Source organism: Protopterus annectens, chromosome 1.part2 (assembly GCF_019279795.1).
Source record: "Protopterus annectens isolate FY-2018-M chromosome 1.part2, PAN1.0, whole genome shotgun sequence".
NCBI classification, from domain to species: domain Eukaryota; kingdom Metazoa; phylum Chordata; order Ceratodontiformes; family Protopteridae; genus Protopterus; species Protopterus annectens.
The window spans coordinates 253,529,980-253,602,068 of record NC_056727.1 but is presented as its reverse complement, the minus strand read 5'-3'; positions in this window follow the sequence as shown (position 1 = coordinate 253,602,068).

Below are 72,089 nucleotides of genomic sequence, written 5' to 3'. Positions count from 1 at the left end.
TTATGTATTTAGTAGTTGATACCAGGAATGTATGTATACATATACACACCAAAGAGAACACATGTGCCAACAAGGGAAATTTTTGCAACATCTAAATATGACCATAAAGAATCCTAGTACTGAAAAATCATATCAGCAGGTTTTGGTTTCATTTACCGTGTCTCTTAGGATCACCTGCTAATACTTTTAGTGCTGGACTGATGGAAATGTGGTCATTAAGTCCTTTGCTACCACAAGCGTCTAACCTTAATTGCCACATCATCTCCCTGTATTCCAAACGTGTCTCCCAGTCCCCTCCTCTTTCTGGGTACTCAACCTCCTCCAATACCCAGAACTTGAAGTCAGCTTGTAAACAAGTCAAAGCGTGTCTATAAAGTGCATTATTGTCATTATGCTTGTTAATATCTCTCATGTGCTCATAAATTCTAGATCGAAGATGGCGCTCGGTCTTACCAATATAATAGCAGTTACATGCGTTACAGAAAGCATAATATACCACCCCTTTAGAGTAACAACTGTAGTATTTCTTGGCTTTAAGAACAGTTTGCAGGTTTGGAATTCTAACCTCCTTCAATCCTGCTATGTAGCAGCATTGTGCACATCTACCACAAGAAAAAGTACCTTGTTTCCTGTTACATCCACCAGTACTTATACTATTCTTTTCTACAATGTTCTTTATGTTTTTATTCCTCCTAAAACTAAATTTAATCTTATTTTGGAAAACATCCGTTCTTACTGCCATGTTCTTGAACATTTCCCAAACTTCATATATATTTTTTTTCAGCCAACCTATACCTTGATGGTAGGTAAAGGTCAAATATGGTGTTACCCCCTCACTGCCTCCTTCCTGGCTTTTCAGACCATCATTCCCACAATACATATTTTGTGTATTGTTGTTGATGTGATTTAAGTTGGATACTGTATCTACATCACACCCTGTATCGGTGTCTGGTATTACATTCCCTTCAAGACCTATCACTCTTTCCTTGGTCAATAATGGGATGTACTTAACACCTCTCCCAGCTACCACATAATCCTTAATAGGCATAATGAAATCCATAGGATATCCTCTATCCAAAAACATTCTCTCTATATTGTTTATTTCATCCAAAAATTCAATCTCATCGGAAATCATTCTAGCCATCCTAATCATCTGCCCTTTTATTATGTTCTTTTTAAGTTGGTAAGGGTGGTCGCTGTCAAAGTGTAAATATGCGTTCGAGTGATGTTCCTTTCTAAAAATGTTTGATTTAAAACATTTGTTGTTATAGTCTTTAATTAATTTTATATCTAAATAGTGAATTTCGTTACTCCCAATTTCATATGTAAATTGTAAAAATGTAGTAGTCTGGTTGATGTAACTTATAAAGTCTTTCACCATATCGTAAGATCCTGTCCATAGGACAAAAATGTCGTCCAAAAACCGGAAATACTGACCGATATATTGACTGTATTCAGAATTTAATACATACTTCTTCTCCCAAACCAACATAACCATGTTGGCAAATACTGGGGCACAGGCAGAACCCATAGCCACACCGTCCCTTTGGTGATAATAATCCCCCTCAAAATACATATAATTGTATTTTAAAACTAGCTCCATACATTCTAAAACGAATCTAAATTCGTCACCTGTTGAAAATTTGATTTCCTGTAATATTTCTTCAAACCATTCTAAACCCAAAACCTGGGGTATAACAGAAAATAAATCTTTCACATCGATAGTAATGAAAAGAGTTTCATCCGTATACTTGCTTCCCCCAATTTTTTGTAAAAAGTCCCAAGAATCTACTAAAATGTGTCTATATTTATTATTGAATTTTTTGACTTTAGTGTCGACATAAATAGCTAGTGGCTGTGTCTTCGAACCCTGGGAGGATACAATAGGCCTTAGTGGGGGATTGGACCATGATTTGTGCGTTTTAGGTATACCAAAAATTGCAGGTATCACAGGTTTTGGGACCTTTAGAAAATTGTGTAGTTTAGTATCAATCATACCTGTAAGCAAATTATCATCCAAAATCAAATCTATTTTCCGGTATGATATATTAATTTCATTCCTAGTTACTAAACTATAATGTTCCTCAATGTCCAAAATGTCCTTCATCCTTTTGATATAATCCCATTTGTCCATTATCACCAAACCACCTCCCTTGTCGGGCTTCATTATACGTATTCTATCATTTTTACTTAAATTATCCAGTAAATCCACTTCAGCCTTAGTCAGGTTATTGTTCACTTTCCTTCCTTTCCTAGACTCAAGCCCTGTTAGTAACACATTTTTCAAAGTTTAAAATTTCATAGTGCAACGGTGGATTGTATGTACTAGATCTAGTTAAACCATCCCATTTGTCTTTTATTATTTTGTTCTTAAATAAATGCTGAAAATTCAATTTCCATGTGAACATTCTAATATCCAATATAATGTTTTCTACCCTGGGTTTTTTTACCGGAACAAAGGTGAAACCCTTTGTAAATAAATTGAAAAATTCCTCAGTAATAATAATATCAGTATAGTTAAAAATAAAAAACTTGTTAAAAATGTTGATAATATTAACTTCTTGTCCATGTACCTGTTCCACAGACGTGTGTTCTTCATTAAATCCATCTAGTGTTGACCCTTCTATAATTATGGGAGGTCCCCCTATCTGTACTCTCTCTCTACCTGCCGCACATTGCTGGTCATTGTTGCTTGTGCGTAAGAAGGTTGTTGGTTTCGGTTCCTCAATCTCTCTGACCTCCTTGGTTCCTCCATCCCTAAAGGGAATTTTTGTCATTACCACCTGAATAAAGTTCATCATTTCTATACAAGCTATATTCATGCTCATCCTGATTCTTATATTTATTCCATCCTATTCCCCCTTGTCTATAGTTCCTATTGTCATTTTGTTTGTATTTATACGACAACCTCTCCTGCCCATAACCTTGTTTTTTAATCACATTAGTATAAGCAAAACCGTTTTCATATTCATGTATATCCCTTTCCAATTTCTTTAATTTTCTTTTAATATTAGTGTCAGCCACATAATCAATATCATGCAAAACTTTCGCATAAACATATTTGTACTCCTCGACTGGGAATAACAAATCTGTACTAATTTCCTTCTGCAAATTATCTATCTCTTTTTTCTTTAAATCCATTTTTTCCAAATTCCAGTTAATCATTAATTTCAATATAGCCAGCCCACAGTCATTAAAAATATCACATATACGTTTTAAAAAATTATTGTCTTCAAAAACATTGTTTGGGAACTTATTTAGTCTCAAACCCTTTGGAACAATCTTTTGTTTTATACACATATCAAAATACCAATTCTCTATGGCTAGAGATTTGTATTTAGTTAAAAGAGCTTTAAAGTTCTTACATTTGTCCTTAAAAGTCATTCCACTACGATTACTGTTGCTTCTATCAGTTCCGTTAGTTTGGAAAGACTTATTTAACCAGGTATGAAAATCTACGTCCTTGTATGACTCTATGTATTGTTTTTTATTAAGTCCTTCCTCGAAAAAAACATTCTGTCGGTTTATTTTATCTGTTGTCCGGTTGGTACGCTCAGTACCAGGTCGCCTCTCTCGTGTTGTGGCCACGCCCTTCTGATGTCACTCCTGCGACGGCGTTTACCCTTGGGCTACTCTGCGCACAGGGAATGTCTTGCCCAGTGCCCCCTGGTATGTCCCCACTCTGTGAATGGGTTTGAATCACCCTCAGCAACTTGTTTAGCATCCCGCTACTATCCATCTTCCTGTAGGACTCCTCGTGACCAGAACGGCAATAGATGACAACTTGTAACCAAAAACACAAAAGCACACCAAACTACAAGAAAAAGTTCAACGCTGCTCCGGTACAATGAAGGCTGTCCAATTGACTAAGATATGTTGCTGCAAAAATGTAAATAACCACCACGAAGTAGGTTGCTGCCAAGCTTAGATACACCACCACGAATTGAATACACTGATTATTTATTGAACATAAAAACAAAAAAGAAGATTGCCGCTTTCATCTCATAAACCGAGACTTCTTCAGAATCATCTTCCACAATCAAATTCATTCTTTTATAACAAGTACATCTCTCTCATTGGTCTGAGACACTATCGTCATTAATTGATTATTATAATATAAGCATACCAAATAAGCGTTTCAAAATACATTCCAAAAGAAGTTATGCATAAATAAAAAGTCGTAATAGGCTGTATAAAAAGTCGTAATAGGCTGTATAAAAAGTCGTAATAGACTGTATAAAAACTTTTGACATTGTTGACTGGGGCTGGCTAAACAATTAATTTTAAGCATAATAACCTTGGAATAACAATACTTAAAAAACTGAAGGAAATTATAAAATGAATGAATGGAAAAATAAATAAATACATAAGTAAATAGATAGACAAACGGATTGCACGGAATCTGTGCAGCTGTATTTGTGTTCCACAGAGAACCCTAATTGCTTCAGTATTTGCCAACATGGTTATGTTGGTTTGGGAGAAGAAGTATGTATTAAATTCTGAATACAGTCAATATATCGGTCAGTATTTCCGGTTTTTGGACGACATTTTTGTCCTATGGACAGGATCTTACGATATGGTGAAAGACTTTATAAGTTACATCAACCAGACTACTACATTTTTACAATTTACATATGAAATTGGGAGTAACGAAATTCACTATTTAGATATAAAATTAATTAAAGACTATAACAACAAATGTTTTAAATCAAACATTTTTAGAAAGGAACATCACTAAACGATATTTACACTTTGACAGCGACCACCCTTACCAACTTAAAGAACATAATAAAAGGGCAGATGATTAGGATGGCTAGAATGATTTCCGATGAGATTGAATTTTGGATGAAATAAACAATATAGAGAGAATGTTTTGGATAGAGGATATCCTATGGATTTCATTATGCCTATTAAGGATTATGTGGTAGCTGAGGTGTTAAGTACATCCCATTATTGACCAAGGAAAGAGTGATAGGTCTTGAAGGGAATGTAATACCAGACACCGATACAAGGTGTGATGTAGATACAGTATCCAACTTAAATCACATCAACAACAATACACAAAATATGTATTGTGGGAATGACGGTCTGAAAAGCCAGGAAGGAGGCAGTGAGGGGGTAACACCATATTTGACCTATACCTACCATCAAGGTATAGGTTGGCTGAAAAAAAGTATATATGAAGTTTGGGAAATGTTCAAGAACATGGCAGTAAGAACGGATGTTTTCCAAAATAAGATTAAATTTAGTTTTAGGAGGAATAAAAACATAAAGAACATTGTAGAAAAGAATAGTATAAGTACTGGTGGATGTAACAGGAAACAAGGTACTTTTTCTTGTGGTAGATGTGCACAATGCTGCTACATAGCAGGATTGAAGGAGGTTAGAATTCCAAACCTGCAAACTGTTCTTAAAGCCAAGAAATACTACAGTTGTTACTCTAAAGGGGTGGTATATTATGCTTTCTGTAAAGCATGTAACTGCTATTATATTGGTAAGACCGAGCGCCATCTTCGATCTAGAATTTACGAGCACATGAGAGATATTAACAAGCGTAATGACAATAATGCACTTTATAGACACGCTTTGACTTGTTTACAAGCTGACTTCAAGTTCTGGGTATTGGAGGTTGAGTACCCAGAAAGAGGAGGGACTGGGAGACACGTTTGGAATACAGGAGATGATGTGGCAATTAAGGTTACGCTTGTGGTAGTAAAGGACTTAATGACCACATTTCCATCAGTCCAGCACTAAAAGTATTAGGAGGTGATCCTAAGAGACACGGTAAATGAAACCAAAACCTGCTGATATGATTTTTCAGTACTAGGATTCTTTATGGTCATATTTAGATGTTGCAAAAATTTCCCTTGTTGGCACATGTGTTCTCTTTGGTGTGTATATGTATACATACATTCCTGGTATCAACTACTAAATACATAATTTTCAATATACATCTTCAATATACACCTTTAATACACAGTTCTTAATATAACTTATATGGACCTCACATGCATTTTGAAAATACAATAATATAGTTTATATTGATTTTTTATAGAATTTATTAAGACGTTTATATGGATATTTGTGTATAGTTGTTCATACTTCCATTTTTTAACAATTTTAATATTTTAACAATTTTCCATAGGATTTTTAACAATTTTCAATATATATTTTTATAACATTCTTTACATAATTTTCAAAGAATATATTTATTATATATGATAGAATATTATTGGATACATTAAATTTATTCACTTATATACATTTTTATATACATATTTATATATTTTAACATTCTTATTTATTTATATATACATATGTTTATGTATACTTTTTAACATATTTTTTATATACTATTCATACATTTTTGAACATACTTATATATATTCATTACTTATATATATTCAATACTTTTAAAATATATTACACATTTTTTATTATATAAAAAATTTTTTATATATATTTTTATATATACTATTATAATATATATTAATTGTTTATTTTATGAGTGTTTGTATAATAAAATAGGTGTACTTTCATAAGTGAATTAATTGATTTAATTACAGGTATATGTATGTAAACATATATCTTTTATACAACATATATATATATTTTTTCATAACTATATATTTTTTAACAATTATATATTTTTTAATAACTTTGTTATATATTTTTCACAGTTTACAAAACTATATTTATTATACTTCATTCTTCGTTGCAAAATATCTTAACAGTCACATAATTTTATTACTGTGTTCTACCATAGTTACATAAAGTTGGTCCTGGGTACGTTTTGGAATTCGTACCCGAGACTAGTGGCTACTGTAAGATTTTTTAGATGTTTTTAGATGGTTTTGTGTATATACTTAGGAGTATGACATCGAGGATCGTAATAAATTTGTGATATTATATACTTGAGCTTCTATGATCCATTGTGGACAATAATGTTGTTTTTCCTGTATATGTCTATACGCTAGAGATATTAAACAACGTTAACAATGTTAAGAGGTTCTCGGATGTGGTTAGATCAGTTTTTGTGCTTACTTATTGGCACTGATCTATTGTATTCACAAGCAATTAGGGTTCTCTGTGGAACACAAATACAGCTGCACAGATTCCGTGCAATCCGTTTGTCTATCTATTTACTTATGTATTTATTTATTTTTCCATTCATTCATTTTATAATTTCCTTCAGTTTTTTTAAGTATTGTTATTCCAAGGTTATTATGCTTAAAATTAATTGTTTAGCCAGCCCCAGTCAACAATGTCAAAAGTTTTTATACAGTCTATTACGACTTTTTATACAGCCTATTATGACTTTTATACAGCCTATTACTTTTTATTTATGCATAACTTCTTTTGAATGTATTTTGAAACGCTTATTTGGTATGCTTATATTATAATAATCAATTAATGACGATAGTGTCTCAGACCAATGAGAGAGATGTACTTGTTATAAAAGAATGAATTTGATTGTGGAAGATGATTCTGAAGAAGTCTCGGTTTATGAGATGAAAGCACTTAATCTTCTTTTTTGTTTTTATGTTCAATAAATAATCAGTGTATTCAATTCGTGGTGGTGTATCTAAGCTTGGCAGCAACCTACTTCGTGGTGGTTATCTACATTTTTGCAGCAACATATCTTAGTTAATTGGACAGCCTTCATTGTACCGGAGCAGCGTTGAACTTAGTTCTTCTAATAGCCAATGTCATAGCAACCCACTACTATAAATGACTACATCATGTAGGTGTTGCCCCTTTACCTTGCCTGTATGGAAGACATCCTTCATGTGTGGGGACAGCAGTGTTACAGACAGCAGGTAAGAATACCTCTTACAACAAGTCTTGTGGACACAGGCCAACTACATGTTTGTATAAGGTTTCAGACCTAGAAACAGAGTGTGAGTATTGCTGTTATATGCTTTGAATGCTGATAGTTTTACAGGGTTTGTGTGTGCATGCTAGTTTTGCATGGAATGCAGTCTGTCTGCAAAGCTCTCAACTGTGGGGCTATCCATATGACAGCCAGAGGTTTGGCTGTTATGTTTTGTCTGTTCCCCACACAGGTGTTGTCCTTGACAAATCAGTGGTATTCTCTATGTTGACTGCTATCAGTACATGGCAACATCCATTTGTGTTTCTGACGTCATATTCCTCAGAAAGGGTATGTTGCAACCAATCCTTTATCACCAGCAACTTTCACAGTGTATAACAGTAATATTTAAAATACGGCCCTGTGTTTTGGCCTCTATCCTCAACTTATATACCAGGCTTTGTCCAGATGTCATGCAGTAATAGGTTGATAGGTATGGTCTATCATTATTTAGTGCTGACATTCCTGCTATCATCCCAGTGATGTTGTGGACTTCCACACATGTTGTGGGGTAGGGGCCATATATGTGAGGGCTACAGCTGGGCAACATGTGTGACCCTGTACAGTCAAGAGGTCAGTGTATAGATAATGTTGTTATATGTCCTTGTAAGAATTGTTATGGGGGAGGGTTATTAAAAATGTTTTAAACCTAGGCTGTTAGAACATGTGAGAGATATTACTAATAAGAAACATAAAGGTAAGTGGCTGTACATTTTCATATATTTCACCATGGGGACAGTGGTGGGTTAGAGCTTACTGTTTTGCACACAGTTCTGTTTGTCAGTGTGATAGTACAGTTTGTTAAGTATTGTTATGTAAAGGATCCATTTACATTGTAACAATTGATACTTTCCCCCCTAGGGGGTTAACTACAGAGTTTAATTGGAGGCTGTTGAACTGAATCTGTAATTAAGTGTTGATTGAGGCTTGTCTTCAAGGCAAGTGTGTTTTTTAATGCTGTACTACTTGAAGGCTTTGGCTAAGACAATAGAGTATCTTATTTTTTCGGAATACTGTATCATATGCTTTCTTTTATAGTTGCAGTAATCAGTTATTTTGTATTTAAAATACCTAAATGCTATAAGAAATGGCATAAACAACTTAAATGTTACACAAATAAACATTTATATTTATGCAAAAGGTGTGATGTTATGTCCTTTGCATTGAGTGTGGATATATGTTTCAATACAATAATTCTCATTTCTAGGAAAGAATCAGACTCTGACCATTTGAAAAGGTGTCAACTGTAGGAATAATGGCTGTTTGATATTCTGTGCACTCTCTCAATATAGCTATACATATTTATATATATATCTATGTCTGTGTGTGTGTGTGTGTGTGTGTGTGTGTGTGTGTGTGTGTGTGTGTGTGTGTGTATATACGTTTGAATGTTTAGTGCTTCCACATTGTACATTCCCTATGGTAGACTGACTGTTCTGCATGATATGTTAGAGATATCCCAACATCTTACAACACAGATGGCTTAGTGGTAACTTGCTGTGGCTATGGTGTGCAGGGTCCTGGGTTCAAGTTTGCTAGCCCTGATTATTTGTTTTTGCTGGGCAGAACAAGGGCTGTTGGATACAGACTGATTAAGGCACTTTTAAGCAGTTGTACGCAGGTTTGCGTGGGTTTGTGCAGCGTTAAGTATTGTTAACTTCCAGTTAAATATGCTTATAGACAGTTAGCCTTAACAGTGCTTAATCGGTGTAGGCATTGCTTAGCACCATGCAAACAGGCTTACTCCCACTTACTACTGCTTACCCCCATGCTAATTTCTTTAAAAGAAAATAAAGTGGTGAAAAAGAGGTCAAAAAGAGGGTAAAACAATATGACAGATAGCTAAGGATGTGCAGGATGGATTTAGGGAAGGTCCATAGCTGTCCATTTCTTCTGCAGCAGCAGCTGTGCATATATACTGAATTTGGAGGTACATTTGGACACTCAAACCCCTGAGAGATAGGGGTGAGGACAACAATAATGTGTTGTGAAGCCAATTAGACAAGATTACATGTGTCCAGTGGACACATGTGCAAAATGGACAGCTATGTATGGGGCAAACTTTTTTGGGGGGAACAGATTGCCCTTTTTTTAATGTGAGAGTGGGATGTTGGGGGAGGATAGTAGGTATATTTTGTGAGGTAGGTTGGGTAGGAAGACAGACAAGACAGACAAGACAGCATACACACTTTCAATGGGGAAGGGTGTTTGGTAATCGGAAGCCCACAAGTCCCCAAAAGGATACAGTGGGACTTAGGTCCCCACCCATGGTCAGTCATCACTGCATTTTCGCAGCCCTGAAGGTGGCTGTGCTGAGGGCTGACCAGGAGGGGCAGACTGACCTTCTAATTGCACCATGTGGCCCTCAAGCTGGTGTAGCAGATATCCTAATTCCTTGCGGAGCTTGCTATGCACCAGGCCCTGGACCTGGCTTTGGGTGACAGGATCCTGTCCTCGCCCGCACCTGGGGGGAAAGCCCCATCCCCTGAGGCAGTTCCACACAAAGTTGGTGCAGGACTAGGGGATGAGGAGATCCCAGGGTGGGTCCCAGACATATTGGGGCCCAGTGCCACAGCCAATTGAGGTAGGAGTGGCAGATTCGCTGGGATCAGCCTTCCCTGATGTGCTATGGTGTTGCAGTTTTAGAATATATGTTGGTTAGTAATGGTAAACACATTCCAGGATTAGTTATAACAGCATGCATGAGGATTCCCATTAACCCATATTAACAGATTTGGAACATTTGCATAGCCAACAGAACACATGCATATATTGAACCACAGTGGGCATTACACCAGCATGCAGGTTAAATTGATAGCAACAGGCCACCAATGATAGTAATTGAACAGGGAACATTAATTGGAATAAATTTCAGCATTTGTAGAACAACAGGACACATGTCCCAACAGTAGGTTTGGTGGAAAACATACCCATTGATTTATGTGTTTAGATTATTGATGACGATAAGGTGGGGCGATATCAGTTAACGAATGTAGATTCTTGCAGTGGTCACAGCTTTAATGATCATTGCTCTGCTCATTACTCTACAGGTATTATTACAACAATAGCCTTGGGTTGGGCAGTGGTACTTTGAACTTTCTCTTACCTGGTAGATCTGTGGAGGGAATGCTTGTTAATACTACATTACTGTTTCTACCCATATTCCCAAAATCAGGGTTACATATGTGCACTCATACTGTGTGTGTGTGTGTGTGTGTGTGTGTGTGTGTGTGTGTGTGTGTGTGTGTGTGTGTGTGTGTGTGTGTGTGTGTGTGTGTGTGTGTGTCTGTGTGTGCTACTGACACACTCTGCCTTGATTTCTATCATTCACCCTGGTTGTTGTTAGCAAGGACCTGTTGCTGTGACAGCATGACACTTGTAAATATTTCTTGGGGGAGACCACTTGGTGTATCTACTTATCTTGCTGTCATTTTCAGCCTTGGAGTTGTACCATGGGTGTTGGATACAGTTTTACTACAGCCTTCTTATAGCTACTTTATACCTTATCTTACCTGGAAGACCTGTGGAGGGAATGTTTGTTAATACTACCTGAGTGTTTCTACACATTTTCACAAAATTCTAGTTGAAAGTATGCATACAGCTTACTACCACCCCTGGGATTCGAATTGTTGCTGTTTCTGCTAAAAATATAACAAGTGTGCATTTCATCAGAGGGAGCTATTGAAAAACTGCTGTTTTTTTCTGAATTATTTCTTTCTCATTCTCTCTTTGTTGTACAATCTGACCTTGTAATTACAACATTCTTATACATACATTCCTATACATATCTTTTCACATAGCACTGTGTGGAAAACAGTGGTTAACACAACATTACTATTCAGATATCAGATCTTGGTGCATGACATTTGTAATATCAGTTAATCTCATGTGTTATAGAGGCACTAACTTTGTCAGATGATACTTGATTCTTTAATGCTTTCAGAGCTATAGTCGCTATGTATAATCTGTACACATTTCAAATCATACCATACCAGAGTAAACACAACCAGTTCAGGGTTTTGAATTTTATTGACAAGCACTTACATTTTTATTAATATATGATCTATATGAGACTATTACTGTAATATTGTCTGCTTTATTCAGTTTAAACCATACCCATTTTTAATAATGCCAGGTGACATTCTGCTACTTTATATTTATTTGGTATGAATACTACAAGCTAGATTGTTACTCACCAGCCTCACAATGCAGCCTTTGCAACCTGCTGACATAGGCTTCCTGGTTCGCAACCCACTCAGCTGAAGCTGTAATGAAGATAGAGAAACATTTATGCATACCTACCCATCACATACACAGGCTGGACTTTGGTAAACAGTTTTTGCTATGGATACTTATGCACTGCTGGGACATCACCCCTCTGTCTTGCTTCTTGGACCCACTGTTCCAAGAGTTCCCTCTTCCTCCACTTCAAGTCGGCATAGTTGTGCCGGACCTGCTCACCAGTCCGAGTGATACCAGTGGCACTGGTGAGATCATGGGCGAGACTTTCCCAGGCTTCTGCTTTGTATTGGGAGCCCTGGTACTGGTCCTCTAGCAGTCTCATGTCATTTTTTTTACAAGGAGTCCTACCATGACCTTGGACTCCTGTATGCCCAAGCGCTGCGCCCAAAAGCGCATGCCCTCTCCAAAACCTGCTTACTGCCTACAGTGGGGAGCTACAACCAGTTATGAGCTGTATTCCGGCCTGCGAGGTTTAAATATGGCCCATTTCCCACCCTTTGCCGTAATTGGATGGCTTTGAATATGCTGTGCTAAGCTAAGCTATGGACAAACCTGCTTAGCTAAGGTTGGCAGTGCTTAAAGGGGCAGGTTCAGCACTGCTTACCAATGGGCAAATCCAATTAGCTGGGCTACTCATTGCTTAGTATTCATATTTACACAATGCTTACATCCTGTCAGCATAGCTGTGCAATGCTTATCATTGCTTATGTTTTATTTTATGGACTACCACCTGTATGGGATTGCTTCATCATTCATGACATATTATAAATTTGTTTACCTTCCATGACATCCCCCAATGTCCTTTCATTACATTTATTCTTGTATGACTATACTGTATGGTGCACTTGTGTTTATATGGGGGTTTCACAACTGTATTACACTGACACCTCACATCTGGGCCTAATACACAACTGTGGTTGAGAAATATAAGTTACTTCCTACATTAATATACAAATAAATTAAAATTGTAATGATTTAACATACAAAATGGAAATGGGTTTGGTAAGACTCAAACCGTGAATGACTATATGCAAGGCATACACTCTAACAACTACACTATTGCACTACTGCTTATGTTGGACATGTGTTGCTATTTAACTTCTCATGCTGTTTCACCTCAGCTAACCATAGCTAAGAAACAGGCACACCCACTCATCTATGCTTAAACTTTATTGCAGTTGTGAAAAAAAAATAGATTTATTTGTTGGGGGCTGTGCTTTGCAAACATTGATGACATATAACTTTTCACAGTATATCCGGGTATTTGCATTATATTCTTGGTCCATTTTTCATAAACTTGTGTCTCTCTGCACATCATTAAAGATTGAAGTTTGACAGTAATGATAAAATTTGCTTTTTATACTTCATACCCTTCAGAAAAGTCATGCTAATGGTAAACCTGTTATTCTATCAACTTTCTAAGTTTGTAATGGGAATATTTCAGAGTTGTCCCTTATGGCTTTGTCCAGATTTCTTACTGTAACGCGTTGTGAGGTGTGCGTTTTAGACTTCAAATCCTTCACAAATTTCATGCTAATGCAAAACCTGTTATTCTATCAACTTTCTAAGTTTATAATGGTAATATTTCAGAGTTGTCCCTTATGGCTTTGTCCAGATTTCTTACTTTAAAGAGGTTGAGAGGTGTAATGAGCAATCTCGCTCTTTTTAAATTGTCGTACGACAATTCTGGTGTGCTTGGGGTGTGTGCATTGTGAGAGCACTGCTCTCAAACACACCCCCTACACTCATACACATCCCCATGTACGTATTATAGCATGGCAGCGTGCCTTCATACATATGCATGGCCCGCTGCCGTGCTGCACAGGAATGGTCCCTCCTGTGCAGGAATAAGTTATTCCTGCATGGACATTTGCTGAATCCAGGGGAAATGATTTTGTTACCTCAAAGACTAAAATAATATCCATCCTGAGCAAAAATATATTGGCCAGATTCAATAAAGCCTACATGGTCCATTCACACAGTTTTGTACTCAGTAAGCGGCTCTACACTAAGCTGCACAAACAAGGTAAACACCATGGCATGCAAATTACAGCATAAGCAGCTGAATTGTATGCTAATCAGCAAATCCAAGATGGAGGAGCTATTCAACAAGCTATAAAGCAACAGTATAGACTCAGTGCTGTTTTCCCTGTGAATTCCAAAACCTATTGGAATATAGCCAGAGAAAGGGGTCTACACAGAAACAATGTTAGGGGCTGCTGTTGCTTTAGTTCATATGCGTGTGCAATAGGCTGAAGTCTATGCTGCTGCTGCTGCTGCTGCTAATAGACCATGGCCAAGACAGAGAAGAGTTTTCAGACCCCGGATGACTTTTCACAATCTACATGACATGGAAATTGCAGAGCACTACAGGGTGAATAGAAAAATACTACAGGAACTCTGCAACCTCTGTCATCCACAACTCAGAGCCAGGGCTAACCAAGAGGAACCCATCCCAGTGGAGACAAAGGTATGTGTAGCATTTAGAATTTTAGCTACAGGTAACTTTCAGAGATCAACCGGGACATGCTGGGGGTGTCACAGTCACCAGCATCAAGGATCCTCCATCAATTCCTGAATGCTATGCTCCAACATGCTAGTGACCACATATATTTTCTCCATACTCCTGAGAATAGGGCCAGAAATATGCAGGAGTTCTACCCTGTAGCACACTACCCTGAAGTACTTGGTGAAATACATTGCACACAGGTAGAAATTAAGGCACCGCCCGGAAAACAGGAACGGATCTACATAAATAGAAAGGGCTTCTATTAACTATCAAGTCATGTGTAATGTCAAAGGAATCATCTTGGACGTGTGTGCTGGCAACCCAGGCAGCTACCACAGCTCACATAACTGGCACATTTCCCAACTATGAAGCAAAAAACACACACAAAAACTGTGAGCAAACCAAATGCAGTCGAGGAAGTAGGATGTCCAAAAACACCAGGTGTTGTAAGTAAAACAGCACAGGATCCAAATTATACAAATAGCTGGAGGAATAGCTGAAAAAAGCACTGAGTCCAAATTTTGCTGAACGGTTTAATAAGCGCACAAATAATAAAGCCAAATGGTAAGCGCTTTTGTCCCACAAATATAGAACTTCATCAGACATGGAACATTTAAAACAATCAGTATTTAAACAAAATTCAAATGGTCACATGTAAAAAAACATTTAAAACCACGCCCCCTTAAAGTTAAAAATACAGATAACTAAACAATATATTAATATAACATATCCTAACAGTAATAAATGTATATGAACAAATATATTTAAAACTGAATAGATAATGCATATAAAATGTATAAACTAAATAAACAAATAAATACATATTAAAAATCACCTCAATAAAGCTTTCAACCTCAATAATGAACTAATGGAAGTATTCTCATTAAGCCCTGGCCAATTGGCAACATCTAACAACAGCTGCCAATACAACTCCCTTTTCTTCAGTAAAATGGACCAAGCACCCCTTCTTAATTCTACTGAAATATGGTCTATTCTCAAACAAATGTTTATATGATTTTACTCATATGTGTACTATTACATTTCAATATAGAAAACATATTTTCAAAACAATTGTAATGGTTTAATGGTTTGCAATTGTGAATGATTACTGGTAGGGAGAAGGAAAACCCAACAGCAATTCTGACTGCCCTACATCCTGTGGGTATGTTAGATTAGACTTACAAAATTTATATTATTGACATTTAATATCCTCATGCATTTTAAGGACAATGATATAGGCAGTTAGCAAGGTTCCCTAATACCTGCAGACAGGACTCAGACAGCCAATAATTGAAAAGAGATGTGTTCAATTAATTTTGTTGGGCATCACACAAACACACTAAGTGGCATTGTGCAGTGGTTAACAGAGAACTTAAGAATTAGTAGGAAATTATGGAACTGTCATACAACTAGTCCTGTGACAGAAGGTGTAAGTATATGGCTGGAGTACAGATGGTTCTAGGTCCGAGTACAGGGTATACAACCAATTTTTACTGTTGTGACAGTGTAGTTAATAGCAATGAATTGAAAAAATACATGTGCTATTTCAACATTCTTGTGGCAACAGGTGTAAGTGTAGGACTGCCATACACATGGTCTTGGGTTCTAATTCGGGATCTTACATACAATTTTACTGATGTTCCATTTAACATTATATTCACTCTCACTTATAACACTTTAGATAGTGGAGGTGATATGAATTATATGCATGAGGGATAAGACATCCTTATTGTGTTTTCAGATGTATGACTGAGGGTATACTGTCTACTATATTTCTATAAGTATAATTCTGCTATCTGCTGTATCTATATACAAGAACCTTGTCAGGTCACACACATACATGTGCAACACCTCAAACTGTCACCTGTATTTATGAATGATTCCTGACTAGGTCTGAGCTGCTTCTTCTATGGCAAAGATGGAAAATAAATGCTGTAGAAGAAAATGTTTTGTCCTTTATGCCTAGGTTTGAATCAAATGTGTCAGGTCATGATATTTATAACTCACCTAACAGTTACCTCCCAATTTCCAATATATATTTTGAAGCTGCATCACCAGACACCCCGCAAACTAAGGCCAAGTGTAAGATTAACCTTCCAATTTCAAGTATCTATTTCCTCCATGGTTAGCACTGCTGCACCCTGCTTAACATCTCACAAACACAGTTGGCATCATTGCTTAGGTTTGCACACTACCAGTAAATGCAAAAACTGGAACTGGCAGGTAAAAAGGTGTCCATTTTAGGGCACAGAGGTGGTGTGTCCATTAGTTCAGGATATTTATTGGACTCCTGGTAAAGCACCACAGACAAAGACTCCTAAAAAGCACCACAGACAAAGGATTTGGTTCCCAGTATAAGTATGAAGAATGGAACAGTTTGGATCAGGCTGCATCCAGTGCTACTGCAATCCCACACACACTGGAGAGTAGTGTAGGCATCATTTTAATCACCTACCCAGGCATAAAAGAGATACTCTCAACCATTCATTGATTGAATTGCAGACAGCAGACTTCCCACAGCTGTGTAAGTATGATAGTAAGAGTTTACTTGTAATAGTTAGAAAGCTAAATATAGACAAGATTGGTATGCATAATGCTCTTCTGTTCTTTTCTGTTCTTTCCCCAGCTAATGCCAAACATGTGTTCAATAGACAGGCTCATGTTGCTCAAATGGAGAGACTGAGACATGAAAATGGTATGTATGCAGCAAAAGAGAAGTATTATTGTATCTTTATAAGTTAAAGATATATTTTTGTTTTTTTTATACAATTGTAGCAAATTGAGCATACATATCCTAACTATAAAAGCAAGTGTGCATGGATCACTCTGTGGCACAAACCAACTTTATGAGTCAAATATTATACTGCAGTCAGAGGCTGTGGGTACAAATACCATGAATCACAACTATATAATATTGCATTTCTTTAATAATATTTACATTAAATTAAATTCTATATAAGTGGCACAAATGCCTTGCTGTTAACAGTAATCTGTATAACTGGAACATGCATATGTGCAATATATGCCCACTTCAAGGATTACTGTCAGCAATCTGTAGTTATAGTGTGTATTTATTAGGATGTACACTTAAATGTCATACTTCAGATGAAATAGTTCTATAATTGTGTTAATGCATTGAATGTCACTTATGATGGTGCTAATTGTGTCTCTTTTTTCTCTCTCACTCCAACCATTATATCTCTTTTTTCTTTCTAGTATATGTTGTCAAAATGTCTCAATGTCATCTCTGTGTACCACATCATTAAATGCTACACAGCACAGTGAGGTAATCCAGCCACAGTGGATCAGCCTGCCCCCACTCCACCAGCTCCAGCACTGATGCCCAACATGGCAGGAACCCAACCTTACAATGCTGCCTCTGCTGCCCATGCACTACTTTTTTCCCTTAGGTAGTAATGCCCTGGCAGCTGGTGTAGTGGGTTCCCTATTAGAACCGTGAAGGTACACTTACTTAAATACAGAAACGTCGACACGTATTTAACGAACCACGAAAACACCGATCGTCCTGAAGTGGGAAATTCAAAATGTCGAATCGTCATAGTTGGCACTTCTGCTGTATAGCTTCTTAAGGTAAGTGTGCGATAGTTACGGACCTTAGGGTTAGGGTGCAGGTTAAGGTAAGTGCATAGATAGTAATGTATGCAAGGTTTAGTGTAGGGTTAGAAGTAGGGCTTTGTTAAGTGTATGTATGGGTTATTTATTTTGTTTGGGTATAGCTCCTTAAGCTAAGTGTGCGATATTTACAGACCTTAGGGTTAGGGTGCGGGTTAAGGTAAGTGCATACATGGTAGTATACGCAATCTTTACTTTAGGGTTAGAGGTAGGGTTTTGTTTAGTGTATGTATGTGGTTTATTTATTTTGTTTGGGTAGGTAGTATGTAGTGGGCAGTGGGGTTGGCCAGCTATGACGATTTGAGATTTTGAATTTCGTGGTTTAGGATGTTTGATGTTTTCGAAGTTTGCACAATATGTGTTGCTGTTTTTGTATTCGCTGAAAAGGGCTTTCATGCTTATAATATAGACCCAGTGTAGTGGTACCTTATGGGAGCAGTGGCGGAGGTGGGGATTTAAGCACCCACCAGAAGATGCCAGAGTTGGTTCACAGGGTTGTGCACTACACCATTGGTATACTCCTACACCAGGTAGAGAGGCTGCTCATCTCAAGGTATGTAGGAGGAGAAGACATCAAGCACTCCAGCCACTAGTGGAATAAAGTGACATTGATGACAGTCCAGTGTGTGAGGACTCAATTCTCACTGGCCGTGAGCCCATGTTGCCCCCTCCCTCACCACAATCATATTGTACCTAAACCTTTTCTGTCACTCTCCCTCCCTGTCTCTTGTCTTGTTTGTCTTGTTTGTTTGCATTTACTTCCTCACCTATCCAACTTACCTGAGCCAGACATACCTATGTCCCATACCCAGTATTCTTCTCTTACTGAATTTGAAAAAAAATGGGCACCTGTCCCACAAAAAAAAATATTGTTGCATACATAGCTCTCCATTTCACACATGTGTCTTCTTGACAAACTTGGTTTGGTCCACTTGGCTATACAACATGATTGCGTTGTTGTCACCCCTCTCGCTGGAGTTCACAGTATAAATTCAGCTACCAGTTTTTTCTGTTGAAGAAATGGGTAGCTTTGGTTCTTCCCTACTACCTCCCTCCTGCACATTCCTGTATTGCTTTCCTTTTGTTCTTCCCCCTGCTTGCTCCCCATTTCACCACTTTCCTATCTACCCCATTTTAACACCTATAATCTGTCAATAAACAGAATCACACACAGCACAAACAGGCACCAGAAAAGACAATGGATCCCATCACTTTTTTGGCCTCTATGTTTGGGCACAGTTTGGCAATGCACACCAATGCCAAGCAATGGTGAGTGGCTCTACAATGATGCTGTTAACTCCGTGCAATGCAGCTTAACTCCACTGCACTATGTGAACACACACAATCACACATGCTGAATGTACTATAAAGAATAATATTATTGCATTATTACTGTGTATTTAAAAGTATTACATATGCCTGGATTCAAACCCAGTATCATCTGAGCTCAAAAAAAAAAAAAGAAATGCTTCAATGCATTTACACCTGCTGCCAGAGAGTCACCTAAGCAGCAGATGTGTTTCATAGACTCAATAATAACTCTCAGACATTTAGCAATGTGGCTGACATTTGCACACTACTTAACTATGCACAAACAGGGGAAGTAATAGAAATGTTTATATTGCATGCATAAACACTTTGTCAACCATCGTGAAACCTGTTGCTTGCTGCTGCAATATGCAAAATCACTATTAGCACATATTACTCCTGTTTACTGTCCATTTGGTCTTTATGGAATGAAACTACATGTGTAAACATAACAAACTGAAGGCCCTATCTAATAATATGTCACTCATATACAATACACCCATGTGTTGCCTCTGCCCATGCACTGCAACTTTGGTGTCTCAGTACTTTTTTCACACATATATCAACTACACTACACAAGTTAATATCAAATGTTGTGTGATATGCAATGCATGTCAATATGGTAACATGCAGAACTAGAACTATTGACACATAAGCCTAACCAGCTTTATTTGCAAGGCTATGGAAAGAATCATCATAGACCTTCCCACAGGGACATAGGTGACCTTCAACACACTTGACCTGACCCATTTTCATTTTGTTAAGGGTACATCTTGCTTATTAACCTAGTGGACTTCTTTGATAAGTTCCCCAAAGCCCTGGATGATGGATAACAGGACATACCACCTATGTTCATTTAGCCAAAGCCTTTGATATAATCTCCCATTCAGGTATCATAGAGAAAATCTTCCCTCTGGGGATTAACTCATACATTACTAGATGAATAGCCAACTGGCTTACCAACAGAATGCACACTGTCAAAGTTGTGGAGTCCACCTCCACCACTAGACCACTTACCAATGGAGTACCACAAGGATCTGTGCTGGGCACTCAATTGTTTGGAAACTATTTATCTGAAGTCCAGGCAAAGGTTGATGTCCTGTGGTTTACCAAGTTTTCAGATGACTGTCAACTGGGTGCAATCATATAGAGTTCTGCTACAATGTTAACATATTGCAGAAACAGCTGACACAGATAAATGATTGGTGCCAAACTTGCAGACTGAACCTCAATCCAAAGAAATGCCTGATTGTCCCTTTTGGCAAAGAAGTACCCCTACTAATTTTGATATACATAACACCGTTTTAAGCTCAAACTCAGTGTTGCGAGACTAGAGAACACATGTTGATAGCAATCTAAACTTCAATCGCTATTTCTCCATAATGGTAAGACACACCTTCTACATTGTGCACTTAATAAATAAGGCCATTGCATCCAAGACAAGGAATATCATAGCTGTACTTGACCCTTATCAGACCACTAATTCATTACAATGTTTTCCTCTGTATGTACCTCATGAGACACCTGCAGCAACTGGAGAAAACACAGAAGTTTCTGACCAGGAGAATCCAGGGCCTCCAAAACATGACATACATGAAAAGACTGAAAGATCTGTCACTGTATCCGTATCATACATGCTACTGACAGGTGACCTACGCCTGGCCTACAGAGCAGTCTCAGACCCTGCCCTACTGAAAATGCTGTACATCCAAACGAGGGGGGCAGTTTTATATTAAGTAATACACAGGATGATAGTTTTTTGAGGTTCTGAATAATGTTACTGCAGTTTCATTATAATTATTGAATAGTTTGATTTTTAGTAGCCAGTTCCAAGTACAGCTAAAGTTGCTCTTTAAGAAAACTACAGCAATAATGAAGAAAGGAATATGAATTTTCTAGAACTTAAAGAAGCATTGGATGACAAGCCAAGCCTACTGTACACAAGTGCTTGTAGTCATAAAGATTTGAAATGAATATCACTAAGCCGATCTAAATAGTATTATCTTCCAACATTTGACAAGGAGGGTGATGTGGCTATGGTTGACTGGCCTGAATGATTCTACTTTTTGCAGGAACACATTCTAGTCATCCTGTGTTAACCAACATTCATCCTAGAAAGTACATTACCCATAATAAAATCTACTTTGTTCAGTGAAGATCAGTTGATGGAGTGGGTGAGGTAAATATAGGGAATCTATAAGTTTTACTTAGTGATTAAAAACATTTAGAATCTTCACTGTTCCTTCTTTGACTTGGTCTTCACTTTATGTAAGGATTATCCCTATGAAATAGAAAAGAAACTTTGGTATCCCTCTGAGGAGAACCAAACAGCTAATTTAAAACCAATGCAATCCAGTATGACAAGTTGTATTTATTTTTTGAAGACTGGTTTATCAAAGATGAATTAGCTTAGTGTCTTGTTTTCCCAAATACCTCACAACTTTGTCCATCTGTCTCTTTTTTCATGGGATTTTTTTTTGGGGGGGGCATTTTTTTCTAAAGTATTCAACTGTGACATTTCAAGCCTATTTTATGTAACATGAATTAAAATCCTGCTATCCTCTCTTTAACAGAATGTTCACATGCAGCATATGTAATTCAGGTCAGAAGTTAATCCTGTCATTTCCAAGTCCTTTGTGGAATACAACAAATCTCAGTATCACTTTTTGGTGTCTAAAATGTCTCCAGTGAATTATAAGAAAATAGAACTTCTTACTAATTACCTGTGTTTGCGTTTAGTCTGCATTAAGCTAAACAGTCCAGCATAAAAAGAAAGCAAATAAGATTCAAGTGGAAATGGCACAGAGCCTGGCTTCTTCTACTTACATGGTTTAGTATGGTGGATAACAAGTAATAAAAACAAACAGCAACACTAATATTCAAAATTACAGGATGTACTGCACATGTTTTAAGCATAGAGCTGGAATTTCTAAGCCACTCATGTAAACAAACACTCTTCCTTGGTGATAGACTCTGATTATTTGAACATCTGATGGTCTTAACTACCTGCCAGATCCATTAGAGTCTCACATAATAGATGGAGCCTGCTCAAAGGAAGCGTAGAAAACAAAACTGCCCAAAATCAATACTGTACTAAATTGTCAGTATTTTAGGTTACCATGGTTTGTTAGATATAGCAGAGGCATGCAAGACATTGTCTCATGTTCTAAGAAAAATAATGCAAAAGCACAGCAATGCAGCACATCATGATTATATGGACTGGGATTCAGTTAAGCCAACACATCTTTAGGAAGGCAAAATGTTATCTGGCATCAAGATATATATATGGAATCATACAGAAGTAAAATATTGTTGATACTAATGTTGCCTGCAAGCTCTTAATTAGCAGAATCAGACTATTTTGTTGCCAGAATATCAACGGTAAGTCACTAGAGGGTCATGAAAGATATTATGACAGCTAAGGAATCATACTCAGGGAGTGACTGTATGGCATTTCTGGTCACCCCTTCATTTACAGTCCCAATCTAGTCCCAAATTTTGAAGTAAAGGTGTTTAACAAAAGAGATCTCATGCTATTGTTGTCAGGAAGGCTGTATTCTGTAAGGCCTGGAAAGCAGCCGAGGATAAATTGTATTGAACCTGTGTTTTAGTGGTGGGTGAGTACAGCAACTTGAAAATTGATTTTGATTTTAACATCTTAAACAACCGAACAGGCATACGGCACTTCACTGCTGAGGCTCAGATAATGTCACTGTGAGTAACGACCGAGCTGTTGCTGGGCATTTGCTTTCTTCTTAGATGCAAGACCTGCTATTAGATAGAAATCTTAATGGAACAGGTAGTGAGACATTGTACTGGGGAGTACACTGAGAGTGGGTTCTTGTGATGGTAGATGTAACAGCATAGAGATAATCTATTTGCTTTCTTTATGGAAACAATCACTGGATCCAAGTAAAGAAAAAGGCTGCAAAGCCAGTATTTGACAAAGCCAACAGGACTATAGTGCTTTATCTTCTCAAAGATTCAAAAGAATAGAAGAGAATATTTTTCTTATTTGTTTACATTTTTCCAGCCTTTGTGACATTCCTCAGGGATTACATTAAACTAGACAGCATAACAAAATCACAGAATCACAAAAGGACAAAGAGAAAGATCCTCCACAATAAGACAGTGTATCTGCAGAAGACAAGCCTTCCTTGTAACTCTCGTGTGAGGCTGTGCCCCTTTATCCATCTCACAATAGTTGTTTCTTCTGTCAGATTCTGCACAACCATAGATAATGGATTATCTTTCACATTTATGTGATCTTTGCTAAAATTGGAAAAATGTCAATATTTGGCATTTCAGAGTCAATCTTCTTTGCAGCGGGATGTGCTGCTTGAGTTTAATACAACACATCCATGCTTCAATTACTTCCAATTATACACTTACATATCCTAGTGGATTGCTGCCACTCAAACTTACTGCTGGAACTCAAAGTCACTAAATTTTTTTTAGTGCAATCATTGCACATTTTAAGCTAAATTTATTTTACCCATCCTTCAGCATGCTCGCTCGTTCGTGCACACACACACACACACACACACACACACACACACACACACACACACACACACACACACACACACACACACACACATGCAGACATACACACTCCATACATCTCAACTTTTCAGATTATCACAGAATGTCCAGATTCTTGCCTAATATTTGTGGTCTATTCCTCATAAAATGTGTTATTTTCTGGCAAATTACCGAGGATTAAAGTCACTAATTAATGGCATACATTTGAGCTTCAGACTTCATATACCCTAGAGAATGCACACTCACACAAATTGTGTTATTCTGACAACTTTTTAAGTTTTTAAGAGCAATAATTAAAATATGCCCCTATTTTTGGGCCTTCATCCCCCCATTATTTTAGGCTTTGTCTAGATTACTTTCTCTAAGAAGTTGAGAGGTATCACAAACACACACACACACACACACACACACACACACACACACACACACACACACACACACACACTCACTCATACTCTCATATCACAGCACTTTTGGTGATTTAAGTAGTATGATCAAGTATATCATTTATTTATATATTTTGAAGATTGTAGAAGGATAGAATTTGATGTATGTTATAGAAATAAATGCAGATATGTTTTGTTCCCTTTTATAAGTTCTTCCCATCCACTAATCTATTTAAAATATGCAAGAAACTCATAAAAAGGGCCAATTAAATGTTGTATACTGACTATATGCTACAGAGTAAATAGCTGTAACTGTTTTGAATGAATAACATAGATGTTGTTTGTTTCATCATTGGGTTAGCTGTTTTCATCTCCATCAGTCTAAATAAGTGACTGTATATGGTATATAAATACACACTTGCACTCTTTGAATCAAGCACAGCATAAATCTGTATAAAATTATTGTATCCAGTGGACACTTAACCATACGTGTCTGTTTCCTGACATAAATTGGTTGCTGTAGATAACAGTTATTTCATTAATGGCCTGTTGCAGTTATTTCTTTTTTCTTGGCCTGGTCTTGCCAGTTAACTAAAAAAGGTATCAGAGTTACTAAAGATGCAAAGAAACAGGGAGGGTTCAGGCAAATTTACTAATAATATAGTGTAAGCTGCTTCATCTCAAGTGAGAAAATTACATTCTCTATTTGTTATTACATTTCAATTTACTCTTTAAGTAACTCCATGTAGAATAAATAGTACCTAAACAGTTTTACACTCAAAGAATAACCAGTAAGATTGAGCCCTTTGGCTGCTGGATTTCTTTGTTCTGTTTAGTGTGTGTGTGTGTGTGTGTGTGTGTGTGTGTGTGTGTGTGTGTGTGTGTGTGTGTGTGTGTGTGTGTGCATGCATCTGTGTTTCTGTATGTGTGTGTCTAGTCCTATCCTTTTTTTCACTTCTTATGTTCGGCTATCACTGCTAATTTATGTTGAGTTGGAATCCCAGATATGAATCTGGTTTGGAGATAATTTGAGAGATGTCAGCTTTACCAAATTCTGTGGATTCACTCTTTAATTTCTCCAAATCTTTTGGGTTTCTAATACCATGATGGGAATGGACCCCATTCCTTAGTCAAAGTATGATTAAAGTTCATGAAATTAGTATTGTTTCACTCTTTGATGTCAGCCAGTAATACTCTTCGCAGCACCCGCAATGTGCCCAGTAATGACTCCTTCCGCAATTCGTACGGAGTTACATGGATTGGTAGCATATCTAAATAGAATTATAGACTCTTTTTTATAAGATCTGTTGCTCCTACTACTATTGAAACTGTCTGGGTATCTTTCTTCCACATTGCTCTCATTTCTGCCTGCAGATCCTGATATTTTATGACTTTGTGTCTCTCTCTGTACGCAAGTCACTGGATGTGGTGATTTCAATGTGCAATACTACTTTTGTCTTCTTTTCTTGGACCACTACATCTGGTTTTCTAGCATCTATCTTTTGAACTGTTGGTAATGGGTGATCCCATGTGATGTAGACTTAATTTTCTATGATGCTTTGTGGCCCATGTTTCCAGTGTTTTTAGCCACTTCAATACCATAATGTTTGCACAATCCCAAGCGCAACAGTCTTGCCACATTATTATGCTTTCCAGTATACAGTTCTTCTGCCACTAGTATGTCACAACCAGCAATCGGGTGTGCGACTGTTTCCAATTCAGTTTTACAAAACCTACATCTGTATGTTGCTTCCACATGTTTAATGTACTTTGTAAACCAACATGTATGCAGCCCACTGTCTTAGGCTGCCAATATTAACCTTTCATCTCTTGGTTTGAATTTGCCACTCCTCAACCATTGCTGTGTTTGTTCCTGATCAACATGAGGTTCTTCCAGAAGTTTTCTATACTTGCAATGATATTTATGCTTTTTCCACATTCCTTCCTTCTCATCTGGTCGTTCACCTTATATTCTTTCATTTTTTTTTGGTACATACAGTTTCTGCCTGATTTTTATCTACTTGTTTGATTTGATTTCCATTTGTTGACACCGGCATGTTTTTGCTAGAGTAAGCAGAGAATTCATCTTAGATTTATTCTTCTCATGTTTCAAAACTTTCACTACATTTGGGTCTTGTGAGGTCAGAAGATATGTGTGGAGTCCCACAATTGCAGATCTATACATATAATCAGTTACAAGGAGGCCCATCCCTCCTTCGGAACAGGGAATATATAATCTTGGCATGCACTGATTTTTATAAATCATTTGGTGAGCATGAAGCATCCTTCTTGTTTTCCTATCTAATCTGTCCAACATGTTTTGGGGACAGTCAATCACTCCAAAACTGTAAGTTAGGACAGGAAGAGCAAATTGGTTTATAGCCTGGATTTTGTTCCTAGATGTCAGTGCTGTTTTCAGGATTAATTTAAGTCTTCTGAAGTATTCCTTACTAAGTTTTATTTACATTTGTTCATGTTTTATTGTTGATCCTTCATCAATTCCCAAATATTTATACACTCCTCCTTGCTCAAGTTCTTTTATGTGACATTCTTGTCCCAAACTGATGTTTTCCTGGTGTTGCAGTTTTCCTGCTTTAAATGTTACTTTTCCACATTTATCAAGACCAAATGACATTCTTATATCATCTGAAAAAGTTTTGACAACTTGCAGTTGTACTTTCAGTTCCTCACCTGATGAACTATAGAGTTTTAAATCATCGACAAAGAGAAGATGTGAAGCCTTTACACTTTGTTGTTTTCTAGGAGCCAAATTATAGCCATGACCTAAGCTGTTAATTAGACAGCTTAATGGGTTAAGGGCAAGGCAAAATAGCAATGGTGACAAAGAGTCACCCTGGAATATCCCCCTTTGAATTTTTATTCCTGGGATAATAATTTGTCCTTTATCATGGCTTAATTGCAAAGTGGTCTGCCACTGTTTCATGGTCACTGTAATGTAATCGATCAGTGTAGGATGTATCTTTTACATTTTTAAACACTCTTTTATCCATTAATGTGGGATACTATCAAATGATTTTTTGTAGTCAATCCATGCCATACTTAGATTCTTCCCCTTTTTACAGTTCTCCACTATGACTTTATTTAACAACAAAAGATCCTTTGTTCCATATGACTTTTTTATTGCCCTTTTGTTCTACTGCCATAATTGAGTTTTCTTCTAAATGACTATAAACTCTGTCCGCATCAGTTCCTGTGTATAGTTTATACATCATTGGAAGGCAAGTTATTGGTCTATAATTTTTAGGGTAGCTTGCAGGTTCACTCTTAAGTAGAAGCATTGTTTTTCTTGTTGTTAACCAGATTGGTGTCTGTTTGGAGTGCGCATATAAATAGTTCTTACTCATAGCTAAATTTTCGTGCAAAGATGTTAATACTTTCAACCAAAAGTTAGGTACTGCATCTGGGCCTTGGGTTTCCAATTAGAGGCTTTTCTTAACTTTGTTTGAATCTCTCTGGCTGTTACTACAACCCATTTCATATCCTATACCTTTAAACCTCTTATTCTTTCTTTATCTTCTTCTATTCAGCATCTTTGTTATGTTCCACAGGATCTTCACAGATACTTCTCCAAAATGTATCTATTTCTTCTTTTTTGGGGGGGTCATTCAGTTCCATTCATTTTATTTCCCAATTCTCTATAAAACTTTTTTGGGATCATTAATAAATTGCTTATTTTGTACTTTTCCTTTATATTTATCTTTGTTATTCCTAGGTTTTTCCACCTGTTCTGAAATTTTTAGTTCATTTGTGATAGTACATGATAGATCCTGGTCAATACTTCCCATTGCTTTTATCACATCTATCTTTCTTAGTATTTTTGTTGATCTGTTCCCTCTTCTATAGTGTTCTAACAGTGACACTTCTTGTCTTAACTGCTTTATAATTTTCTATATTCAATATTTCCATGATGGTATTCAATTTCTCCCCTTCCTTTGCCTCACTGCCCTGTGTTCTTGTGGTAGAACTTTACCAGTTATTAATTTAGCTGCACAGTAACATATTCTGTTTACTTCTATCACATGGATCTCTATGAACAGTTCTAATTATTGTGTTTATTTGTTTTATCAGGCGTATGACTTTTTGGGTTTTATTAACCTACTGCAGTTTATTTCTTTCATTGATCTTGATGTATCTGCCTATGTCTATTAAATCAAGCAACTCTTCTCTTCACTTATTTTCTTCTAAACTGAGGGCACCTCACTTGTCTTCCACTTCCTGTGGGCATTCTATAGAAGGTTCTATATCATCTTCTTGTGGCACATTCTCTTTAATTTCATCCTATGCCATCCATTGCTCTATCATTTGGGAACTCACTGGTCTATCACTCCTCAACATTGATTGCATCAGAGCTTCCACAGTTTCATGTTTCTTCCCTTGCTGTCTAGCTTCAAGTGAATATTTATACTGGTTTCCTGTGGAAGGCTCCAAATTATCTTTATATGGCACCTGACCAATTGCTTCCTGTTCCACTGGTTTCCCTTTAATTTGGATATCCATTACTCTATCCTGTTGTGGTGCTTCCTGAATTAGATTTTCTATAATGAATCCTTCACTTTGCAGGTACTCCATAACCTCAGTTTCTATTTCTTTAACTTCTCCATTACTGATCTCCTTTTCTACTTTTCCTTTTTGTCTTCTTTTTTTTGTATTGTAAAGTTTTCCATGTCCAGATTCCTTTGCATGTATTTCTCTTCAAATATCTTTGGTGCTGCTCTTTTTGTATTGGTTAGTTTTGCTTCTCCTTTGCATAAATCTTACACCATGTTCAATCTCTTTTTCTTTTCCATGTCCATATTTCTTCTTCAGATGTTTCCTGATCTTCCTGTTTCTTCCTACTTTCGGGACTCACTCCATCCTGCTGTGATGTAACCTGTGTTAGACCTTCTGCATCAAATCCTTCACTTTGCAGGCACTCCATAACTTCAGCTTCTATTTTTTTTAACTTCTACTTTACTAGTCTAATTTTCTGCATTCCATCTTTTTGATATTATTTTTTATTGTGAAATTTTCTATATCCGGATGCCTTTGCCTATATTTCTCTTTGAATATCTTTGGGGCTGCCTTCTTTACATTGATTAATTTGACTTTCTTCTTTGCATAAATATTACACCATATCAAATCTCTCATTCTTTCCCATGTTAATATTTCTTTTTTACACCTTTCACATATCTCTTGGTTTTGTTGTTTATATTTTCGCACTTCCTCGGATGCTTCTTTTTCCAAGCAGATCAAGGTTTCTTGATCTATATATTGTTTTTCACAAATCTGTTGTATTAATGAACACAAATTTTCATTTGAAGCTTCTGACAGTATTTCTTGCGAAAGTTTTTTTCTTTCCTCTAATTTCTCTCTTAATCATTTTGTATATCTTGTGTCTGGAAATTCTGGGCTTTTTGCATAATAGTAACAATACATAATTTCTTTCTTATCCTCAATAGTTCACTTTATCGTCTTTATGGCTCTTCTTTGGCCTATCAGTTTTTTGTGATTTTTTTTGTGTTATGCTACTTCCTTCTGCAATAGGGGGGGGCTATCCTCACCCTGGGCCTGGCCCCATTGTAAGAATGTTTCCATATTTTGAAGATTCTACACTGTCATTTTTTCCAGTCCTAGCACCAGTGCACCTACCAGCATTGGACACTTTTTTATCCTGAGTCTTGTGCACCCAGCTATCTTTTTTAGTTTTTAACCTACTTCTATTCATAATATATGCTATATAAATGCAGTCTATATATCAGTGTCACCTTGGTGAGATTTTGTGAAAAACAGGGTCCACCTCGTGGAGGTACTCACCAAGGCTTGAGGATGAATTAAATTTCAGCACTACTACTCTCCTTTGCTTGCTGAATTTTCACCTCTCCATTTGGACCCATTCTGTGGTATAATGGAAGCCCAGATGATGACATAGATGACCCAAGGTCAAATATTGGCTACAATTTTGGAAAAGCTGGTCAGGGGGATGGGAATGAGCAACTGAAACAGACTCACCCATCATAGGGAGAGGAAGAGATGGTTTCATCTGGCTGATAATCCCCATGCATGTGGATGCTTACTGGACTCTGGTAATAACCAGACTGAAGATGTGGTCTTGGGAATGAGAAGTCTGAGACAGTAGCCTTCGTTAGCATGTGTGGTAGCACATAGAGAATGTGTAGCATGTCCAGCAGTGGTGAAGATGCTCATGTCAGTCACCTGAGGAATTATAATAGAAAGACCCAGCTGTCCATATTCATGAGGACTTCCTAGTAGAGCCTCAGACAGATGGGTAAGTGGCAGCAGCAGAGAACTAGTGAGCAGCTGATTTGCAATATGGTACAGGGAAGGGTGGTATTGTCTCTATATCTTCTTGGCATCAGGCTGCCAGGTGGTGTGGTTTGTGGTGGGGGACTGGTGAGCCATTTGGTAGAGAAATAGGCTGATATGTGGGTTGATGGTTCCACAGATGTGTCAAGGGTCAGGCAAACTTCAAGGCTGCATGGATGACAGCTGCCACTGGTTGGGTCTCTCTTGTCTCAGCAGCCACATTGTCACTGGTAGGGAAAAATAGTCTGACAGATAGCAGATTTGAAGGCAAAAGCATGCAAAAAAATAAGTAAAATATCAGCTTTAGCATTAGTCTTGACCAACTAAGTATTGAATAATCTAAAACCTAATTCACTTGTATGCCATTTAATTTTCAGATACTAATTTAAAAGCTTTCTATTTTTGTTTTCAATCTTGATAGCCTTAAGTTTTCTTGGCATTGTCATTCTAAGTTTTCTCTCTGTGCTGTATTTTGTTTTAGTCATTCTATAGGAGTTATTATCGTAATTCAATGATTTTCTGAAAATGCTAACATTTTTCTGACTTGTTTTGTTGAGTGTTCAAATGTTGTGAACATACTGCCATGTATGTGTATTTTCATGTTTTTATGTTGTCTGGAGCTGTTATTCAATTCATGCTTTCTTACAGAGTTATTGATGTCATTGAGTTGTGGGAATGTAGAATGATGAGAAGAGAAGAGGTGAATTCGGTTGTAAATCAAGCTAGTACTGTGGCGGAGATGGATACATTTCTGACTATGGCCTAGGTGACTGAAATTTGATTAGTAATTTGGGTATCTGAGATGTTGGCTGGGAAGAATGGGCATGCTCATGTGCACCTTGTAGGTGAACCCTGCTGAAGGCCAGGGAAGCCTGTGGGTGACATTGTCATAAAGTGGAAATAGGAGATATTTGCTGATATGCAGTGGAGGAGGCATGATATACCAAGACTTCTCCATTGCATGACCACACTGGGATGTTCAGTGAATATGTGTGGTACGAAGGGGATAAGTTACAACATAATAAAATATTCCTTGGCAGTGGGATGATACTGAACCAGAGCCCTCAGTTACCTCACTGGCCTCAGATATGAATCAGATAGTGCCCTGTAGAGACTAAGATGGATCCAGTGAAGAAGGATTCTTGATTTGATTGGATTAGATTGTAATTGTTTGGATATAACCTTGATGCCTCTATATTATCAATGTTAAAATTTGTGCTAATTTTTAATATTTTACTGTACTTTGCATATGTGTACTGTTGACGTATGCATTATTGATTGTTAACTGCAGATCTTTTTGTGCTATACTTTGTATATGTGTTAATTGTGCAGCTTTTCTACCCAGGCCCCACCCCCCTGAAAAAAGGGTGACAGCTCTGTCAAACTAACCCGGTCAACAAATAACAAACAAACAAATAAACAAACAAATAAATAAATAAATAAGGAGAAAAGCTGATGACATCTAATAGTCATCTGTGAAGAGCCAAAAAGAATTCTGTTTTTAAATCAACTTTTCTCTTTATCTGAAATTTGTTTATCCTCAGTTAATTTATTTAGATAAGAGATAGAGGGATTTAAAATACAGAAATGGGTGATGTGGGGATCTAGTCCTAATGAAGAAAACACTGTCCCCTGGATTCAATAAACTCCATGTGGGAATAGTGCTGCCAGGCTTGTGCATGTCCCCAGGCTTGTTTACTGGATCGCGTGGTGGCCATATTCCATACAGGAGAAACTGCACTATTCTTACACTCCATGTAAACTTTATTGAATCCCAGGGTTTGTCTCCTTTTTTGATCTTATAATATGTGTTCATTTGTGCCTGTGACATCTGGGGTTTAAACATTTTATCAGTATATACAATAGTTTTCCGCTATGGACCTATTTTTTGAGTGTCAGTGGAATTTTTATAATCATATTCTCTGACATAGTTTGGTGGTATCATGTTAATTAATCCTATTGTATGCCTGCATGCTATTATCTTATATTAAAAAACAAAAGAGTGTAAGAAACTTCTCTGTGTGGAGGATTTTCAATTCATATATCTCTAGTTAATCACTGTATATTAATAAGATCAGATAGTGATAGAAGACGTAGAGAGCTTAAACACTGTTAAAGGAAAAAACTTCAAAGACCAATGCACGTTAGGTTCAAGTAAGGCACCCTTTATTACTTGCAGCAAGGAGACAAAGCATGTAGGTACAAGGTTTGTCTAGTTCTTCTGATGATTAGTATGTTATTCTTATACAGTTCTCTCCATGCTACACAGAAAATGTTACTATTCTATTGCTGACGTAGTTGGATTCAGCTTTCTGTATGTTTCACAGAAAATGTTGCTAGACTTATTGCTGACTAGGTTAGATTGTTTGCTAGCTTTGCAAAAAACATTTTGAGAAAAACAACCTGGCCTTGAGCTTATTTTAGCCCATTATATCTTTTCAATTCTTCGATTGTACAGTTCTAATACATGTTACATTTTGTCTAGATTCAAGGTACATTTCTAGCTTTGGTACAAGTAACGCTGACTATGGTTTATACTTTCAAGCATCTATTGTTCACTTTATCAGAGCTTCTAGCAGCTGCATATTTTTTCATGGCATAAGCAGAAATCAAATGCTTCTTTGTTAGGTCTCATGACATTAGCAGAAATGAAATGCTTCTTATTATTTTCATGACATTAGCAAAAATGAAATGTCTCTTGTTAAGTTTCTAATAGCTGTGCAGATTCATGCAGTGTGAACAGAATAAATGTATTAACCCTTTTTTAACTTCAAATGCACTAAGCATGCATATTACTATTATATTTTTCTAACACTCACCATAAGTCAAAAAATAATAAAAAATATAATTTGAAATATTATACAGAATTGCTAAGTATTCAAAAGTAATCCAAGCCAGGTAGACTGTCTGTTTCCAGTCGAAAATCCTTTATTAAGCACCCAGACAAGCAATCCAAGTAAAACAAAAATAACAGAATAATAGTTTCATCACTAACTTGCTAACTATATATATATATATATATATATCTATATAGATATATATATATATATATATATATATATATATATATATATATATATTTTTTTTTTTATCAGGTAAGATAGTGGTTTATTGTGCTATATTGAGCTTTTCACACAGAAACCTGAAGGCTTTCAAAGGTGTATCAATCTCGGTGCACAAGAAAGTCCTTATCTTAACTGACTCTGTAAAGTAATACCTCCATGTTTGGTACTGCCTTTCTTCCTCATGAAGATGAAATCATCCTAGTAAAGCACAGCCTTCCTGCCCATACTGGTGAACTCCCTAAATTTGTGTAAAGCAGTAGTAAACTTCTTCAGTGTCCCACAAGCCTCCATACAATCTATGGCCTTAGCCTTTCCACAGAAAGGAATCATGTGGCACTGAACATGCAACACAGCATGTTCCCCCTACTATGGCTGTTCTCCATTCCTGACAGGTAGGGAAATATTTATTATAACCCAAGTCAACTGTTGGTATGCCTAATATCTCACTTGATGGTATTGTTAGCAGCCATTAGCTTAATAAGCAGCAATTAGCTTCCTAAAATGTTGATCAAATGGCAACTAAACTTGTTCATTGTTCATTTTCCGTGCTTTCTGGGCATTGCCTTTCTGTTATGTTGTGCATTGTCGCAACCATTATGTACACAAAACCAAAAATGTAACTGTCTCAAATTCTCATGTAGCATCTGTCAGTCCTGTACATGCCCAGTGCTGTTGTGAGATAATTAGCCACAGATTGATCTTATTCATCTATGGTCTGCACACGCTCTTGACTGAGTAACCCAAATATTTTTGACAAACACATTCTTTTGTATAAGTTCTCCAACTGATAGTGGTAAATGCACAACATTCAGTTCTCTCTGACAATTTTTGGGAAAATGTTTTACTCCATCTGCCTGTATCCCTTTTTGATACTGTAAAAAATAGGATTGCCTTTCCTTTCTTCCTTGCTTTGCTCCCAAACTTGCATCATTCCCCTGTGGAAATCCTAGAGTTGCAGGTATACCACTTTCTAATCATGTTGTTCCAATAATCCACTTTACTACTGAAATTGCCCCTGACACTACCTGCACTTTTCCTGGGCTCTCTAACACAATTTGGTTCTCATTCCAAATAGATTGCCTTCCCCCAAAGAGTCAATATATCCATCATTGTAATCAATCAAGCCTTCAGTACTCTTCTCTATGACTGAGACATTATTATCCTGTATAAATTAAACTTTACTTTGTATAAACAAACTAATGCTTCATTTATAGAGGAAATTAGTTTGTATAAACATTCTGACCTGATTGCTGTGCTGTAACCAAACAGCCACAAGCCTGAATTGACAGACCATCTCTTCCATTTTGCCCATTTGATCTTGTTTTAACTGACGGCCTCTAGCTGACTGTATATTTCCCTTTACTGACAGATACCTCTTCTATTTGCCTGCTATACCTTCTGCAGTCAATCACCTAGCATTCTTTGAATCTCTACCAAAAACTCTATGGTTTGTGATGTAAAGGCTTCCAGTTTATTGTAATATTACTCTGACTCAGACATGCCTACCTGGTAGAATACAGCAATTCTGGATTAGCTTAGCATGTGTAATTTTTGTAAATCCTTAATATTATATATTGTTGAGGGAGGTGATATTATCATCACTGTGGGTGACTGATAAAGGTAAGAAAAAAGGGATTGGCAGAGGAAGACACAGTAGAAATCCATTCTCTAATCTCAAATAAAATTTTCTTCAAGGCAAACTATTTGTTTATTAGTACTTTGCTATGCAAAATCACCCCAGCAAAATCTGACCTCTACAGTGCAGTCTTTACAAGCTTGGTATATAAGTATAAACCGCAACCTACTAAACTTTTCCCACAGATTATTTCTGCCTAAACTACATGGAAGGGAGAATTAACTCAAATTTTAACTGCTCACGGCAATACCATGCCTATATATATATATATTGTGGTTTCTCACAAGACTTTACATGGTCCTACACACTTAATCCAGCTCATAAATTTCTATGCCTCCTTTACAGCTGTCGTACCCTAATTACAGAATCCAGATATTAGTAAGATTTTATTTTCACCGTTACTGTGCATTTGAATAGCCATGTAGCGCTTCTCTTTATATGCACAGTTCTAAATAACATATATCTATCTACATGCTACTCAGAAAAGTAGAACTAAAATGGCTGGAGAGGACAACAGACCATTCAGGCCTAAGCCAGAAGAAATGCTTAGACTTTCTATGTTGTGGTTTAGTTGTTATACTGATATAGGCATTTTATGGATGTATTTGCTTGAAGAATTGCATAAAACTTAAAGAATTGGATGAAACTAATTTAACTAATTAAATACTGCATGCATCTCGGGGGGGGGGTGAAAATGTTAATTATCTTTATACACAGCATTGATGAGAACCCCTTGCTTTGGGACTGGCTGTCTGCTTTCTTATTCTGTTTTTGTTATATGGATACTTTAATAGTATTACTGCCTGTTTCCCTGGTGTGACCCTAATTAGGCCCCTAAAAATATGGTGGTAGCATTCTGATCCCCACGTCAAGTAGCAGAAATGTAATGACATCAGTGATGCCATGAGGCAGTTATGCCATCCGTGACATACTTCTGGATTCCAATAAAAAGACATATTTTATATGACTCAAACAAAAAGTGACAGACACCCCATGTGATGTCATATACTGGGAGAGGGATAAAAATGGCCCCTGCCTGCATGCACACTGCAGCTTGTGCAGAAGCTTTTGCCTCAAAAACACTGTAAGTGAAAATAAATAAGGGGGAAAACACTAATGCTTAGCTTTCACATCACTAAACCACTAATAAATGCCAAAATTCATAAAAAGTCACAAATAGAGGAAGTTTAATGCTTCTTTGGTTATTAAAATGGATGGGAAAATAAAGGAGAAAGTAAACTAGGAGCCCTATCCTAGACCGGAATTGCAAGAAATGTACTAGCCAATCACCTTAATAAGTTCTTAATCTAGAACCTGCAAACATTGAACAAACAAACTAATGCATGCATAATCTAAGGCACACGTAAGGAAATACTGGCTCATCACAGGATGCCAGCATTTGCTTTTTGGGGGTTAATACACTGAGGGTTATGGGATTTTGCCCCTTTCCCACTGTTTTGTGATCTCTGAATTGGTATCTATAATGTTGTTTCCTTTTTTTTTTTTTAAATTAAGTGTTGGCCATTTGTGCTTGATAATACATACATACACATAAACCCATTTATTAACCCTTTAACTATGCAAGTAAGAAAACAGTCATTTTAGGTAACTTTTTTTGAGAAGAGGTATACATAAGCCACTACCCTTGGCAAGAAATGGGCTTAATACCGTTGACACTGACATTGATTAATAAATAACATTCTTTTATTAAAATAACACCAGAAGCCTATGGTATTCAGCAAATGAACTGCGTACTCTAGAACACAAAGTGCCGGTTACCTAATTTAATCAATTGACAAAGCTATCCTCATAATTTTTTTTTCTTATTATTCCACTTGTGTTTTTATTCTTATTAATTTTTCTATTTAGTCATTTGCTTTCTACCACCAGTAGAGTCATACCCATTTTGTTATGTTTGGAGATGAGTACAGCAATTTTCTAAGCACATTCACTGCCTGGCTTAACTTAAAATGTCTAAATTAGGCCTCATTACCAACATTGCTGCCACCACAATTCACTGGTTAAGGGTTAAGCAGTAAAACTCTGTACTGGGTCTTCTCACTTTACCAGGCCTTGTAAGCAAGACTCTTGCCTAAATTGTGTCCATATTTATATTCGCTAAACACCTGGCCTTTACTTTCCTTCCCACCCCAATTTGACACCTGGGGGACACCTGAACACTCTCTGCTCACTGACTGAACACTCTGCTTGCTGGGCCCATTTGCTAATCACTTACCTACAGAAGACAGAAGATCACGGCAGTGCAATCTGTTCCTAAACTACCTTTTTGACTAACTATGGAGAGATATATACAGCTGGAACATGTTTTTGAAAAATGATGTCACATTAGCAGTACCATATCTGTATTTAATTAAACTGTAAAAGTGCAGCAGCTTTGCATATTACAGATGTACTAACAGACTATTACGTCATGTTTGTTGTATTTAGGCACTTTGTTTTATTTTTTTCATTTTTTAAATCTTGGAGATAATTTTTTTTATTATTGATAAGATTCTCATTTTGCAAGAAAATGCAGTGTATAAGTAAGCTAGCAACTAATGCACCATTGTGCTACTCACAATTAATACATCTTAATGAACTAATATTCATGATTTATGAATATTACATTTTAATTTTCATCTTTCTGTTGCTTTACTGTTTCCTATGCAACTGTTCAGCTATTGAACTAGTACTAGATTGAAAATATCAGTGTAAGTCATGTTTTCATTATACTGAAGCTGGGCTCTTTTTAAATGTCAACTTCTCAATTTTTATCAAAATACTAGCAATTTCTAGCCACTTTGCAGAAGTAGGAATTGGCTCATGTTTAAGATGCTGCTGCTTGAACTACAATACTTCTTAATATGTAACTAAATTAGATTATTGTTTGTACAGCATTAACCCCCACTTGATTGGTTTCTAAATAGCCCCAGTTGTGATCCTTAGTCCCTAAATATGAGTATAATTTTTCAGCCTGTGAATTATTAGGCTAGTATATATTCCAAATGGCTTAACTTGCCTTTAAAAGGACAATAACATTGTGGTTACAGGCTATGTATGGTCTGACAGTGCATGCTTTTAGTGGTCAGAGAGCTGGAAGAAATAACATACAATAAAGGCAGATGAGGTACAATGCCATTTTTGGGTATATTGTGTCATACATTTGCCTGCGGGTAGAATCATACAATAGCAGGAAAACAAAGTCTACAAATTAGTCTGCTGACCTAGCTGCTGAATTACATTTCTAGAAGCTTAGATAGTTGTAATGTCTGCCTTGAGCAAGTAGCAAATCAATAATTGTCTGAGGAAACGTAACTTTCCAAGCTGCATACATGTGCGGTTCAGCAACCACTCCTGAAAGTCTTAATAAAAATATCAAAGGACTGTAGTGCAGGTTTCTCACACTGTTCAGTCTAACAGCCATGCATTTTCAACATGTATTTAACATCCTTAAGAGTAGCAAATGGGAGGTCACTTAGAACTCTTCTATTCTCTATAGCTTACTTTTTTCTTTCACTCTCTTACCAGCAAAGTAAAGACAAAAATAAATAACACTATTTACAGTTTGCATTTAACCGAACTGCAGTCTGCAGATGTCGAGAAAGGTTGAATTCACTTAAGGAAGTGTGTTTGCGACATTCTGACCTATTTGAAATTCCATTTTGAAAATGTGCATCAATATTTCAGGTAGGAAGTGTTCATATGTGAGCAGTGGTGATTTCCAGAACCACAAGCTCATGAAGCTATGCAAGATAAGTGTGGACTTTACTATTCAGGTACATTGATGGATAACTAGGGATGAGTGCTGGAGAATGGTTTAGGCTCAGTGTATTCCAACAACACATACATTTCACTAGTTATAGAAATTGTTGTACTTGGAGATTTATTGCTGCTTCTCCACCAAAATGACACTGCATTAGAGACTCACAGGCATCTGCATCTTTGGTTTGCATGGCCAAATTGCATGCTTGAATATAAGATAACAGAACAAGTAATCTCTGTGGTATCCCCAAAGTCTCAAACAACCCACTAACCAAGTATAGTGGGTCCAAAAACAAAACAGTGAAAGAAACTTGTGTGTGTGTGTGGAAGATTTTCAATTCATATATATCTAGTGAAAGGTTCAGTTCTTTGTTGAGGAAGATTACAGAGAGGAAGGGTAAGGAAAAAGCAAAAGAGAGAGAGAATACCATGGTTTGGCCTTTTCAAATTTCCTATATGGCTATAGTGCATAGTCGATTATTTACTAGAGCACAGCCTATCTTGCTAAAAGAGGCAAGAGAAAAATATCATTGAGTCAACCTAAAGAAAGGATAGGTCTGGGAAGATATGACAATTTGGGGGGGGGGGGGTTAAAATACTTCAATGGGATTTTGTAATGGTAGCAGCACATAGTGGGGATTGAAGACACTAAGCTTTACACAGATGCATCATGGGCAAAAGAAATTGAGGTTACTTACAATGGAAGCGATTCACTCTTCCCTTGCCTCAACAATGGTTAAACATTGTCTTGGTGTGGGACATTACTGTCTTTGAGCTGAAGCCTCCTTGGTGTGTTTAGCAGTTTTAGATAATAAGTAGGCTGTTTTTCATGCACACATTTAGGCCAAGGGGTCGGCTCTGAATATCAGAACTGCAAACTCAGATAGTGTGCAGTCATTTGTGATGTATCCAGTATTAACAAAATTTAAGATCTAATATGTCTTTTTCTGTATGATGCTGTCCTAGTGATAATAATGCCACTGATAATCTATAACGCCTGCATTTGCACAAGTTCAGTCATTGGCTCAAGAGGCAGATTGACTGCAGTGGATAACCTAAGAGAATAATGGAATTATAGTAGCTTGAAGAATGCAGGCAGGTTGGTTAATGAGTGTGCTGTAAGCACCCAGCACAGCAAAAATCCTGTAATGCACTTTGTTCAGTTTTTGGGATGGCTTACCATCAAACTTTTGAGTGAAGGTTCAACGACTATGAGATATCAAAATTTGGTTGGCTGAATCCATGTTGTCGAACCTTCATTTGTGTGAGTCCTGTTTCAGCAAATGTACTGTGCATTCGCACATATGTGGTCGACCTGATGACAAGAGATTTCGGTGCAGTGCGGAGCAGGATCTCAGAGTAGGAATATATAATATGCAAGGGGTGTGCGGGTGTAGGAGGGCTTGCCCCCCAGCATTATAGTTATGTCATGTGATGTGCAGTGTCTAAATGCAGTCTACAGATGTCGAGAAAGGTTGAATTCACTTAAGGAAGTGCAGCATTCTGATCTTTTTGACATTCCGTTTTGAACATGTGTGTCAATATTTCAGGTAGGAATTTATTTTGAATGTCGACTATTTGATAGTAAACCCTTTGGGACACCTGTAGGTTCATTACCACTATGGGAAAGTAAGCTGTCATTATGCTTGTTGTTCAGGTATATAATGCCCGTATGGTGGCATGGATTGGCACTTGGGCATTTAGGTTGCAGTTGGCTGTACTTTGTTTAGACCATTCAAGAAAAGGGACTGGTTTACAATACTGTGCACATAGGAGGATATTGAAAAGCCTTACAATAACTCAAGCCTAATAAATGGATCACAGGCAACCACTGGTTTTGGAATTTTTTTTTTGCTTTCCCTCGTAAGGAGGTTTCATAGCATTCAAAGGGGTTACATCGCATAAGTTACCTTGGCTACATCAGTCAAGACTCACTCTGATAGTCTTAGCCTACTCAGGCTGCAGGAAAAGCATCTTTTAAATAAATTACATGAGTGATCATGCTGTTTAGAGGACTGTTTGTCTAGCAGCATTCAGAACAAAAGAGTTCAGAAGGGGACAGCATGTGAATCTGGAGAAAGAGTTTATGAATTTGATCTTCCCAGTTAAGAAGGCCATTAAACCTCATAATCTATGAAAGTGTATGCAGCCTTCATAACATGTTTGTAACAGCTACAGTGGAGTCATTTAGGTGCAACAGTTTCAGTCACCTCTGAGGAAAGCTTTGCAGCATTAACCTCACCTATTTGTCTTCTCATTCCGTCAGGAATGGACACTTGTCATACTTGGTCAAAGGAAGGTTTCATTAGACATTATTAAGTAAAGGAGATGGATGTCAGGAGCACTTTTGCATTACATGAGATAAAAAATATAGTGACAAAGTGAGGAGATGAGGTGAAAATGCCATGAGCTGCAATGGTTTATAACAGGTTAGGCAATAAGAAAAGGATGTGAAGGGAGCCTAGGACATTAAGATTCATGGTACTACAGCACAGATTTCAAGGAAATGGACACAGCACTAGTTCAGATTAGGCAGGGTACAGAGAAGCTGTTTGTTGGACCTGGATGGAGACGTAGGTAAGGAGTCAGATTACTATATATATATATATATATATATATATATATATATATATATATATATATGTGTGTGTGTGTGTGTGTGTGTGTGTGTGTGTGTGTGTGTGTATGGATCTACTTCAGTAGATCACACTAACAGATATTTGAAATTTACTTCAGTGAGGCAATAAGAGTGAAACATGGAAAACGACCATGTACAACGGCGAAACTACAAACAATGAAACAAAACTGTGCATATCAGGTGCCAGCCAGAACATATGAATGGAGATCGCAGGCATACAAAAAAGTTACGTACTACATTTAATACATTTTAAGGAAACAAACATATATTTTTCAATATTTTTGCAGGGGGCCAAGCCGCTCCTGCACCCTCCACCTCCCTGCAAATTATATATATCTACTCCGAGATCACACTATAGTGGGGAAAAGAGTAAATTTCCCGATTCCCCACTGTACTGTGATCTCCATGAATAAGGGTTGAAAAAGATACATTTTTTATTAAATTAACTATTTTAATGTAGTTCATACTTTTTAGCTATGCATTGCGATCTCCATTCAGAACCTCCAGCTGGTGCGTACGGGTGCACAGAGGTCAACAACACCTACAGAAATTCAAAAAAAATACTTCCAAAACGTAACAAATGTAGTAATCCTTTAATTTCAAATGTCAGTAACAGCAAACCATGGTTTTGCCTTTAAAAAACTTTTTTTCAATGTTGCATTCTCTAAGGCCAAAACCTTCATATAAAAGCCTTGTTGTAACTTCTCAATCATGTCTAGCGATATATCAGTTTACTCCAAATAATGCATGTATTTATATCACATTAAATAAATAAAATAAAAAATAATAATTTTAATCAGTGTCTTCCTAATTTTATTTTAAACTTTACTTATCTCAATATAGACTCCTTTAGCTGCAAGCAGAAGATGCTGTTACTTTTGTTTCTCTCTGTAAAAATGTATTGCACATTTTGTTTTGCATTTATTTAATTCGTTCATTTTTAAATATATTTAATGTGATATGAATACATCTGATATATTAATAGACATGTTATCAGAAAGTTACATCATGGCTTGTCATATTTGGATAAGACATTATGACCCCACACAGGAGCTGCTATGATATCAAAATCAGCTTGAGACAAAGAAAGTGTAATTTATCATTTAAATGTTGCTACAATAGCAAAGACAGTTTGAGGGGGAATTATTTATTTATTTATAGTTCATTCCATGCTTCTGATCCATAATTACAATCAAAAAGCAAACATGCTGCCATCTCTGTGCATAAAGGTGCTGAGAGGAACCATTTGCTGATTTGGTTACTGTTCCCAGGAAACATGCAAAACTATGCTGCAAAGTTAAGGTACATTTACTTAATTTGGATACTAAAGTTAGTGTCTGTTTAAATGCAAGCACTATTGAAAATAAATGTCTTGTGTAGGTGCCACAGTAGACTGAAAACAATGAGACATTACCAAGTCACTTATGTTCATAAAAGCTTTAATACGTAAAGGTGAACCACGCCTAACTGACCCTTTTGGTAACATACAGTACAGCTGAGATATTGAGATGTAGTCATCATTTTATTGCCACTGACACTAATCATAAAGGACAAGAGAAATAGGAACATTTTCTGGATCTTCATATGCCCAGTCCAGGACTCTTTTAAGTTTTGAAAGTATCTCTTTCTAATAGGGTTCCTGAACACCCAGATGCTTACGTTTACTAATTAGCCAGATTAAACCAGAAACAGTGAAATCTTTCTCTGCTACACTGGGGGTGTAATGAGAAAACAAGTCTTATTGTAGACCAGAAAACCCATGGCGCACAGAGAGTTTAACAGTTTGAGAACTTTCGTTCCACTAAAGCAGGAACTTCCTCAGAAACAATGCAGCAGCTTTCTGCATTCCTTAAAAAGCCTTAAAGGCACCAAGCATTACAAGAATTAAATGCACATAAATTGTTATTGTTTTATTTAAGTTTTGGGGTATGCTGGGTTGTGGTGTTTTAAGTTACATGTCTTATTGTTGACAAGTATGGGATTTCTGAAGAGGGGAATATCTATCAATGACTTCAAGACCTCAGTTGGTAGAAATCAGCACAGCACTGAGCGCTAAATGTGTATCATCTGCAAGGCCAAAAATTAACAGGATACCCTTTGCTATCACAGCCTGAACAGCAAACCTTTGCTTCAGATGACTAACCAAGGGTTTCAAGGACAGATTAAAAATGAAAGGGGATAAGAGGAATCCTTACCTCATGCTAACAATGAGGGGGGAATAGTTAATGTTAAATTTCACTAAATTTGAGAGGAAGACTACAGAATTGGCACACATTAGCAGTAGTTAGATGGGTAATCTCTTTTCACCATAGTGGCACAGACAAAACTCACATGATCGAGCTCCTTCTCAACACAAAACATTTGCTATTGCAAAACATTTTATTACTGTCCTGGATTCAGCAGAGATATATCTTGACATATGGATGTGAACAGCTTTCTTGATAACTTACGGACCTAGTGTGATGGCTCAAATATTGGATTCTAGGTTGGTTAGGGAGACTAGGTGATAAAATTTTGCCTGAAATGAGTCCTTCCCAGGTTACAAAATGATGCTAATAATAGCAAATAAGAAATGCGGAGTATGACTTACTGGTAAAGAGATCACTATAAAAAGTTCCAGGGAGAAACAGTGCCACCCAGCATTCAAGTTATATGTCCCCCTCTATGATCAAGAAAACTCATAACATGCATGTAAGCTTTTTGGAAGCACTCACTATCAAACCTAGTACCATATTCATGGCTGACTTTAATTACCCCACTATTAACTGGAAATCATATGCAACACCAAACGTGCAGGCACAGAGATTCCTGGATTTTGTAAACACAAATTCCCTGGACCAGATTGTTACTATGTTGGCCAGGGGTGCAAACATACTGGATCTGGTCCTCACTAATATGAGAGCGTGCTACACTCCTCCTAGTGTAATGTTATCTCTGGTAAGGTCAGTGCACAGAATTAACTCATTTATCATAGGTTCATAGGTTCATACTAGGCTATCTGCCCTCGGGCATTTACAAGCCTAGCCAGAGTGTGTTTGGCTTTCGCCACCCATTTTAAATTAATTTTGCTATGCCTTTTTTTGAGGTTAGTATACTATGCCTCTGTCTAACAGTGACACAGAAGTGATAGCCGGGGTAAACCTACGATCTCCCATCCACTCATCAAGATTCCTCTTGAAGAGAGTCAATGTGGGACTCTGCCTAACCTGGACTGGGATTTTATTCCAGAGTGAAGGGAGCCTCTGGGTTATGAATCTGTCCCTCCAGCATGTCCTATTTATTTCAGTGCTGAGGTTCAAGTCTCTTGAGCGTAGCTCGATGGGATTTGGATTTTCTGAGGTGCAGCATGTCCATTAATTCCGGGTTGGACATGGCTTTATACGCCAGGCACAGATCGCCTCTGAGCAGGCGGTATGCCACTGAGTAGAGCTGGAGTTTCTTTAACCGGGCAGCATATGGCATCTGTTTGAGCCCTTTGATCCTCTTGGTGAGGTACTTTTGGGGTCTTTCCAGTTGCTGCAGGTGTCTGGTAAGGTACATCCCAAAAGGGGCATTGTACTCAATTATGGGCCTGATGAGGGATGAGTAAAGAGGCACGATGACCTCCTGATCTAGATGTGAATCCCTTCATGATTAGGTGGGCTATATAAAATGTTTTTCTAACCACTTTGGCCACGTGGTTGTCAAATGAGAGATTGCTATCAACTTGGGTCCCCAGGTCCCTAATGACTTCTTCTGTACTTAATGGATTACCACCTATGTGGTAATTTGTGGGCACTTTGTTTTTGCCCAAGGGGATGACTATACACTTTTTGGCGTTTAGCTTGAGGCCATGGCTCTGGCACCAGTTGTCTGTTTCTATGAGGCCCTTTTGGAGGATGCTTGTGTCGGCTGGGGAGTTGATTATGGTGCCCAGTTTGCAGTCATCTGCGAACTTGGTCAGCCACAGTCCTTCCGTGTTGGCCTGTACCGAGAAATATATACCGAACAAGAGAGGTCCCAGGACTGAGCCTTGTGGGACGCCACTTGTAACTGGTTTGGAGTCTGACATGGCTCCAGCAATTCTAACCATGTGGGTTCTGTCCTTGAGCCAGTTTGCAACCCATCTAGTGACATAGGGGTTTATATTTAAGCTGGTGAGCTTATCTATAATGCCCGAGTGGGGTATTGTATCGAAGGCTTTGCGAGGTCCAGGTAGGCTGTGTGGACCACCTTCCCTCGTCAATGGCCTTGGTGACTGTTTCAAAGAAATCAACCAGGTTTAAGAGGCAGGATCTGCCCTTAACAAAGCCAAACTGGGTAGGATCCAGTGTCTGTAGGTCCCCAATATCTTTATTTATGAGGTCTATGATGATCCTTTCCATAGCTTTGCAGACCAAGCTAGTCAGGCTTATGGGGCGATAGTTTCCAGGATCCGTTGAGGCACCACCTTTGTGGAGAGGGACCACTGTTGCTGTACGCCACTCTTTGGGTACATATCCTGTAGTAAGGCTAAGATTGAACAGTAGTTTTATGTTTGGGTTTAGCTCTTCTTGGAGTTCATGTAGGACGAGCCCGGGACACCATTTGGTCCCATTGATGCTGTAGTTTTTGCTTTGGAGAGGGCGGCTCTTACCTGAGCATCTGAGATGTCAGGGGGGCAGCACTCTGTTGGGATAGATATTTTCCCTTTTGGTGGGAGGGGAGAAGTTTGCACTGAACCTGTCAGCTAAGATGTTGGCAATGTCTGTGGGCTCGGTGTATTTTTTGTCATTTTGGACTAATTCTGAGCATATCTGGGAATTCCCACCCAGGTTCCTAACATAACTAAAGAAAGCCTTGTTATTATCCTTAGTGTCCTGTGCAATTTTTCTCTCGAAGCTGGCCTTAGACGATTTTATGAGTGCCCATAGTTTTTTGCTAATACTGATCAGAGATGCCATCCCTTTTTGGGATTTTGCTCTATCATGTAGTAGCTTCCTTCTTCTATTGTATAGTTTGTTTATGGCTGGGGTCCACCAGACAGGACGTCTGCCTTTGGAGGATTGGGTCTTGGTTTTATTTGGGATTGCATGATCCATGCATTCCTGAAGATGTTCATAGAATGCATTTATAAAGGATTCTGTGGTCTGGGCCATATTCTCCACAGGCCCGGGGGCTTTGAAGGATTTCGCCTCGGTTTTGAGGTGTGTGAAATTTGCTTTAGATAAGTTTTTCACTGTGGTTTTCTGGGCAGGGGGTGGGGTTAGGATGTGAATATCCAGTGAGATTAGTATATGTTCTGATCTTACCAGTGAGGGATACACTTCTGGTCTGGAGCATAGTGTCCCCATGTTGGTGATGATCAGGTCCAGTATGTTTTCCCCTCTTGTGGGAGTGGTAACAAGTTGTTCCATAGCATTTGAGTTTATAAATTCTAGGAACCTTTGGGCTAGGGTGTTGGAGCTAGAGTAATGCTCCCAGTCTATGTTTGGGTAGTTGATGTCACCCAATATAATGGTGTTTGGAGAGACCTTCATATTTTCCAGTATTCTCAGGAAGGCCGAGTGGGGTTCCTGTGTTTGGGAGGGTGGTCTGTAGCAGGCTATAAACTGGATGGCAGTTTTACCCACAGTTAGTTGCACATGGATAGTCTCTGATGCTTCGTGCTGTGCCACCAACCTGGAGGTGTGGGTATCTTTGACGAATATTGATACTCCCCCTCCTTTTGTGGTTCGGTCCAAGTTTTGGGGCCGAAAAGCATGGTATGAGGTATAACCTGGTAGTGCTGGGGTGCTCTCGGGAGCCTTGAACCAGGTTTCTGTTACTGCACAGATATCGATGTTCTCCATGCTAAGGAGAGTTTTGAGTGCGTGCATCTTGAGGTTTAGACTTATGGCGTTGAGTAGCATTACTCTTAGTTTCTTATCCCTTGTGATACCTATGGAGGTGGGTTTCTTTTGAGCCTTGCCTAAAAAAGGCACTATGGGGGTAGCAAGAGCCTTTGCCAATATCCGAAAGCCCAGTGGTGACAGGTGCAAGCCGTCCCTAGCGAAGCATCGCGGCTTGTTGAGCATGTCATCCCAGGCTGACAGGCATTGGATCCCCTTTGAATGACACCAACACTTAAGCCAATTGTTGAAAGTGATCATCTTGTCTTCATATTGTGGCATCATTCGTGGTGAGGGTAAGATGCTACTCAAGGTCAGGGTCATACCGGCCTGGTCTACATGCTCAGAGAGCTCCTCTATGTCTCTTTTCATGTAGTCCAGGGAGGTACGTCTTAGGTCATTCACACCAGCATGGACAATGACTGAGTCATATTTGTACTTGCCTTGGAGTGACCTGAGTGCTTGTGTTATGTGACGGATCCTAGTGCCCGACAGGCAGCTCACCGTGACCTTCTCCTTGTTCAGCCGGGTGAGCGGGACGTCACTGTGCCTGACGATAGAGTCACCTATTACAAGTGTATCAGGTGTGTTGTTTAGCCTTAAGGGCTGTGACTGTTCGACACACTGGCTTTGTGAGCTATGTGTTGCACGTGTTTTGTTTTGGGGTAGCGGTTGCTTGGGTGTCTGCTTTGGAGGTCTCTGCTGCTTAGGCAGATTTTTATTTAGAGCCTCCGAGTATGTTTTTGTGTGTTTATGTGTTTGGTTTGTTGTCGTGGTAGGTCTATGTGAGACTGGAATTGTAGTGAGTGTGGTTTCCTTTTCCTCCTGACTGGTTACGCCAGTACTGAGTTGAGAGAGCTTAGCCTCCAGTTTGGCTATATGGTTGCATCTCTCACATGTGTTGGAATTTGTTGGGAGGAGGAGCAGGTTGTCTGTGTACATGAGGCAGTTGTAACATTGCCTCAAGATTCCCAGATTCACCAGCTGGACCGGAGAGGAGATTGACAACTGACCTTTGGACATGCTAGAATAGTATTGGGAATTCCTTTATAATTGAAAAAAAGGGCCAATGGGGAACAAGGTACTCAAGAGGAGTTTGTGAGGGTGTAGTGCTTTTAATTTTTTAGAGCTGACTTATATAATTGCTTTAGTGAGCAAGTGCCAGGTAACTTAAATGCAATGTGTTACAGGTAACTTAAATGCAAAAACGACAAACAAAAATAAAACCTGTAACCCCAGCTAACCTTGGAATGTTCAGAAACTACTCTAAGGCTAACTTCCTACTATTAAGTGATAAACTGAAAAAAAATTCAAGCCCCATAAACCCTGAGAACACTGCTGCCTAGGTGTAACTGTGCAGAGAAACCCTATATAAGCATGATAATAGCTACATACAGGCAGCAGTACCACCAGGAAGAAGTCCAGAACTGACTCAAAAAAACAAGCCACCCTGGTGGAATCACAACATCAATAGGCTGTATAACAGAAGGATGGAAGAAAATCATTGCAAAAATTAGGAGGTGTTGCACCCAGCAGAATAAAAGCATTTACAAACTAAACAACCAGCTCAGAGCAGAAAGTCTACCAAAGCCAAATCTGAGGTAAATTTGGCCTTCCAGGCCTAGGATAACCACAAGGCATTCTTTAGCTCTGTCTGCACCCACAAAGGCAATACACAATTGTGTGCAAAGCTCATTGTAAATGAAGCCACTTATACTGAGCCAGAATTTATAGCAAACCTTCTTGTGGACAAATTCAGCTCTAACTTTACCCCTGTCTCCACCTCAACCTACCCTCAGGAAATACCATCAAATATAATTCCTTTTACAAACAGCAGGGAACAGGTCATCAATGCTCTCTTTAAGATTCCTGATACTGCAGAAATTCTGTATTTTGTCATAAATCATCTGTTACTGTACTTGAGCTCAAAACCAGTTTGTTTTACATGAATAAATTTCTTTTGCACTCTGGTGGGAGCAGAGAGCTGAAGTCAAACCATCCAAGTTAGAAACTCCTGGTGGAAAGCATATTTTGTGTGTTTTTCTGTGTGGCCTGAGTGTTTAACTGTGTAAAACTTTTTCATCCTGCTGGTATTACAAAAATTACATTTTTGTGAGATTGTGCACATTTAGTCAGACCTTCCCTGTGAGTGGCTTAGAAACCTGTGATTACAAAACTTGGATTGCTTCTAAAACCATTTGGACCTACAAAGCTGATATAAGTATTTTTTTTTGTTTGCACTTGCACTAAATGTCACAGTGCTAATTAACATTTCTGTGCTGCATTTGCTGATTTGGTTGAATTTATCACTGTTTTTCAGCCTGCACTTGTTAAAGAAACTCCATCTGTTTGTTACTGTGCTCCTCTTAGGTTGTTTTGTCAGTAATCTGATATTTCTTAACTAAGGTTGCCACCCGTCCCATCATCAGTGGGACACTCATGGGTTGAGCAACCTCATCCTACTGGCCACTCTGTAAAACAGTGGGACTTTCAAAGTCCCACTTTTTAACAACGCCAAATTGCAATGGAAAAACCGCAAACACTTCTGTTTTTTCTTCGGCAATTTGGTTACATCACCTAAGATGACAAATCTCAGACCTGCAGGCAGAGCTGTTCCCTGTTAGGTCCGGATTTTGTAACTCATGCAGCAATTGACTGCAGCTTGTGAAGGGCAGGGATTCAGTGAGGAACAGCCCTACAAAGATAATCTTTGTAGGGCTCTTCCTGGCTGAATCCAAGCTTCCCAGTGTCAAACTAAAAAAAGAAATTTTAGCTGGACACTATACTACACGTTTAAAAAAGCCAATATAGATCTGGCTTAGATACGTAAACTAGTGTCTGATGGTTTGCTGCCTATTGGTTGAGTCCCAGAAAGTGCTGGCCTTATAGGGCAAATAGTGATTTTATTTCATTGGATCTATCAGAAGGTCTGGCTTAGATATGTAAATGAGTTTTAGAAGTCTTGTTGCCTATTGGTTGAACCTCAGAAAATGCTGTCCTGATAGGGTAAACAATGACTTTGTCCCATTGGGCGAACCAGAAGGTATGCCAATATAGGTCTGACTTAGATATGTAAATGAGTCTTTAAAGGCTTTCTGCCTATTGGATGAGCTTCAGAAAGGGTTGCCCTGATAGGGTAACTAATGATTTTGCTCTATTGGGTCAATCAGAAGGTGTGCCCTGTAATTATATGATTTGATTGGTTGATGTTCTTTTAAATAAGAAGAAAGGGCTACAGGAAGTCACAATCTGAAGAAGGCTATATGCTGAAAGCGCTTATCGGGTTTTGCTAGCTCTCGCTCCATTTATTATTTTTTATCTATATATTTTTTATATTTTGCATTAAAAAATTTTGGTTTTAACAGTTTCTCAGCTGTGAAGGCACACTTGAGCTTATTTTTTACTGTCTGTCCTTTTCTCTGTGTACCAGTTGTCGTTCTTAGAGCTCTTGCTTAGTTTGATTTTTTTCTCCTGAACCACACATGGCTGGAGTAATCTGGGAATGCCAGAAAAAAAGTGTCCCTTGAAGGATTTACTAAGTGATTCTGTGAATTCTCTTATGAAATTAAACCTGGACACTGGAAGGACTGAGTCAGTTCCATCACTCCCAGTTCAAGAAGATTTTACCATATATTTAAAGAGGTGGAGAACGTGGTGCTTCATTTAAAGAGATTGCAATGGCAGCATTTTCACTTGGACGCCAACATACATCATAAGGTAATACCAAGAGGAATGAGGGTTAAAAGCCTACCCAGCTATGGGAATAGCTACCCAGACTTGCTGGCCAAGTGGCAGGTCATTAATTTGGAAACCAGCTAAAAATATATGCAACTCTTAATTGAATACTTTAAACATGAAGAGACTGCTGCAGCTGAGCTTATTAAATCTAAACAAACTGAACTTGAACAGATGAAACTGAATGAGACTTGCATATGGAGATTGAAATACTGCAAGTGAATCTGAATGCCTATGAGATGAAACTGAAAGACATTAAAACCAAAAAACTTGCCAGAGACTTTCAATTTTTCAAAGCAGGCAACATCTTTGAATGGCCCAAGAAAGAACATATTGTGAATGAACATAAGAAATCTTTATATAGAAGAAAAACAAGTACTGGCCAAAGCAACTATCTTGTTCAAAGCAATCAAAACTGTTTACATAATACTCTGAGCCATGTGTCTAGTAGAGATGAAATGGCTAACAATAAAAATGAGCAGGTCGTAGAGATACAGACAGACCACAATGTCTTACCTTTGTCTATTACCCTTATTGAACCTGTTGCTAGCACCTCTCGGACTAGACCCAAAGATGGGGCTATGCATGCTCCACTTGCTTGTATACCTCTGGCTTTTATCAAGCAACATCCACTAAGGAACCCATGATCACACAGCCAGGAAAGGAAAAGGAAGAAGATAATGTTTTAGATTCACCAAATGAGACACTGGTCATGAATCTTTCTCAAGTTCACATAAGTGATAAACAGGTTCATCTATTAAATAAAGGCTTAAGCTTCATTCCATCAATATGTTTTGATCTAAATGAATTTGTGACTGACAGATTATTTGGGAGAAATATTACTCTGAAATCCGTATTTGGGATGAATAATAGGGATAACTGTGAACTGTATAAGAAACCAAGCACCTTTGTACCTGTCAATCATCCCAATGTGGAACTCTTCCTTAGTTTATATGAGAATGAGGACATTTCCACAACATCACCTATCAAAAAAGAGAAGCCTTGTTTCATCTAAGGGATAGAGAAGATTTGATTATCAAACCTGCATACCAAGGTGATGCTATTGTCGTGATGGATTCCTTCTGGTACAGAAATTGAATGTTGAATATGCTGCAGGATGAGCACACATACAGAAAGATTCATAAGAATGAGTTACAATCAATGATCACCAAATTTCAAAATAGTCTTTCTGATATGTGGATGGAAAGACGTATATTTAAAGAACTTTTTGACTTTTTTTAGTTAATTAACCCAACTATCCCCACCATCAGTGGGCTACCTAAAATCCATAATGATCTCTGTAATCCATCACTACAAGCTATTGTAGCAGGGAGAGGATGGCTGCCTGAACCACTCTCCATATATGTTGAGGATCAACTCAAGAAGGTTCTACCTAGGGCCACCACTGTCCTGACAGACACAGACAGTTTTCTCAATGAACTTTATATGAAAATGGAAAACTTGAAAGATGTCGCAGGCTTCCTTCTTGTTACCATGGATATCAACAACGTGTTCACTGTGATTCCCAATGACTATGGGATTGAAGCTATTCATGATTTTCTAAATCAAGTAGGATTACAGGCAGATTTGATATGTTCCCTTTTAGAGCTAATATTGGAGAACAGTGTTTTTGTGTATGATCAAAACTATTTTTGGCAAACTTTGGGAGTAGCTAACATTTCTGTGCTGCATTTGCTGATTTGGTTGAATTTATCACTGTTTTTCAGCCTGCACTTGTTAAAGAAACTCCATCTGTTTGTTACTGTGCTCCTCATAGGTTGTTTTGTCAGTAATCTGATATTTCTTAACTAAGGTTGCACTCCTTGTGTGAACAGCTACTCCAATGTAGTCCTTACACAATGGGAACAGTCAAAAGTCCTCTCTGATATGAACCCATGGAAAGAGTATCTTTTCTATTATGGACGTTTCATTGATGACATGTTGTTCAATGACTACTTGAACAGCAGTACTGATTTCTTGGAGTTCAAGTTAAATTATTCTAGTTCTGAGCTCGACTTTCTAGATGTCCATTTGGACTTGCAATCTAAGAAGAGGCTGCATACTAGTCTGCACAGAAAAAATACATGGAAGAACCATTATCTACATCGTAGCACTATGCACGTATTCAGAAGCATCATGGAAAATCAAACTGTATGTATTTCTAGGCTTTGTACCAAGGATATTGATTTTGAAAAGAAACATTGGTTGTATGGCAACTTGGAAAGTAGAGGGTATAGACGAATGGATTTTAGGTTCGCTTACAGCCATGAAGAAATAAGGAACCAGGGTCAACCCTATTACTCTGATAAAAGACCTATTAATGAGAATATGGTAAGTGTTAATGAGCATGGGAAGGAAATTACCGATAATAAACTCAAATATACACTCACTTATAGTACAGACTGTAGGGAAGTATGTGTGGTTATTAAACGGTTTTGGCCAGTGTTGACTTGAGACAGCAAATTAAAAAGTTTTGTTGAGGAGCAACCGAGCTTCACCTTTAAGAATAAAAACAACATCAAGAGATTATTATGTGGAAAGGATGGCCTTGTCCGTCAGATTGGATCTGTAAGGGAATGTACATTTAAGTGCAGCTGATGTAAAGCCTGTCCAAGCATTGATAGCAGCAACATTTTTATACATCCGGTCTCTAAGAAGAGCTATCATTTCAAAGTACATGCTAACTGTAACATCCGCCCTTTGGTCTACTTTGCTTCCTGTTGTCTGTGCAGTGCCTTTTATATTGGCAAAACAGACCAGCGGCTGAAAGACAGGGTCTCATGACATCTGAGGGATATTAAGAACAAAGACCCGAAGAATGCACTTGCCAACCATATCTCTGAACACCTATTCAAGGTCATACAATGTGTGACTTTAGGAAACAGAGTTGGAGATGTACATAACAACACTGAATTATGTGAAATACATTGGATTACCAACCTGAAGGCCGATTGTGCTCCTGGTCTGAATTCTATGCTTCCTCTCAAACCTGTTCTCAAAAACAGGGGATTAATCATGAGGAGATGAAAGTAGATTGGACTGGTTATGGACTGTGTTCATGATTTATCTACATCAGATTTCTTAATCAAACCTTATAGTAATATTTGTCTGCTGCTATGGAAATTCTATGCAGTGCTAGTGAATCACACAAAATCATGTACTTTTATTTTTTTAAGAGTCACTGTTTGCACTTAATAAGTGCTAATTGGGCAAACAGAATATTTTTTTCTAGTGGAATTTATATCTATGTCTTATGAGTAGCTAAATCTAACTTACATTTCCCATAGAGATATTTCCTGCACACATCAATAAGTTACTGCTTGCACTAAAAAGTGCTGTTTGGGCAATCAAATCATTGCCTTTTTGCTTAACTCCAATTTATATATTATATGTAGGTGAAGCTGAAAATTAATTATGTACTCTCTCCAGGGACATGCCATATATTTTAGCTGGATACTACAAGTAAAATTCTATGTATAGTCATACTTAATCCAATGTTCATCCTTCACAGAGTCATATATATATATATATATATATATATATATATATATATATATATATATTTATATATTTTTTTGTTTTCTGTGAATACTAAGAAGTCATTGCATGCACTTAGCAAGTGCTGCTTGGGCATTCAGATTGTTGCCTTTTTGCATACATTTTATTTACTTTTTATGTGTAGTTGCAGTTGAAATCGAATTATATATATATATATATATATATATATATATATATATATATATATATATATATATATATATATATATATATATATATATATATTATAGGACATGTCTCACATTTTAGCTGGACACTATACTACAAGTGAAAAAAAGACAATATAGATCTGGCTTAGACATGTAAATTAGTGTCATATGGTTTGTTGCCTATTGGTTGAGTCCCAGAAAGTGCTGCCCTTATAGGGAAAATAGTGATTTTATTTCATTGGATCAATCAGAAGGTGTAGCCAGCATAGATCTAGCTTAGATATGTAAATGAGTTTTAGATGTCTTGTTGCCTATTGGTTGAACCTCAGAAAATGCTGTCCTGATAGGGTAAACAATGATTTCATTCAATTGGGTCATCCAGAAGGTATCCCAATATAGGTCTGGCTTAAATATGTAAATGGGTCTTTGAAGGCTTGCTGCCTAGTGGTTGAACTTCAGAAAGTGTTGCCCTGATAGGGTAACTAATGATTTTGTTCTGTTGGGTCAGTCAGAAAGTGTGCTCTGTAATTATATGATTTGATTGAGTGATGTTCTTTTAAATAAGAAGAGAGGGCTGCAGGAAGTCACAATCTGAAGAAGGCTATTTGCCGAAAGCGCTTATCGGGTTTTGCTAGCTCTCGCTCCATTTATTGTTTTTTATCTATACATTTTTTATATTTTTCATTAAAAAAATTTGGTTTTAACAGTTTCACAGCTGTGAAGGTACACTTGAGCTTGTTTATTTACTTTCTTCTGAAACACAGAGGGTGTGCACTATTAAAGCTAATCTATGTATTGGAAAAGGTGGGTTTTCTATAAATAGTTGACTTAAAGCCTTCACCCAATTTGTATATAGAAACATCCAAGTAGTTAAGTTTTTCAGAGGTTACCTGATGTGTGAACTTGAGAAAGGAAGCAGTTTGTGTTAGATATTGTATAAATTCTTCAACGATTCAAGACTATCAACCCAAAAAATACAGATATCATCAAGGTACCTGGTATATAGCTTATAAAACTTGGAAAATAGGCTTGAATGTACAATTTTAGCTTCCCACACTAATAAAATAATATCAGCATAAGTGAGGCACAACTGGCCCCCATGGCTACTCCCTGTTCTTGCCAAAAAAATTCCCCTTCGAAAAACAGAAAGTTGTTTTTAAGAACAAGTTCACCCAGTTACAGACAAAGAAAATATCATTATCAGACACTCCTGTCTTCATTATAAGAGCTTCTTCCAGCCATGCCAGGCCTGTATTGTGGGGAATTACTGAAAATAAGTCCACCACATCAATTGCAACAAACTTTAAATTGTTGGAAAAATGTTCAGGCTTCGCCCTAGCAAGAAAATCACAAGAGTCCCTTAGTATATGGATTTCACCACCCCACAAGATTTGTAACTTCCAGTCAAGATATTTAGCCAAGGGTGGTATTTTTGATCCTTCTGAGGTAATGATGGGTCTAAGAGGGGGATCATCAACATTTTTATGGACTTTGGGTATTCCATTGATAGAAGGTACCCTAGGTGTAGTGTTTTCCAAGTATGTGTAGGTTTCAAAATCTATAACCCCTGGTCAAACAAGTTTTTCAAAACCAAATCTATTTTCTTATAAGAAATATCAATCTCATTGAAAGATACCTTGCTGTGTCTAATCCCATCATGTAAAATGGAAAACATCTTGGCTTCATATAAGATGTTGTCCATAAGAACAATGACCCCTCCCTTGTCAGGTTCCATTACCCTAATACATGGGTTCGAGCATAGTTGTGTAAGAAGTTTGTTCTCATTGGTGCTCAAGTTGTACTTAACTTTAGTGTGTTTAAGAATTTTCCTAATCTCCTCCTCCAACACACTCTCCAAATTCCTCAGTTGAGGGTGTAATGGAGGGTTGAATGTGCTTGCTTTTCTAGGAACAGTTGAATCAGGTATTGATGTAGTCCCCCCCAAGCATATTCTCCAAATTGAGTTTTCTAATGAACATTTTTAAATTTATTATAACCTGTGGAATACTACTTTTCTTCATAGGGATGTACTTAAACCTCTTCATAAACAAATTAAAAAAGTCTTATGGAACCTCAAGACAACTGTAATTAAAATGTGAAAACCCTGCAGGCTAAAGACATTAGAATTGCCAGTTCCACAAAAATGAACAGGGGCATGACATTCTAACGTATGTTCCCCCTGTGTCCCCCTCCACTCTGATTGTGGGTGACCCTGTAAAAATGGTTATTGTTGTTATATTGTTATATTTGTTTCAGAGTGTCTCCAACCTATGTGGTGACGTGTCTCCATTGCCATTGTCAGTATCTCACATTCAGGTACATTATGAACAATCTGTTCATGTCTATCCTGACCTTGCTGTTGTGCATAAAATTTATTTGTGGAATTATTGTAGTCCCCTGGGAATGTAATGTATTTTTGTAAGATCTAGGTGGTGGGTAATGTTTACCCTCTCTATATTCTTTGATATCCCTGTCAAGTTTTTTATATTTTCCATTCAAAACTGCATCACATTTTTATCAATATTATCCCTAACTTCATAGTATTTCTTTTTCTCTGCCTTAATTCCAAACAACAAGTCATTGGTAACACACAAATTAAACATATCTATCTGTTTTTGTAAACAAATCATTTCACGCTCATTATTTCTAATAATAGCTTTTAAAATATCCAATCCACATTTGTCAAATATACTAAGCAAGTCCTTGTAAAATTCAGTACCAATATGTACATTGTTCGGATACTTGTAGACCCGAAGGCCTTTAGGTGCAATTCCAAGGTTTATGCATTCATTTAAATAAATATTGTCAATACTAAGAATTTTGTACCTCATCAAAGCATCCTGTAGCTTGTTTAAGCTGTCCCTATAGGACTCCGTTGTACCAGTGTTACGTTGTAGAGCCAGTCATTTCTGAAACACCAGTTTATGCTGCAGCCAAACATTGAAATCCACTCATTCTTGGCTGGAGTTCATTGTTTCAGTTCCTACTTCTGCATTAACTTCAGAATCACATTGTGGTCGTAACACTCTAGGTGTGTTGTTCCAAGCTTCCTCATTAGGCTTGGAAGAATTAGAATTCATGTTGGTAGATGGCCTTGAGATGTTCTGACGTTGTTGAAGCCCAAAACGAGGCAAGGCTTCCTGGTTTCCTGGCAAGCAAACACTGGAAAGTATAGCTGTTAGTCCTTGGCCAATAGGAGTCAATAGTTCCACAAGCTGAGTCAGTTGACCAGCAATTTTACAAAATTCACCCACCTCAGATCCTTAAGACCCTTCCAGTCATATTGTAGGTGTTGAAGGCCCCTCCAAGGACTCCATCAATAAGCAAGTAACCACAAACATGAGTATAGTCCAGAAAAATAACTAAATAACCAAACTGTCTGGGCTAAGAAGAAGGGCACCACACTTGAAGTTGACTCCTTTAATGTATCAGTAAAACAGAATTAATGCCGCACACAATACAAAATGCGTTTTGTCCAAATATCTTCAGACTTCTTCAGATACAATAATTTAAAATATGTCTCTATTTTTGAGGGATGGGAACATGTTTAGTGGTACCCTTAACTGCTGTGGTGATGTCATGCTAGGGGTTGTGGTCAGTGTCATACTGGCCACACCCCGTGTCCCACTTCGGCCCGCTTAAAAGGTGGCAACCCTATTCCTAACCTCTTCTGATAATGGCAAAAATAAACCACCCTGTTGGACCCTAGCGTAAACAGGCAATTCAAGAAAAGGAAGACAATCCTTTACAAAGTCAGGAAGAAACAGACAAATTAGTGCAAAAAAAACTCACTAGTCTAAACAAACAAATTAGAGAGCTGGTCAAATCTGCCAAAGTGAACTATGAGGCAAAGATAGCCTCCCAGGTGAAAGATTACCATAAGACTTTTTTAAATTATGTTTGCAACCTCAGGAGAGACGCTCAGTGATGTGCAGAGTTAATCATGAATGGCAACACTTAATACCCAGCCTAAAACTATAGCAAACCTCCTGGCCAACAAGTTCAGTTCAAACTTCTCCCCACATTACCTCCTACCACACCCAAAGAAATACCCACAACCATCCCCCTACCAGTCATTATGAGGGAACAGGTCCTTACTGCACTTGCTAAAGCCAAAAACACAGCCTCTGTGGGTCCCAACAGCATTCTAGGATGCTTCTTAAAACTAGCTTAAAACAGAATCTATCAGGGCCACTAGAAATCCTCTTTATCCACAGCCTCCAAATGGGCTTTGTTCCAGAGGAACAGAGGACTGCAACAGTCTACTCTATGCAATTGGGGCCCATCAACTGGCCAGTGAACTACAGACCCATAAACTTGACCAGTCTCATCTGCAAGGCCATGGGGAGAATTATCATGGACATTTTCAATAGTGACATAGGAACTCTCCAAAAGCTCTATCAGACCCAGTTTGGCTTTGCCAAGGGGGTCATGCCTGCTCAGTCTGGTGGATTTCTTTGAGAAAGTCACCAGGGACATGGAGGAGGCTAAAATGGTACATACCATTTATCTAGACCTGGCCAAAGTTTTTGACACAATCTCCCACTCGGGGAGAATAAATAAACTTACTGAGTTAGGCATATCCGCCTACATCTTCAGATGGATAGCCAACTGGCTCACTGGCTCACCAAGTTTGCTTATGACTGTAAGCTGGAAGCAATCATTGAATCCTCAAATGATATTGACATCCTACAAACAGGCCTAAAAATGACAAATGACTGGTGCCAAAACCATGGTCTGACACTAAATGCTAAAAAATGCATAATCATACCCTTTGGTAAATCAGCTATCCCTGTAAATTATAATATCGATAGCACACCCCTAAAAGTAGACCCAGCGATCAGGGACCTAGGAACACAGGTAGATAGTAACCTAAAAATTGACTACCAGGTAGCTACAGCAGTGATGAAATCCTTCTGTGTGACACAACTTATAAGTAAAGGCATTACATTAAGATCAAAGGAGGTCATAGTGCCATTGTACTCAGCTCTCATCAGGCCCATAATCAAGTACAATGCTCCCTTCTGTATGTACCTAACCAGGCACTTACTGCAACTGGAGTGGCCCCAGTGGTTTCTCATTAAAAAAATTACAAAGTGTAAGACACATGCCTTATGCAGACCAACTAAAGGCCCCATCCTTTACTCTACCTGACATAGTTTATTGAGAGAGGATGTGTACCGGACCTACAAGGCATTCTCTGATCTAGCTCTGATGAAAATGTTACATATTCGGAAGAAAATGTATGCAAGGGTAATGCATTCCTTGGACTGAACCTTATTTGTGACACTAACAGAACTTGCTAGAGAGACAGATTCATATCTCAAAGGCTAACTAGACTATGGAATAAACTTCCCATCTTCGTAAAACAAAACACTTCCCTTACTCTCTTCAAAAATAATTTGGATTAATGGATGGAAAACCATAAGTTCACTCCTGCAGTACTGCTCATGTCCCTTATGAACAGAGGCAGTCTATAAAATGACTCTGGGCTTCACCGCCCAAAGACCCACTACCTTGATGCTACCCTATCCCATATCTGGGGAATTAAGATATAATATTGCTATACCCTGGGTATTATTGGCTAGGCTTGTAAAGGCTCTTGTACCATTAACTTAGTAATCACCTATAGTGCACATAATAGTGACTTACCCTTTCCTACATTATAGAGTGATCCCAGAGTTAGTTTAATAACAATTGTTAGTATGTGGGATTTTTGGGACTTCAGGGAGCTTGCCCATTGCATTGTTATTTATTTGGATATGGAGTCAATATTTTTGTTTTGTTGTTTTGGCTTATGATCTATTTGCTGACATTAGTTCTTCTTATTTTATTTTTGTGAGATGAACTTTTAGATCTCATAATTTCTTCCTTTTACACTTTAACAGATTTTTTCCATTTAATACAAAATGGTATGATCCACTTCTTCTCCAAATGTCCCCACCCAACTATGAAATGTGTGTCAAGTAATGTAAACTCAACTGGTTTCTTTACTTAAATCTATCAGTCTAATATCAAAGGTTGTACTGCAGTTTATTTCAGTTCCATCCTTTTTGAATTGCCCTATTCAACACAAAACATAAATTAATAACATTACTTGGTATTAACAGGGAAGTTATAACTGTCAAAGTACTGCTTAGCGTTTTTTGTTATATCCAACTCTTCATTTTTAATAGAGATTGAATATTAAGGCTGTTTAACACATGCAGTGGATGGTGCAGTGGTAGCATTGTCACCTCCCAGCAAGAGATTACCTGGTTTGATTCTCGGCTGGGGTGTCTCCTGTTTGAAGTCTGTATATCTCCTTGCATTCGTGTGGGTTTCCTCCCATGTTACAAAAAACATGCATCTGGAGCCTTTCTCCCTGGGCCTCTGCTGAAAATTGGCTTTGCTCTAAGTCAGACTTTCCCAGTTAACAAATGTTAAATAAACTGTTGTCTTAATATGTATTTTCTCATCTAGAAACTTAATAGTATGGTAATGGATTTTATTTTCACTGAGCATATGCCAACCTAAAATATTGACTAGACAGTATTTGACAACAAGCCATGCTGCAATTCATGTGGAGACCTGGGTACATGGTAATATGCATGGTGATCCTGTTTTATAGTCCATCTGTGATTACCAATTGCCCACATGTTCTGATGAATATTACTTGAATAAATCACATATGAAGTTTTCTTATAAGGAGGGGTCAACAAGACCAATAATAACATCTAGAAGTTAGTCCACTTGCCATTAACTAATACCAAGAATTTAACTCTGTCTTTTTGGAATCAGATTTAACCTCATAATTTTCTGTTGCATACTCTGTGATTCTTTTACTGGAATCCCTTTTTTGAAAGAATTAAAGAACGGTTAGTTTTATAAGGAATATGGCTGGGTAGGATTGTGGTGGGGTTATGCTGACCTCTTTTTATAACTTTGTGGGTTATTAATAATATTATTATTTAGTTATATTGCATTGTTTTTGCATTATTTTTCTAAAATGCTTTATTGGTTAAAACTCACTAAAAGTGCTTACACAAAGAAAAGTGTTTAAAATGCCACACCAGGAGTCTTTTGTTCATAACATAAGCTAACCAATTGCCTGATTCTTACCTTTATTACAGATGTATCTTGCAAAAAGAAAAATTCCCTGGTTGTGCATAAATGAGGTTTCATTTACTATTTCTGAAACAATTCATTAGAACAAACTATAAAACTGTATACAGTGTGTTCTGTTTCTCATTTTAGATTGCTGACTGTTTAGAATGTTTAAAAGGTCAAAACAATTATTAATGTGTTAAAGGCTGAAGTCGTTACAGACTAAAACAATAATGTCTGTAAGTGTTAATGAATTAATGGGACGACGTGCATTATTAAAAAATGGAAAACCCAAATGTGACATCATTAGGGGATACTTTTTACAAATAAATGAAGCATATGTGTCACACTACTAAAAGTATACTGAAATAAAACACATTTCTAAATTTTCCTCATAATTATTTCAAAAAGCCACTCAGCCTAAGTCAAAATATCTGAGAATGCAACATCTCAAAAAGAAAATGGATTGATGCATGACTTCTTTGTTCAAAGTGAATCCAGGAAATATGAGGGGTATTATTAATCATTCCATCTTCTAGGCTTGAAATCTTGGCTTGCCTGAAGAAAAACAATGCTATTGAAAAGTGTTGTGAGAGATATGTTTAATTGTTTATATCTACCTCAAGTAATTTGTAATAATAGTGGCAGAATTCTAATACTTAACAAATGTGCAATTATTAATTTAAGTACTTGCATGTATAAAGTACTTGCATTTTTATATAAATATGTCACTGTATCTGCAAATTGCCAGCCTAAGCATGTTAACAGATAAAGTGTTGTATTTTCCTGCACAAATATAAAACTAGCAGTTCACCCCAATAAATGTATACACCAGCTCTAGCTGAAGTTACAGTTTATTATAAACTTAATATATATATTATATGAAAGTGGATTTTTTTTCTGCTCAGTGGTCCAGAAATGTCAAATCATAAATGGTCTTAAAGTGCTAGTTTGCGCATGTGCTTAAATAACTGTAAGCTGTGCTTTAACAATATTAAACCTATAACGTATGTGTATGTTGACTAGATGTTCAATAATTTGTAAAGTTACAACTATGTGTACTTACTGGCTGCGGCTGTGAACCATTGTTAGTGGTGTTGCAGATAAAACAAATATTTCAGGTAGATGTTGGTCAGGCAGTGGCACTGATACCCAACTATATCATGTTTTTATTACTTTTGCAACAAGGATAATTAGCATAGACTTTTAGAATTATTAGCTGTCTACATATCACATTGATATTATAACAGTGTTACAGCAGACTGTCACTGTATAAAAACAATTTTTTTCACAGTAACTAGGCTGTATTGATGCTACTTGCAGGCTGAATCTTGCCTTTATTGAGGCAACCTTATATTTCATTGGATGGTATTTATAGTCCGGGGCTTCGCAAATGAGTTATGGTTTATCTGTGAATAGTGGTGCTTCATGGATATGCAAGATAAGATCAGCGAAATGCATTTTTGGTGAATATAGGAAAGTAAAGTATTTTTTTTTTAATGGACTCACTTATTGCAAAAGACTAAGTTGTATATAGCTTGGCAATATGAATTTGCGAATTACTTTGCAAAATTGTGAGGGCTGGTGTTACTTTCTTTCCCATCCGATGGGTGAGAGTGGCAGAGCACAGTCATATATAAAGCATTTTAGGATAGCTGCAGACTGGATATCACTTAAAAGGGATTTAAAAAAAGGGTTTAGAATGTTTAGAATGTTTTTATATTGGGGCATTCTTTGTGGACACCCTGATGGTTTCATTAAAAACAGAAAGGGGGAGATAGCATTAAAAAGATTGAAAAGGGCAAGACAAAACAAAGAGAAGAACACACATGGGAAACATCAAGAGAATGTATGCTGGAGGAGGCGGGAGAGGATGGGCACTATAATTTTGTTGGATGATAGACCCCCATATTTTTTCAATTTTTTTTCTTTCTAAGAAGGTAATGTGGATAGGAAATAAGGAACAGAGTAAGGAGAAAGGATAAGGGAAGAAGGGCTATGAAAATGCAGCTGGAATCCCAATTCACAGATCCACAAACATCCACTACCAGATGGTGTTGCAGTAGAGGGGCCTGATGTTGAAGATGTAGGGGCCTGTGTGGGTGTAGTGGTCAGAACCAACTTGGAGTGCTTATCTTCTACACGCTGAAAAAATGTTTCATCTGGCTGAACTTTACTTTCCATTACCTCCACAAGTATGATTTCAACCATGCTCTGAAGCCCCCTTTTTATTAGGCTTGCAGCTGCAGGCAGAATAACAAAGACCAGCATTGTTTCACAAAATTCAGTTAAGTATTTAACCGTGTTTGGCAGACTAGAAACAAACAAACTAGATAAAATATTCTCTTGTATACGAAGCATTTTACCTGCCATGTCAAAGGGAAGGGAATGAGATCTGATGAATGAAAATTTGATTTTTGCGTGCATTTCTTCTTTAAGAATATGAATATAGGATAACTACCTAAAGCAAAATGTAATGAAATCTGATATATTACCACCAACTCACTAAAAATATGCCATTGTTACACTAAATGCATCTTTCCATTGATCTGTGCTACAGACATCCATTGTACATGTGTATTCACAGCGGTGTATGTCTGTAATTGGAGGGGTGCTTCCCTGCATAAGCAACTTTAAATAACAAACACCAAAATCATTATATCCATTAGAACTGTTATTTAAAGTCATAGAGTGCATAACCTGCTTCTTGAAGGAATATGTTTCTTTTTTTTTCTACTTTTTTCCCCATGAAGCAACCATGATAAAAGCATTTATGTAACGCTGAAACAATAATGTATATAATTTATAGACTAGCAGGCATAGATACAGATATATAGGTATAGATATATGTGTATATAAGTGTGTGTGAGTGCATACATGTGAAAAAAGCTACAGTTTTCAGTACAAAACAAGTTGTACATGATTGCTTTGAAAATTATATGACAAACAATATTGATCAGACACGTCTGTTACAAATGCATTGGTGAAACATTTTAAAAAGGCATGTGTTTTTAATCAGAATATGTCTCATCTACCATAATGCTTAGGTGCATCTTACTGCCTTAGTAAAACAGGATGTTTTAAAACATCATAGACTCACAACAAATATTTAACATATTTAGCTATGTACTTAACTGGGTTAGGTCTTACTAGGTGAAGCACTTTTGTCGAGGACACTTAAGAAGAATCTCTCCTCTGCTAAATGTCAGTAAATTAAATGTTAAGAGGTTTGATATAAGCTGCATATATGTGCCTAATTGTTTATTTGTTATACTTTTAATATTATCCCTGCCATGAAGTTATATGCAAATAGTTTAATGCAAAATGAACACATAAGGACACCTTTATTTCAGAAACAAAAAGCATTGTTTCTCCCTGCAAGGAAGAAAACATCACTGAAGAGGCAAGAAATGTCACTGTTTTAACTATAATGTAATATACAATTTAATATGCCTTTTATATTATTCACTGGAACATCAGCTGCTGCATATAAAGCTATATACTAGAGTGATGTTATTTGTTTCTTCACTATACTAGGTATTGTCTATTTTACTGAATATATAACTGTTAGCAGCACAGGTCAAAGAAAACCAGCAGGTATCAGCATCATTAAGGTATAATGGAAGTTAAGCTGCTCATTGACTTTTTTTTATTTTGCCTCTCCCTCCTTATGCCTTCCTATTATCAGTCAGCTCCAGTTAACCTTTAGCTCATTTGTTGCCCCTATGTGGAAAATAAGTGAAGAGGTTTTTTTACGTCCTCCATATATGTTGCACCCAAAATCTTCTACAGGACCTAAATGGTTATTTCTAATGAAAATAAAGGACGGAGTCAAACCATGCATGGCTTCCTTATTTCAATGGACATCACAGAAGGCATTTTCTCTGAAATCTGACAAAAAGCAGTTGTAATTCCTATTTTTAACAAAGACAAAGTAAATGATCTTAATAATTATAGACCTAGAAGATTAACTTGTAACTTATGTAAATGTGTTGAAAGGGTTATACTAGTCACAATGGCACTTGATATTGTAGCCCATTTGGACATTTACCTAAACAGTATTTGCCATGGATATGTGCAACCAATTTTATTAATTTGCATTGCCATGGCTTTGTGGCACTTGACAAATGCGTCATTGCTGATGTCATGTATTTAGATGTATCTAATGTCCTTGAATCTGTACCTCACAAACCAATACTTAGCACAACAGCACAGCTGCAAATTAGTACATCTTTACAGGTGTGTTGAAAACTGGCTTGCATTCAGAAAATGCAGACTAAAGTTAAATTTTACTCTATCACTAGAATAACAAAAAAAAATTTCTACAAGGATGAGTGAGTGTCCCTTCTTTCTTTATTTTTTAAAATTCATCCTTTCTATTATTACTACATGTAGGGACATCAAAATATGCAGGTGTGACTAAGGTGGAGTCAGTAATTAATAACTTTCAGCATGTGATGAAATGATGGCACTCTTTCAACTCCTTATAGGTAAAGGCCATATCTAATGTATGCATGGAGGTACATTTTGCATAAATAACAATCAATGTCATTATTTCATAAACAATGAAGTTTTACCTACATCTGACTATATAATTGACTTAAGCAATAACCGATGATGTGGTGTGGTATATTGATGATTTACCCATGGTTGGTGTGGTTTAATCAAGAGGGCAAAGCCCGAGTGATTAAATAAAGCCAACCGTGGGCAAATTTCAATATACCACAACCACGGAGTCAGTTATTGCTATTATACAATGACATTATTTAAGAAAAAAATACTTTCTTTTCTTAAATAGTGGGCAGGATTCACGAAGCCTCCGTGTAAGAGTTACAAGTCTTACACGGAGGCTGCAGTTAAACGGTGTGATGTCAGCATGCCATGCATATTCATGAGGGCATGCTGACTCACACCCAAGGCTAACACGGTCCATGTAAGAAAGTAGGGGGCGTGTCCGCAGGGCGAGTCCTGCAAACGGACACGCCCCCAGAAGAGGAACAGTCCCGAAAGTAAACCCCCACGAGAGAGTCCGCGTAAATGTCAACAAGCACAAAACAACACATGGCCCCACAGACTATAAACATAAAAAGTAAGAATGAACATGTTATATATTTTTTTATAAGTTCTAAAGATGTTTGCCCGTAATTGCGCTCGTTTGCGTGGGCGTGCCCGTCGCTTAGCCACAGTTAGCAGTCAGTGGAAAAGCATATAAGATCTAAATATGCAAAGTAAGCCAAGAAGCAATAGCGTAGCGGTAGAGACATCGGCTGAAGATGAGGCAGTCACGGTTCGAGCCCCCACAACATCAATTTTTATTTCTAGTGAAATAAGCACGAAACAATTCCCTGACATATATGTACATATATAAAATTATATTTTATGTAAAATGTAATGAAATGGGCCATGTATTTTGAAGAAATGTGAGATAATAAAAAAAAATAAAATGTCAGAAGTGCCTATAGCTGAGCTATGCTCTAACAAGCTGAGTATATCTGCCCATAGGTGAGCAGTGGTTTAACAGGTGTAAAATGAGTGCCCGGGGTTGAGCAGTGTTGTAACATGCTGAAACTGTGTGCCCGTAGCTGAGCTGAGCATAATATGCGTGCTGACAGCCAAATGACGCGTAAACCAGCATAACCCGTTTGCGCGGAGCTCCGCACCGTGCCAACAAGATAACCGGCGGGCAACGTTGATCAAGCTGTATCAAAACTGCCTTTACACAGACACACCTCCTAGCTTGTGTAGACAGTCATAAAAAAAAAAAAGCAATGGCCAGGCTCGAACTCAGGATACCATGCACCATAGTCAAAGTACTGAACCACTAAGCCATGACAGTTGCTCTTAGAAATGCAGTAATAGCATATATATAGGAATGAATGGAAAGAGAAGCATGACAAAGCAGGTTTTGTGAAGCTGATACATATCCAAAATGGCCAATCACAGATAAGTGCGGGAAACACGGCATATATAAGCCCCATAGGCGGGAATACACAGCATAGCTGATTGTGGAATCGATTTGCAGTCAGGATGGCAGGTGTAGGAGAGGGTAGTTGCTTCCAAGCACACAGGTGGTGCGTTGAGGAATCCAAATATATGGTTTGGCTCCTCGTCCATGATCATGAGGCCCAACTCATGCAGGGCCAGGTCCTGTGGGGAGCATACAAGGCTGAGGCATGGGACCGGTTGGCACATGATCTCACCAGTGCCACAGGAATACCAAGGACTGGTGAACAGGTCCGTCACCACCATGCGGACCTGAAGAGATGGAAGCAGGACCAACTGAACCGTTGGATCCAGGAGGCCTGGCAAATGCCCAACGCCCCACTACTGAGTAAGTTACATGTAATTATTTATGTAAGAAATTAACCTAGCTGATATTATGGAGATGTGTATTCCAATATTACTTCATTTATATTACAGCTGCAGGTGTCCGTTCCATGAATCATCGAGCCTATGCCGATAGGCTTGTGCAGTTGCGCCACCAGGCAGGTTAGTAATTCTCTCCTTGTAACTGTTAAAAAAATATAAGTATGACAGCTTGCAAAAGAGTGCAGTGTAGTCACTTATTAATAAAAAGTGCAAGTAACAGTGTAAGAGAGATTCTGCTTGTACTGTGTGATTACATAAGTGTGATGCAGCCTGTAATCCAAAAATAAAAATGAAACAAGTCTGAAATAAAGATGTTCCACCTGTAATGTAATAGTACATAACCTGCAGCAGGTTGTAAATTACAGCTATACAAGCTGAGTACAACACATGTGTGAAATATATCCCCGTTTAAAATCTGAAACATGACACAAGTGAGACTGTTGGAAAGGATTGTTGTAACCAAGTAAAACATGTCAATAAAACCTAGAATTAAGTACCATCCTGAATTGTAAAAATAAAACAAGTGAGAGTGTGAGAAAGAGGTATGAATCCACCAATAAAGTTGTAATAACTCCTGAATAAAGTATACTGCAGTCAGTACAGAATTAAATGAATGTGACAGGCACAACCAAAGAGTGAAATGTGTGCAATAAAGTACTGAAGCTGGAATGTGTGTCCCACAATTTGGATATGTTGCTGTACCTTTGCAATATGCAGATAGTATGGTTGTACGAAATACCAAACATCCACAGTTGTCTAGAGCCATATAAATTAAATATAACAGGATGCTGTAGCTGAACAGAGCCAGATATGAATGTGTATGAATAAAAATGCAATGTATATTAATGTAGCAGTAACATTCCCATCACCAACATGCCTAAGTTTACACATAGGAAACTGTAGTCAGACCTGTAGGGTGTATATATCTGCAGCTAGTAGAAATGTACAGCATATGTATAGGTATTTGAAGTTGTTAATGAAATATTTCTTCACCCTACCCTATAACCACAAATAATCCATTCCACATGAAATGGGTATGTGTATTCACAATTAACTCCCCTGGACATTTGTCCTGTTGGTTCATACATATTTGCATGTACGTTGATGCATGTGCCCTGTTCATACATCCAAACCTGATGGCCTGTTGCCATCAATCAACCCTGCATGTTGTTGGATTGTGTATTGTTGTTCAAATTATGCATGTGTTATGCTTGCTGTTCAATGGCTTGAATTTATGGGTGTTTGGTTAATGGGAATACTAATGCATGCTGTTACAACTAATTGTGAATGGTATTGTTCGTTCCTAACCCAAACTGTCATAAAATAATGCAAAACATAGGACGACAGGGAAGGCGGGTTCCAGCGGACCCACCTCTCCCACCTCAGCTGGCGAGTGCACCTGGCAGTAGTGCCCAGGCCGGACCCTCCTCCAGTGGCCCTGTGCCACCTGCGGGTGGAAGCACTGCAGGGGAAGGGGCTCATCCCCCCTCTGCAAGTGTGGCCGGAGAAGACCATCCACTCTCCCTCCATAGTGTCCGGACTGTGGTGCGTAGGGAGATCAGGCATTCCGTGCTTGCGCCCCTACACCAGCTTGAGGCATGGGTGGCACAACTCACGAGCATGCCTGCTGCCCGTCCTACACAGCCCCCAGCACAGCCCCATCCTGGGCAGTGAAGGCACAGTGGCAACTGCCCATGGGTGGGGATCTCAGTTCCACTGTTGCCATCTGTAGGCTCATGGGCTCGAGATATCCAAACATCCATCCCCGTCAATTGTGTATCCCCCCATATGTGTCATACACCACCCCTGTATGCATCTTGTTTGTCTTGTCTGTTAACCTCCCCTACCTACCTCCCCAGCTATACCTACTTCCTGTACCTGACATTCCACTCTCACCTGAAAAAAAAAAAAGGGCACTCTGTTCCTGCAAAAAAATTACACCCCATACATAGCTGCCCATTTCACACACATGTCTGCTGGACATGTAAACTGGCAATTACAATTGGCTTACAAGAAATATTGTTGTCCTCACCCCTCTCTCAGGGGTGGAAGGTTTCAAATTTCACACCAAATTACAAACATATGCACACCTGTTGCTGATAAAGAAATGGGCAGCTATGGGCCTTTCCTACATCCCTCCTGCAAACCCCGAGCTTGTTTTCCTACTGTCCTACCCTCTTCGTGCCCCCTTTTTCACCACTTTCCTATCTCCTCATTTTCTTTTCTTTCAAAGAAATTAGCGCGGGTGTGCACGAGAGTAAGCACTTTTAAGCAGCAGTAAGCGGGTGTGCGCTTGTGTGCGCTTAGCTAGCATGTGTGCGTGAAGCTAAGCGACAGTGCGCATGTGTGAGCTCCACGCAAACCAGCGCTAACACGCTTACAACTGCTTAAAAGTGCCTTAGTCACTCTGAATGACAAGGCCTGTAGTCTGTTCAGAATCAAAATAAAATCCCACTGTCAGTCCCGAACCCAGGAAACAGTAGTCTGCATGACTTACCACTAAGCCATGACTGCTATACAAGAACATTGTGCTGAAAGAAATATATCATGAAATGGTCGGAATTAATGTAAAGGGAATATAGCAAGTCTAGCACACAAAGCATGTCATGTATATTTACTGTCAAATTTAGTGGATTTGTAAAATATTACTGTGTGAAGAGAAACAGCCATGCTAGTTGGTAGCTAGTAGGTAATAATGTCACAGTAGCACCTGGCAAGCCACACACATACTCAGAGCAGGATAAACACTGCCATAGTTGAATAGTTAAGAGCTCAGACATAGCAACTTTGACTGAGTTACAGGGATGTCCCTGATTTGAAAACAAATGTCAACTGTGCCCTACTGACTCCCTGTAAAATGTACTAACAGTAGGCAGAAAGGTGTTACAACACATGCAATGGTAACTATGAATTACTGAATGTATGCACCACTTGCACGTCACAAATGGTTTAGTAATACATATGCTCAAAATAACCCACAGTCACAACTGCAGAATATCAGAATATTTCATGGGTGTATCCCACTGATATGTACCATTCCATGAGGCTGATAAAAGATGCACCTGAGAGTATCTGTGGCCTGCTCAGCAGCATAATCAAGTACCCTTCTAAGTGTCAAGGCCCACACCATGGCCAGACCACACTGCATGCAGTACCACCCTACCACAACAAACACATAGGGAATTGCTGCTCAAACAGATATAGCAAGCATTACAAGCTGTGAATGTAAATGGAATATAGGAAAGCCATAGCAACACATTACAGTAAAGACACCTAGCAGGCATACAAGGAGTGAATGTAAAGGGCAAATATTGAAGCCATAGCAACAAATTGCAAGAGCCACTGCTATATACCAGTTACACCACAATTCCCACAGGAAAGCACACACACCCATATACACAGTATTACTAGTCGTAGGTGTC